At 49.0% G+C, this 72,089-nt stretch overlaps 1 protein-coding gene across 1 annotated transcript; it reads right to left on the bottom strand.

Moving 5' to 3' along the window:
• Window positions 1–19,540: 19,540 nt before the first annotated feature.
• On the bottom strand, window positions 19,541–27,785 carry LOC140429774 (protein ripply1-like). The gene is made up of 4 exons (XM_072517218.1): window positions 27,631–27,785; window positions 24,502–24,577; window positions 21,014–21,090; window positions 19,541–19,843 (listed from the first exon to the last, which is right to left on the bottom strand). The coding sequence occupies exons 1-4, from the start codon at window positions 27,726–27,728 to the stop codon at window positions 19,705–19,707; spliced, it is 390 nt and encodes a 129-aa protein (XP_072373319.1). The 5' UTR covers window positions 27,729–27,785; the 3' UTR covers window positions 19,541–19,704.
• Between the last annotated feature and the right edge of the window lie 44,304 nt (window positions 27,786–72,089).

Raw genomic sequence — 72,089 nt, forward strand, 5'->3', positions numbered from 1 at the left:
CTGGGGAGACACAGAGACATAGTGGCAGGGCTGTAAGGTCAGGAAGTTAGATACCTAGTAAGTTGGCACAGGTGCAGGGCACAGTTTGGTTATAGGGGCTAGGGCACGTATATATAACCTTTCTAATTAAACTCTCTGTTACACCAATGCAAGCTGCCTCTGTCCAATGCCTGCGGGGTCGGGGAGGGGACTGAGTGCCACTGTGGTCGAGGGTTGAATGAACTTGAGCCCTGGTGTGTGTAATGCCGCCTCCCGGACGTCCACACCACCCCGCCCCCAGCGATTCGACAGGGCCATGCGACAGAGTGTCCAGCACACAGACAGGGACCACCCAGGTGGAGGGCATAAATGTGGCCATGAGTCAGACATTGTCTAACGATTCTGAGCTCACCGATCATCGCAGAGCGGGTTGTCATCATCCTCCATGGCATCGAGCACACCCGCTTACACAAGCAACCGTGTGAGCCCAGCCCGTTGTGTCGCAGGTGGACGTGTACTGGAGGGGTGTGGTGCATGAGGTTGTGTGGGAGCTCAGGGTGGTGGGTGGTGTGGGTGGTGCGCCTCATGGGTGTTGTGAGAGCTGGGGGTGCGGGGTGGTGAGGTGGTGCCGTACAGTGGGGTCAGTGCCCATGCTCAGCGAGCCCCGACCACCTAGTTGGTGAAACGTGCGACGATCAACGCCTCCCGTGCTCGATGGCCAAGCCATGAAGCCTCCCGTCCATATCCAGCCCCCATGTCCTGTCGATTCCCCCACCCCCTCCCCATCCTCCTCATCTGGAGAGCCATGCCCTTCCCCAGGCTCCCGCTCGGCCTCCTCCTCCTCCTCCAGCACATCGCCGCTCTGCTGGGCTATATTGTGCAGGACGCAGCAGACCACAACGATGCGGCCGACCCGCACCGACGGGTACTGGAGGGCCCGTCCAGAGCGGTCCTGGCACCTGAAGCACAACTTCAGCAGCCCAAAGCACCTCTCGACCACATCCCTGGTCACTGCATGGGCCTCATTGTAGCGGGTCTCCGTGTCGGTCTGTGGCCTCCGTATAGGCGTCATCAGCCATGACAGCAACGGGTATCCCTTGTCGCCCAGCAACCAGCCCCTCAGTCAAGGGGGGTGTCCCTCGAACATGGTGGGGATGAACGATTGTGCCAGGAGAAACGCATCTTGAACACTGCCCGGGTACCGGGCGCAGACACGCAGGATCTTCATCTGGTGGTCGCAGACCACCTGAATGTTTATGGAGTAGCTCCCCTTCCTGTTCATGAACACGTCCCTGTTCTCCGTTGGTGGCCGCATGGCAACGTGTATCCCATCGATTGCCCCCTGTACCATGAGTACCCTGTCCACGGCCGCGAATCCCGCTGCCCGGTCATTCTGGTAGGCCCGGTCCACAGGGAACTGGATGTAGCGGGCCGCAATGTCGTACACGGCATCAGTCACTGTGACGAATGTGATATAAAATAGTTACTTTAGAGATATTAGTTAATATAATGTAGAAATAAGCCACTTTGATTCTGGCAGGTAGAGACAAAGGATTTTAGACCGCATGGAAAGAGCAGGAAGAGGTGTGTCTATGAGATTGATGCTGCATTGATAGGGGCCAGAGAAAGGGATTGGAAGTGAGCCAATCAGAATAGATCAAACAAGTCAGGAGGGACATAGGATGACCTATGGGTGTCGAGTATGTGAAACTTGATGCCATTTGAATGTATGAGTACTGATCTCTTTGTCTGGGACCTACACTTAGTTCCCGGGGCTGCAGACAGCAACATGTTATCTGTATCACTGTGGACTAGGTAGCTTGCAAGCTGAATAAAATAACTTCTTTTTACTTGCAAATCCATCTCGACTTTTATTGAGGCCAGACTGACAGAGGAAAGAAATTTGGGATTCAACAACTGCACGGATGCACCGGAGCACCGATGCCCGGGAGATGCTGGACAGGTCCCCACTCGCCGACTGAAACGACCTCATGGCATAGAGGTTCAGTGTCACCGTAACATTGACGGCCACCGGGACAGCATGTCCTTCCCCTGTTCCACACGGTGCCAGGTGTGCCATCAGGTGGCAGATATGGGCAACGGTCTCCCGGCTCATCCGGAGTCTCCTCCTGCATGCCCTGTCCGGCAGGTCCTCGAAGGACATGCGGCACCGGTAGACACGAGGCCTCATCGGGCGCCTCTGGGGCCATGGCACCTCCTCCTCCACCTCCTCCTCTTCCTCCTCATCCTCCTCCTCCCCCTCCTCCTCATCCACATCAGTATCCTCATCCTGTGCCTCGCCCCCGTCGTTGTCCTCCTCCTTCTCCTGTGCCTGTCGGGCGGGTGGCCTGAGCGGGTTCCACCTGGGCCCCTGCAGCCCGTCCCTCTGCTGCAGCCACCGCTGCAGCTGCCTCTCTGAGCCGCCTGCGCCGATGCTGCCACAGGGCTTCATGCAGGGCATCGGACCGCACCACGACGGCCAACATCGCTGGCTGGTGCCCAAACATTGTGATCTGCAGGGGGTGGGGGGGTAGACAACAGGTTTAAGCATGGTGCATGGCCCCCTCCACAACCCTGTGACATAGGCTTCATGCCCACCCTGGTTGGCCAGTTGCGCCACGCTTGTGCCACCCACCCGCATGCACACCCACCCCTGGCCGCACCATCTGTGCCCCAACTCCTGTTGCCATTCCCTCATGATGGCGCCTCTGATGGATGGCAGGACCCTCACTGGGGGATGCCATGAGTGCGGCCCTGCACCTACCCGATGGTGGGTGCCGCCGGCTGGGTGGCCCGCCCCCCGGGGGGAGTGGGGTCCGGCACCCATCCGCACGGCTGGGGGCTCGCGCTCAGCCAGCGCCCAGGGTTGGTACCCATCAGCCTGGCCGCTGTAATGGCGGCCGTGGCTTAGGCACCGCCCTGCCAAGGCGGGCCGTCACCAGCCGGCGGGGCCGTGGGGAGCACGCCACCCCTCGAACCTGGAGGCCCTCGCCCCGTCACCCTCTCGCCCCCAGCCACGCCTGCGCCCGTCCCGCCACCCAGAGGTCCCCCCACGCCGACCCCCTCACCTCCTGCTCCGGATCATGAGCCAGCATGACTGGCTCACAACTTCTTTTTTTTAACAAATAATTTCATTGAGGTATTTTTTGGCATTGTGAACAGTTGCAGATAACAGAAATGTGCAAACATCACTATAAAACTAATACTTCAATCAAACCATACTGCACATGCCCGCTCCTCTCCCCTAGACACGACCCGCCTATTTATCCCTCCTACGCTACTCTAATCCCCCCCTCCCCCCTCTTCCCTCCTCCCCCCCCCCCCCCTGCTGACGTTCACTCTCCAACGAAGAAATCGATGAATGGTTGCCACCTTTGGGCGAACCCCAGTACATATCCCCTCAAGGCGAACTTAATTTTTTCCATACCCAGAAAACTTGACATGTCCGAAAGCCATAGTTCGGTCTTCGGTGGTTTTGTGTCCCTCCATGCCAGCAGTATCGCCGCCGGGCTATTAGGGAAGCAAAGGACAGAACATCTGCCTCTTTCTCCCCCTGGACTCCCGGGTCTTCCAAAACCCCGAAAATTGCCACCTCTGGACTCATCACCACCCTTGTTTTCAGCACCCGGGACATGACCCCCGCAAATCCCTCCCAGTATCCCCTAAGCTCAGGACATGCCCAAAACATGTGAACATGGTTCGCTGGTCCTCCCGCGCATCTAGCGCACTTGTCCTCTACCCCAAAGAATTTGCTCATCTGAGCTACCATCATGTGGGCCCGGTGAACGACCTTAAATTGAATCAGGCCGAGCCTGGCACATGTTGTGGTTGAGTTTACTTTACTCAGGGCTTCCGCCCATACCCCATCCTCCATCTCCCCGCCAAACTCCTCCTCCCATTTGAGTTTCAGCTCCTCCGTCTGGGACTCTTCCCCCTTCATGAGCACCTTGTAGATATCCGAGACTCTACCCTCTCCTCCTTCTCCTCTAGAGACTATTCTGTCCTGGATCCCGATTGGCGGGAGACGTGGGAAGGATGGGACCTGTCTGCGTACAAAGTCCTGCACCTGTAAGTACCTAAAGTCATTTCCCCCTACTAGCCCAAATTTCTTCTCCAAGCCCCTCAAGCTCGCAAAGCTCCCCTCCAGGAACATATCGCCCATCCTCCCCACCCCCGCCCGCCGCCATGTTCGAGACCCCCCATCCATGTTCCCGGGGCGAATCAATGGTTATCACATGTTGGAGCCCAGACAGATGCACCCCCCCCCCCACATGCCTCCTCCACTGGCCCCATATCCGCAGGGCCGCCCCACTCCGGGCTGGTGGAGTACCTGGCCGGCGCCAGCGGTAGGAGGGCCGTCACCAGGGCTGCCAAACTCGTGCCCCTGCATAAAACCGCCTCCACTCGCTCCCAGATAGACCCCGTACCCACCATCCACTTCCTTATCATGGCTATGTTAGCCGCCCAGTAGTAGTTGATCAGGCTCGGCAATGCCAGTCCCCCCTCGCTGCAGCTCTTTTCAAGCATCGCCTTCTTCACCCGCGGGGATTTTCCCGCCCAGACAAAGCTCATGATGATTTTGCCAGTCCTTTTGAAGAAGGACCGTGGGATAAAGATCGGGAGGTACTGGAAGATGAACAGAAATTTATGGAGGATTGTCATCTTTACAGTCTGCACCCCTGGGTCACGATTTTCAAAAGCATGTTAGAACGGCGCCGGCGTGACCTGGGGTCATGCCATCGGGACTTTGGCCCATCCGGGCCGCAGAATCGCCGGGGCCCCGGAGAATCGCTAAACGGACACCCTCCAGCGATTTTCCAGGCCGCTCGGTGCCGATCATGACCACGCCGTTTTGGCTTGTTGGGTGAATTGCAGAACGGCATTGGACCGGCATCACGCCAAAAATCGCCGGGAACGGGGTTTTCTGAACCGGCGCGGGCTGAGAGAATCCTGCCCGTGGTGTTTTTGCAGGAGACTCATTTGTGTGAAGGACCAGAACAGATTGCGGAAGGGGTGGGTGAACCAGACGTTTATAAATCTCTGTGAAGAATTGACGTGACGCGGCATGTGGCACAGTGGTTAGCACTGGGACTGCAACGCTGAGGACCCGGGTTCGAATCCCAGCCCTGGGTCACTGTCCGTGTGGAGTTTGCACATTCGCCCCATGTCTACGTTGGTTTTACCCCCACAACCCAAAGATGTGCAGGTTAGGTGGATTGGCCACACTAAATTGCCCCTTAATGGAAAAAAATAATAATTGGGTACTCTAAATTTATTTTAAAAAGAATTGACTTTAGGCAGTTTAATTATCTTTATTTAGAGAATAAAAGCATTCACATGTCAAAGATAGTACAAGACAGGTAGGTCCTTTCAGTGTACAATTTGTATAGTGAGAGCAAGATGGAATTCTTATCAAACCTGAAAGAGAAAGGTTAAAGTCCCTGGTGGAATTGTTTGTTCTATTTTATAAGTAATTACTTTTGATGATTGTGCATCTGTCGATAACTTTGCTCTTCTGTCCAATTCAATCTTCTGAGGGCAGCACAGTGTCGCAGTGGTTAACACTGCTGCCTACGATCCCGGCCCCGGGTTACTGTCCATGTGGAGTTTGCACATTCTCCCCGAGTCTGCGTGGGTCTCACCCCCACAACCCAAAGATGTGCAGGGTAGGTGGATTGGACACACTAAATTGCCCCACTTGTCTCTCAACTGCACATTCTGTAAGTTTTCGAATGTATTTTTTAAATCTTACGTTGCTCTCTTCCTCAACCTCCCCACCTCCAGTTTGGACCATTGAAGCAAACAATGATTATTAAATCTGGTGAATGCTTCACTGTGCAAGTACTTTGTGTCTTTAAACTCTTCTTGAATATAGTTTTCTTTGTCTGTGTGTTGTGCAATCCTATAAGGTCACTTCTCTATTGCATCAAAGTCTGATGACGGTTCCCTCTCTGAGACTGTAATGTGGAATTACATAGAATGTACAGCATAGAAAGAGGCCATTCAGCCCAATTAGATGTTGTTGGTGTTTGACTTCCGCATTAATCTCTCCCAATCCAGCTACCTAATTTCAGTTTTTCAGTATCACTGTCTATTCCCCTTCCTATTGTGTTATTTGTCAAGTTTCCTTTTGAAATCATCAAATGTATTTTGAAAACCACTTCCGAGGCGGGGAGTTCCACATTTTAAACACACTCTGAGTCAAGAATTTCTCATTATGTCTCTATTGGATTTAAAAGGAGCTGTATTGTATTTATGGCTCCCAATTCTGGATTGTCCCACAAATGGAAACTTACTCTCCTCATCTACCCTCTCCAACGCATTTGTGATTTTTTTTTTTAATAAACATTTTATTGAGGTATTTTTGGTATTGTAACAACAACAAAATAAACAATGTACATGAAACTATAAACACAGTGCAAAAGCCGACTCCCTTCCTTACAGGTCCCACCTTTATTAACCCCCTACTCTAAGCTAAATTAACCCCCCCCCCCCTTCTGCTGACGATTAATTTTCCGCGAAGAAGTCGACGAACGGTTGCCACCTCCGGGTGAACCCTAACAGTGACCCTTTCAAGGCGAACTTGATTTTCTCCAAACAGAGAAAGCTAGCCATGCCCGATAGCCAGGTCTCCGACTTCAGGGGCTTTGAGTCCCTCCAAGCTGATAGTATCCGTCTCCGGGGTGTTGGAAGCAAAGGCCAGAACGTCAGCCTCTTTCTCCTCCTGAATTCCCGGGTCTTCCGACACCCTGAAAATCACCACCCCTCGACTCAGCGAGAGGTGGCGACTTTGCAAACCCCTGCCAAAATCCCCGAAGCTTCGGACATGCCCAGAACATGTGGACATGGTTCGCTGGTCCTCCCGCACATTTTGCACACCTGTCTTCCAGCCCAAAGAATCTGCTCATCCGGGCCACTGTCATGTGAGCCCGGTGAACGACCTTGAATTGTATCAGGCTGAGCCTAGCATATGTTGCGGACGCGTTGACTCCATAGACCATCCTCTATCTCTCCTCCCAGCTCCTCCTCCCACTTGTGCTTCAGCTCCTCGGTCTGTGTCTCCTCTGACCCCATAAGTTCCTTGTAAATGTCAGAGATGCTCCCTTCTCCGACCCACCCTCTGGAAATTACCCTGTCCTGAATCCCCCTTAGTGGTAGGAGCGGGAAGGCTGACACCTGTTAACGTAGGAAGTCTGGCACCTGCAGATACCTGAATTTGTTTCCCTTCGCCAACCCAAACTTCTCCTCCAGCGCCCTCATACTCGGAAAGCTTCCCGCTATTAACATTTCCCCCATCCTCTCAATCCCTGCTCTCTGCCATATCCGGAACTCCCCATCCATACTTCCTGGGGCAAACCGGTGATTCTTACAGATTGGGGACCAGACCAATGCTTCCTCTGCTCCCACATGCCTCCTCCATTGCCCCCAGACTCTCAGGGCCGCCACCACCACGGGGCTGGTGGAGTACCATGCTGGCGGGAACGGCAGAGGTGCAGTTACCAACGCCCCCAGACTGGTGCCCTTGCATGAAGCCGCCTCCATACGCTCCCATGCCGACCACTCCCCCATCACCCACTTCCTGATCATGGCTATATTCGCCGCCCAGTAATAGTTACTAAAATTTGGCAGCGCCAGCCTGCCCTCTCCCCGTCTCCACTCAAGCATTACCTTCCTTACACGCGGGGTCTTGCCCGCCCAAATGAAGCCAGCGATCACTTTGTTGACCCGTTTAAAAAAGGACTGTGGAATAAAGATGGGGAGACACTGAAATACAAACAGGAATCTTGGGAGGACCGTCATCTTCACCGTCTGCACCCTCCCAGCCAGTGACAACGGAAGCGCGCCCCATCTCCGAAAATCATCCTACATTCGGTCTGCTAGCCGGCCAGATTTAATTTATGCAGCCGGTCCCATTCCCGCGCCACTTGAATGCCTGGTACCTAAAGCTTCCCCCTACTAATCTAAACGGCAGTTCCTCCAATCGCTTCTCCTGTCCCCTCGCCTGGACCGCAAACATCTCACTTTTCTGCATATTTAGCTTCTACCCCGAAAACCTTTTCTTTCCCTAGAATCCCCATGATTTCTTCCATCCCCTCTATTGGGTCCGATACATACAGAAGCAGGTCATCTGCATAGAGCGAGACTGTGTGCTCCACCCCCCCCCCCCCCCCCCTCCCCCCGGTACAGCCCCTTCTAGCCCCTTGAGGCCCTCAGAGCAATTGCCTACGGCTCTACAGCTGGTGCGAACAACAGTGGGGAGAGGGGGCATCCCTGTCTCGTCCCCCGGTGCAGTCTAAAATAGTCCGATGTCGTCCTATTCGTCCGTACGCCTGTCACAGGAGCCTGATACAGCAACCTGGCCCAGTCAATAAAGGCCCGCCCAAATCCGAACCGTCCCAATACCTCCCACAGATAATCCTGTTCTACCCGATCAAAAGCCTTTTCTGTATCCATTGCGATCACTACCTGCACCTCCCTACCTTCCGGGGGCATCATTGGCCTTCCCAATAATGTCCGGAACACAATCCTTAATCCTGGAGGACAAAATTATGGCCAGCAATTTAGCATCCACATTCAACAGGGATATTGGCCTGTAGGACCCACACAGCTCCAGGTTCTTGTCCCGCTTCAGAATCAGTGAAATCGTGGCCTGTGACATCGTCGGGGGCAACACCCCTCTTTCCCTTGCCGCATTGAACATCCTCAACAATACCGGCCCCAATATCCCAGAGAACTTTTTATAAAACTCCACTGGGTACCCGTCCGGCCCCGGGGCTTTACCCGACTGCATGGCCTTCAGACCCTCCACCATCTCTTCCAACCCGATCGGGGACCCCAGCCCTTCTACCAGCTCCCCGTCCACCTTTGGGAAATTCAGCCCTCCAAGAAGTACCTCATCCCCTCCGGCCCGTAGGGGGTTCCGACCTGTACAGCCTACTGTTGAAATCCCTAAACGCCTGATTCACCCCTGCTGAATCTCCAACCAGGTTCCCATCTCCGTCATTTACTTTCTCTATCTCCCTGGCTGCCTCCCTCTTTCTAAGCTGCTGCGTAAGCATTCTGCTGGCCTTCTCTCCATGCTCATAGATCGCCTCCCTCGCCTTTCTCAGCTGCTCCACCACCTTCCCTGTGGTTAACAAGCCGAATTCCGCCTGTAACCTCCACCGTTCCCTTAAAAGCCCTGCCTCTGGGGTTTCCGCATACCTCCTATCAATCTGTAGTGTCTCCTTTACCATTCAGTCCGTCTCTGCCCTGTCCATCTTCTCCCTATGGGCCCGTATCGAGATCAGCTCCCCTCTGACCAGCGCCTTCAGTGCTTCCCAGACCACCGCTGCTGAAATTTCCCTCGTGTCGTTGACCTGCAGGTAGTTCTGAATACATTTCCTCAGCCGCTCGCACACCCCTTCGTCAGCCAAATGTCCCACATCTAACCTCCAGTGCGGGCGCTGGTTACTGTCTTTACTGACCTGCAGGTCAACCCAGTGCGGAGCATGGTCTGAGATTGTGATCGCCGAGTACCCGTGTCCACCACTCCTGCCAGTAAGGCCCTGCTCAAAATGAAGAAATCGATCCGGGAGTACACTTTATGCACGTGTGAGTAGAAGGAGAGATCCTTCACCCTCGGCTGCCCAAATCTCAATGGATCCATCCCCCCCACCATCTGCTCCATGAACCCTTTTAGTTGCCTTGCCATTGCTGGGACCCTACCCGTTTTCGAGCTTGACTGGTCCAAGCCAGGGTCAATAACTGTGTTGAAGGCCCCTCCCATGAGCAACCTGTGCGAGTCCAGGTCCGGTATCTTCCCCAGCATCCTCTTTATAAACTTCACATCATCACAATTTGGCGCATATACATTAACTAATACCACCTGCACCCCCTCCAGTTTCCCACTGACCATAACGTACCGACCTCCCACATCTGAAACTATTCTACCCGCCTCAAACACCACCCGCTTATTGATCAGGATCTAGTCTTTGAGTCTAGTCCCGAGTGAAAGACCTGACTGACTCAGTCTTTCCTCAATCTAATCTGGTCAGTTACTCTAAGGTGCATCGCCTGCAACATTACCACGTCCGCTTTCAGTCCCCTAAGGTGCGCAAACACATGTGCCCTCTTGACCGGCCCATTTAACCCTCGAACATTCCAGGTGATCAGCCTAGTTGGGGGGCTCATTGCTCCCCCCCTTCGCCGATCAGCCATCTCCTTTATTGGGCCCGCCTCCAGCCCATGCTCCGCGCCTCCACTGGTCTGCCCCCAGGCAGCCTCCGCCCCCAACCTCCTCTCTGTCCCTTAGCCCAAGTCCCTCCCTCATCAGCAGAACATTTACACCCCCTCCCCCCCACTTAGTAACAACACTCTGTAACCCAACCCCTTTAATAAACCGAACATATGCACACACCCCACTGCGCTTCCGTGAGCTAGCCCACCCAGCTAGCTTGGTGGCCCCCATCCCTGGCGCCGGATAGTCTCCCACCTATTGTTCCCCCCCCCACTCATACAAACATACTCCAACATCAAACAATCCCCACACAAGTGCCCGACAGATAAACACCAAGATCTACACACCTCAATCCCACAACAGTGCAAATGAAAACTTTAACTCACTCAGCTGGTCCTAAATCAATGCAAAAGGCATTACAAACAGCTTCCACAAAATGAAAAATGAGAAACTTTTTTTTAAAAAAAAGAACAGAAAAACAAAAAAACAAAACAAGAACCTTTCTAACAAAGGTTCTCAGTTCACCACCAGTCCTTTCCTTTTCGCGAAGTCCAGCGCGTCCTCAGGCGACTCAAAATAAAAGTGCTGCTCCTCGTGCGTGATCCAGAGACGGGACACATACAACAGTCTGAACTTCACCTTTTTCTTAAAAAGGATCGACCTAATCTGGTTGAAGCCTGCTCTTCTCCTGGCCACCTCCACACTCAGGTCTTGGTAAACCCACACGATACTGTTGTCCCACTTACAGCTCCGTGTCTGCTTGACCCACTGTAGAATGCGCTCCTTATCCAAGTACCTGTGGAATCACACCACCATGGCCCTCGGGGGATCTCCCATTCACGGCTTCCTCGCGAGTGCTCTGTGAACCCTGTCCACCTCCCAGGGCCAGGAGAATGCCCCATCACCCAGCAGCTTCTCAAACATGTCCGCGATGTATGCCCCAGCGTCCGCTCCTTCGGGCCCCTCTGGGAGCCCAACGATTCTCAAGTTATGCTATTCTCTGGGTCCTCCACCTTCTCCAGGAGCTTCTTCTGCTGGTCTCTCAGCATCCCCACCTCCAACTCCACCGCAGTTTGATGTTCCTCCTGCTCAGCCAGCGCCTTCTCTACCTTCTGGATCGCCCGATCTTGGGCGTCCAATCTAAGCTCCAGCCACTCAATTGACTCTTTTATCGGGTCCAAGCAGTCCCGTTTCTGCTTAGCAGAATACCTGAATACCTGACCGGCGACAACGGCAGTGGCGCCAACAACAAACCCCTCAAGCACGGCCCCCTACACTTGCCGCCTCCACACGTCCCCAAGCCGACCTCTCCTCCACAGCCCATCTCCTCACCATCGCAATGTTTGCAGCTCAATAATAATTTATCAAATTTGGCAATGCCCCCCCCGGCCCCCACACTCCAGAAAAGCCCGCCGCACCGCGGGATCTTCCCCTCCAACACAAAACCCGAGATCAACCCATTAACTTTACTGAAAAACGACTACGGGTCAAAAATGGGGAGTTTCTGAAAAACGAACAGAAACCTTGGCAACACCGTCATTTTAACAGTCTGCACCCGCCCTGCCAACAACAACAGCAAAACATCCCAGCTCCTGAAATCCACCTTCATCCCCCCCACCAATTGAGCCAAATTCAATCTATGCAGCTGGGCCCAGCTCTGAGCGACCTGGATACCGAGGTAGCTAAACCTCGTCCCCACCACCCTAATGGCATCTCGCCCAACCTCCTTTCCTGCCCCCTAGCATTGATCGGAAATACCTCGCTCTTTCCCATGTTCAATGTATACCCCGAAAACCAGCCAAATTCATCCAAAATCCCCATGATCCCCCCAATGCAGCCCAACGGGTCCAAAATATATAACAGGGGCCTATTCTGCTGAGCCAGACAAGGAGAATGAGAAGCTGGGGCAAACGGGGATTGTCCACCCTGAGCAGGACATGTACAGTTTCAATGGGACTGTTATTCAGCCCATAAAGCAGGCGGTTTGAATTCCAGTTTTGGTGGGGTGGAGATGGGAGATGACTCCTGGAAGAAAATGACTGCTGATGCAGCACTGTGGGGCTGAGCTGCTTATAGCTTTTGGGTCTTCCAGAGGCTGGGGTGGGTCTATCCTCAGTCTGTGTGGGCTCGGTGCTCCGAGCTAACAGAACAATTAAAGTACTGGGCTGGATTCTCCGTGACATCACTCCGAAATCGCGAAACGCAATCGGCCAGAGAATCGGCTCCGACGGCGAAATCGGGCTAGACGGCGGTTTTGTGCCGAATCGGAATTCTCCAGACCCCCCAACTTGATGAAATCGCGGTGCCCGGCGCGTGGTCCAGAAGTACAGTACGCATCTCATTATTTGCCCTGATTTCCGGGGCCTCGGCGATTCTGCGCCCCGGTGGGCCGATTTCCAATCGGCGTGTTTCGAACCACCATTTAAAAATCATGAAGACGGCGTGCTGGCTGAGGCGGCTCTGAGAGGAGGTAGGAGGTGGCGTGGGGGGACTGCAGGCTCCCGTATTGGACACTGGCTATGCTTTCGGTGGGTGGGGGGGGAGGGGGGCCTGCCAGGGCCGGGGAAGGGGCGGGGAAGGGGGGGACAGGCCGAACAGCTGGGACTCCCCTGACAGGACAGGGGCGGTGCCCAGGCACTGAGTGCCATTACGGTGGTCATCTTGTTGGCCACCCATCCCGGCCCCTGGGTGGACGCCGAGAAAACGGCCGTATGGGTGGGTGGCACAATTTGTGATCCCCGACATGTTCGAGGGACACCCTCCCTGGCTGCGGGGCTGGTTGCTGGACGACAGGGGTTACCTGTTGCGGTCGTGGCTACAGATGCCTATACGGAGGCCACAGACCGATGCGGAGACCTGATACAATGATGCCCATTGTGCGACCAGGGGTGCGGTCGAGAGGTGCTTCGGGGTGCTGAAGATGCACTTCAGGTGCCTGCACCGCTCTGGAGGGGCCCTCCAGTACGAGGCCAGGAGGGTCGGATGCATCGTTGTGGTCTGCTGCGTCCTCCACAATGTAGCCCAGCTGAGGGGCGATGTGCTGGAGGAGGATGAGGAGCAACGGCAGGCCTCGTCAGACAAGGAGGGTGACGGGGAGGGGACAATGAGCGGGAAATGGGGGCTGGCCAGGCTGGGAGGCCGCAGAACGAGACTGCCAGGGCCAGAAATCCAGGGAAAAGGGTGTTATTAACACTCTTTCCCCTTGCTTTCTGTGGCTAGAACATAGAACATAGAAAAATACAGCACAGAACAGGCCCTTCGGCCCACGATGTTGTGCCGAACCTTTGTCCTAGATTAATCATAGATTAACATTGAATTTACAGTGCAGAAGGAGGCCATTCGGCCCTTTGAGTCTGCACTGGCTCTTGGAAAGAGCACCCTACCCAAACTCAACACTTCCACCCAACATCAAGGGCAATTTTGGACACTAAGGGCAATTTATCACGGCCAATCCACCTAACCCGCACATCTTTGGACTGTGGGAGGAAACCGGAGCACCCGGAGGAAACCCACGCAGACACGGGGAGGACGTACAGACTCCGCACAGACAGTGACCCAAGCCGGAATCGAACCTGGGACCCTGGAGCTGTGAAGCAATTGTGCTATCCACAATGCTACCGTGCTGCCCTTGAGAACAAATAAATCTACACTATCATTTTACTGTAATCCATATACCTATCCAATAGCTGCTTGAAGGTCCCTAATGTTTCCGACTCAACTACTTCCACAGGCAGTGCATTCCATGCCCCCACTACTCTCTGGGTAAAGAACCTACCTCTGATATCCCTCCTATATCTTCCACCTTTCACCTTAAATTTATGTCCCCTTGTAATGGTTTGTTCCACCCTAATCTTACGGAATTTGGCCATTCAACTGGCAATATGAATGGTGGTGTAGTGGCTATTTTATTACACTAGTAATACAAGAGTTCATGAGCTAATGAATTCAAATCCCACCATGGGTAGCTTGGAAATTTATATTCAGTAAATTAAATAAATCTAGAATTTGAAAAATAATTTAAGTTACAATAATTAGTATATTGCTAGGTTGTCATTAAACCTGGTCCACTAATGTAGTGTTTTTCAAACTTTCTTCCTGGGACCCACTTTTACCAGCCGGCCAACCCTGGGGACCAACGGCACATTTCACTTACCTTTAATTAGGTCCTAATGAGTCACTGGGGGCTAACATTTTAAAAAATAACAAATACACAAGATCGTATTTCCTTCAAGAAATTTCAACTGAGGCAATCAAATATGCAGACAGAAAGTGCTGGAAAGACTCAGCAGGTCTGCCAATATCTGTGGAGAGAGAAACCGAGTTAATGTTTCGAGTCTATGTGACTCTTCAGCAAATCAAAACTCTGCAGTCCTTCCACATCCAGTTATGAATGTTGGTGACAATTAAACAATTATTGGGAGGAAGAGTCTCCATGAATATCCCCAACCTCGGTAATGATGAATGCTGCACATCGGTACAACAAGACTGAAGCATTGGCTTTTCTGGCTGAAGTTGGTTGCAGAGCGGATCTTGGCATCCTCCTGGGGTCCCTGTCATCACAGCCTGTATTCAGCCAATTCAATTCACTTCACGTGATATCAAAAAAACAACTGAGCGCGTTGGACACAACAAAGGATGTGGGTCCTGACAACATCCTGACACTAGCGCTGAAGACTTGTGTTCCATGTCTAGCCATACCCCTAGCCAAGCTGTTCCAGTACATGCACCTATATAGATATCAGAACAATGGGTCAATCCCTGCAAAAGAATGCTGTTCTTCAGTGGAATAGCTTTGGGAACTGTTACATTTCCAAGCGGGCCTGAAGCAACCCAGGACGCAGTCTCTCAAGTCGCAGAATCATAGCACAGGAGGAAAATGTTCCTCCCATTGTGGCATTGCCAGCTCTAAGCAATCTGCCATCTAGAAGGACAAGGTGAACGCCACCACCTGCAAATCCTCCTGAAAGTCACACACCATCCTGACTTAGAACTCCCTCCCTAACAGCACTGTGTTTGTACCGACATCACATGAACTACAGTGGTTCAGGAAGGTTATTCAGCACCACTTTCTCAATACAATTGGGGATGGTCAATAAATGATTAACTTGCTGGCATAGTCCACATCCCATGAATGAATTTGAAAAATATTTAGAGGCAGTCCCTGCTCTTTCCCATACACATGCCTTTCAAGGATAAATCCAACTGCTTTTCAAAGTTACGATTGAACCCACTTCCATCATCCATTCCAGATGCTGCAACTCAGTCTTTAAAAAATAAATTCTCATCTCCTTTGATAATTCTGTTGCCAGTTATTTTAATTCTGTGTGGTTTGGTTACTGGCTGAGCTACTGGTGCAAGCTCATCTATTTCAGCCTTCCATTGTTCAGTATGGATGGTCCAATAATCTATAGTCATGGTGATTTAACCTTTCTCAAATGGAAATATTGTCATCCTGCACCACTGAACGTGACCTCTAGATGTTCCTGTCGGAGTTTGTTTGCACCGAGGTTGTGAGTTTGATTTGCTTTTGTCTTCGCTTTCTTGGGAAAAGATTTGCTGAAGGATTGCAAAGAGGTGAAGTGCATCTCCTTCAGTATGGTCACCTCCTGGGCCTGCCGCATGCTTGTGACCATCTTGGGATTCTGAAAGCATCTCTCCTTAGCCCAGGCTCTGGTTGCTCTTCTCAGCTTGTTGGGAATCCTCCCTAAGTGCTACATTATTCTATTAAAACCTTACTGAAACACAATGCATTTTTGTATCCAGGACTACACAAAAAAAAGTTGCCTAGTATCCCAACGGTGGGATGGTTATGGGTGTTGGTGTGACAGAGGGTGATGGCTGGAATGGGGACAGTTCTTCTAATTTTGACTTAATGTTTATGCAACTATTTTTTTAATGCTCCAATACCTTTCTCTCCTCTCCCAAAAGGTACTGTTCCATGCGCCCTGACTCTCACTAGTTAACAATTCTTTCATTTTCTCTCTCACCTTTCTTTTCTTTTTCTATGATTTCTCCCTTTCCGTCTCTCTCATCTCTAACCTTCTCTCACCCCTCCCTTTAAATTATCTCTCACTTGCTCACTTTCTCTTTCATATTTTCCATCTCTATTTCCATTGAGCACAGGGTAACGTCCCTTTTTAACATGGTCCCAGCATCAAGCACGTTGAGCCATTACTGGGATTCCACTGTTTCTTGGTCCTTCACTCTCTGTCCATCCCAATTATTTTGAGGCTAAGTAACCCAGTGCTAATTTAATGGGCTATTTTGGAACAGAACTGATAGTATTATTAGAAAATGACTCAAGTCGCAGTCTGAATGGCTCTGGAACTAATTTAGGCGAAAATGTATTGGTGGATTTCAAGCATTTAACTACCAAGGCTATCTTTGTGTGTCTCGAGTTGTAATCCCAGCACAAGCTACTTGGTAGTTTTTATGTAGTTCATTACAAGAGTTGTTTGTGTCGTGACGTTGGGTGGTTGATTGTCAAATTGAATCTCCTGAGGCAGCACGGTGGCATAGTGATTAGCACTGCTGCCTCACGGTGCCGAGGTCCCAGGTTCAATCCCCGGCTCTGGGCCACTGTCAAACTTTGTGTGAAGATTGCACATTCTCCCTGTGTCTGCGTGGATTTCACCTCCACAACCCAAAGATGTGCAGGGTAGGTGGATTGGCCACGCTAAATTGCCCCTTAATTGGAAAAATGAATTGGGTACTCTAAAAATTTTTTTTTTTATTGAATCTCTTGCCTCCTTCCATTCTGATTTGCATTGAATATCAGCTCTTCCAACTCTTGTTCTGCAGGTTCATTTGAATTCCTTGTGTTAACCCAAAGTACCTCAACACAGCCAGATATATGTTTCAAAACTGGTTCTGTGATGTGTTGTATAGTACAAGGCCCACCTGAAGTAAAGTTTAATGCAGCCTCATTGCAGAAAGCCTCAAAGTTGCAGAGCCATTTATAGTCCTGCAATCACATTCTCCAAAACTTGATATTAAATCTTAGATCCTCACTTTTAATAGAGGTTGGTTAGGCTGGGGTTGTTTTCCATCGAGCAAGAAGGCTCAGAAGAACCGGATTGAGATGTTCAGAATTATGAGGGACATAAGAGGGTGGCACAATGGTTAGCACTGCTGCCTCACAGCTCCAGGGTCCTGGGTTCAATTCCAGCCTCGGGTGACTGTCTGTGCGGAGTCTGCACGTTTTCCCTGTGTCTGCGTGGGTTTCCCCCGGGTGCTCCGGTTTCCTCTCACAGTCCAAAGATGCGCAGGTTAGGTGGATTGGCCATGATAAATTGCCCCTTTGTGTCAAAATGGTTAGGTGGGGTTTTCAGGTTTGAGGATAGGGTGGAGGTGTGGGCTTGAGTAGGGTGCTCTTTCTAAGGGCCGGTACAGGTTTGATGGGCCGAATGGCCTCCTTCTGCACTGTAGGGTAGATAGAGGTTTTGTCAGGGAGCAGAGATTAAGTTTAGGGGCAGGAGGGGATTTGAGGGGAAACCTCTTCATCCAGAAGGTGGTGGAAATCTGGAACTGTGCCTGAAAAGGGTGGTAGAGGTGAGATCCTCACAACATTAAAGAAGCATTTCGATGGGCACTTGAAATGCAATAGCGTACAAGGCTACGGACCAAGTGCTGATAAATGGAATTAGGAGAGGTACTGGATGGCTGGTGTAGACACAATGGGACGAAGAGCCACTTTCTGTGCTGTAAAACTCATGACTATAAATGTGGCAGAGCATTTTTCACTGTACAATGGCAGCACAATTTCCTTTCCGAGAGAATGGATGTGATATAACAATCTGCCACAAGGTGGTGCTGGACATCAACATTTCCATTTCTCTAGTTTCTGGAATGGTTCTTGGTATTTTTTTTAACCTGGTTCTCCTATTGGTTGAGGTGCAACTGGGGCTCTTTGATATCATTCCCAATGGACTACTTTTCACCTGTTAGTCCTAGACACTAGGACGGCATGGTAGCACAGTGGGCGGCACAATGATTAGTACTGTTGCGGGTTCGATTCCCAGCTTGGGTCACTGTCTGTGCGGAGTCTGAACGTTCTCCCCATGTCTGCGTGGGTTTCCTCCGGGTTCTCCGGTTTCCTCCCATATGTCCTGAAAGACGTGCTGTTAGGTGAATTGGACATTCCAAATTCTCCCTCAGTGTACCCGAACAGGCACCGGTATGTGGCGAGGAGGGGATTTTCACAGTAACTACATTGCAGTGTTAAGTAAGCCTACTTGTGACACTAATAAAGATTATTATTATTATAGACACCTTTGTTATTTGACTGTAGGGTGCATCTCCACTGAACCCAGTCTGTTTTGCATGCACAATGCTTCTCATTTTGACTCAGATTGTACAAAATCGGGTCCTAGTGAATTAGCAGCCTGGTTTACATAAAATCTACAGTGCAAAAGGAGGCCATTTGGCCCATCAAGTCTGCACTGGCCCTTGGAAAGAGCACCCTATTCAAGCCCACTCCTCCACCCTATCCCCGTAACCCAGTAACCCCACTTCACCTTTTTGGACACTAAGGGCAATTTATCATGGCCAATCCACCTAACCTGCACATCTTTGGATTGTGGGGGAAACCAGAGCACCCGGAGGAAACCCACACAGACACAGGGAGAATATGCAGACTCCGCACAGACTGTGACCCAAGCCAGGAATCAAACTTGGGATCCTGGAGCTGTGAAGCAACTGTGCTAACCATCTCTCCCACTTTATTTCCATTGACCTTTACCTCATTGTGCAACAGGAGTCATGAGGTCATGGGGCAATGATTAAAGATTGGGAGCCGAATCTTTACAGTGCAAAAAGAGGTAATTTGGCCCAACGAGTCTGCACTGCCTTTATGAAAGATACCTCATCCCACTCCCGTGCCTTATCCCTGTAACCTTGCGCAATCTTTCTTTTGCAAATTCAACATGATCTCCTTACTCTTGTACTCAATGCCCCAACTGATAAAACGTAAGATACTTTATTAACTGCTCTCTCAATGTACCCCGCCATCTTCAATAATTTATGTACATATACACCGAGGTCCCTTTGTTCCTGCTTTAAGAGTTTCTCCCTTTGTTCTACACTCTCTTCTCCACATTCTCTTCTACACATTCTTCCTGTTGAAAGTAATCACCTGACACTTCTCTTCATTGAACTTCATCTGCCCCTTGTCTGCCCAATCCACCAAAATGACTGTCCTTTTGAAATAGTGGCTATGGTCCTCTAGTTCCAGGTGAATTCATTTAAAGAGCAAAAAAAAAAAAAAAAAAAAAATTCTAAAAGACACAGTTGTGATTTTTAAAAATGTAATTTACAAAATTAAAAAATTAATTAGATCTTAAATACAAAATGAATACAGTTACTTTATAAATTAATATGTAAATATACAGAATAGAGACCAACAATCTTCAGCTGGTAAGATGCTACCAGCCACATGTACTGCATCTACTATACATCCACAATTGTGTTCAATATTAGTGTCCTTGCACAGTGAATCCTGCCTTGGATTAATTGCTGTCCTCGCTCTCTGATTCGCTGTCACTCTCCTGATAAAATGAGATTGTTGCCTGTACTGGAAAATTTGCCAGTAGATGAGCTGCATCTTCGTATAAATAATCAAAACATTTGGATTTGGGCCAGAGAAGTCTGTGGGGAGAAAAAAAAAAGAATATTGTCTAAATATTTCACATGCTCCGATTTGACCACATTTTTATTTCCAATGATGGCAGGTGGCAAGCTGGGGATGTTTCCTCACTAATTGTTCCTGTTGCAAACCCTCCTCCGATCCCTTCAATTTAAGCCCCCATCATGATGTAGTGCCTCTCCTTACAGCTGCACAACTGCCCTGAAACACTGGTGTTCCTCTGTCACGGCTCTCTTGTGCTTCTCTCCTTCCCCTGGTCCCTTCTTCCGTCCTCCTCCCTTTCCTCTCCCACCTTCTCCGTCCATCTTTCCCTCTGGACCGCTTTCATCTTCTTCCTCCCTCCCTCTTCCCTGTCACCTTCCCTCTCTCTGTCCCTTCTTCCTTGCCCTTCCTCCCACTGTTATATTATTTATAAAGAAATAGGAACACTTTGTAATGAGAATGTGCATCCAGGGTGCCACATTCATTGTCACAGGAACATGGGACTTAGGAGGGGGATGAGGCCATAGGCTCTTTGATAGGGGCTGGCTAAATCGCTGGTTTTAAAGCAGACCAAGGCGGGCAGCAGCCTGGGTCAATTCCCATACCAGCCTCCCCGAACAGGCGCCGGAATGTGGCGACTAGGGGCTTTTCACAGTAACTTCATTTGAAGCCCACTTGTGACAATAAGCGATTCTCATTTCATGAGTCTGCTCTGCCACTTGATAAGATAATGGCTGATCGGATTGTGACCTCAACTGAACTTCCCCGTCTCTCCTCCCCCCCCTCTCCCCCCCCCCCCCCCCTCACTCCCCCCAGCAATCCTTCCCTCCCTCCCGCCTTTCTGCTCGACCCTTCGCTCCCTTTCTCCTTCCCTCTCCTCCTCGGTCTCTGCTTCCCTCCCTTCCTTCCACCATTGACAGCTTTGATCACATTCTCTGGGATTCCCTCCCTAAATCTCTGTCTGTTTCTCCCACTTAAGGTTCTCCTTAAATCCCAGCTCCTCTGTCCGAGCATCCTCTTTGCTTTGGTGCCCATTTACCTTTTGCTCTCTGGGAGGTGTTGCCCTGTTCCCTGATGCCAGTCATATTTAACTAGGGCACCAAATGTATGTGCTAAGTGGATATTAGCTCCTCAAAAGTTTGCTGCTCCTGAAAGTCAGCTGCACAAACAAATTCCCATCAGGCACTTACTTGACGGGGTGTCGGAATGCCGCGACTTTGTGTGCAGTCGGTGTTTGCTGGGGCTGCTCGATGTCGGAGAGGGTCAGCTGGAACAGAAAGGGTAGAATGTTGGGACTCGAATCAATAATACATTCTGCTTCAAAAAAAAAACAAAAAACTGCTGGAAATACTGAGCCAGTCCAGCAGCATCAGGGGAAAGAGGAACAGAGGGCGTGATCTAACGGAAATGTTTCTGAGCGTCATCTGTGGCGGGTTTTGCTGGGAGTTTCCCACTGGCTCTGTCAGTGAGTTCCGCACTGTTATCTAACCACACTTAGTCACATATTTGGGCCCTGGGGAGTTTCTCCCCGCTCAAGCCCACAGAACTATTTTAATCACTGGGGAGCTGAACTCACTGACCAGACTGGCTCGTCAGAGATTTTGAAAGAGTGCCCTGATCTCAAAGTGAGCTTGTGGATCTCCCACAGACCCCACCCATGGGAAATGTCATCCCCCACACATATGGGCATCCCCCCCCCCCCCCCCCCCCGCCCCCAGTAATAACACCCCACTATGGAGTCGCTGAGGGCTCTCCCTTTTCAGGCCTCCCCACATCCCCTTTTGGCCCCTCCCCTTTTCAGGACACCCACCTTTACCCCCCCAAACGAGGCCCCTTCATTCCCACCCTGTGCCCTCCCCCCCCACCCACATTGGCCCCTCCACGCTCCTTTCAGGGGCATAGGTCCCTCAAGCCCTGACCCTTAGCACTACCAAGGTGCCAGCCTGGCAGTGCAAAGGCGCCTGCTCCAGGGGAAGGGCCAGGGGGCCACCAGGCCCTCTCCCTGACCATCCAGTGGCCTCCGATAACCTGGGAGATCCCTCGGGTGCCGTTCCGCCTGGTGGACCTGTACGGAATGGCGCCCGGCTGGGGACTCACTGGGAGGCATTTAGATGCCGGGAGAACCCAGGTGAGTACGTCAAAGTGGTTTAAAAACGACTTGGAAGCGCAAGGCTTGGTCATGCCCATTGTGGGTGAGATCTTGATCGCAATGCCTAGCAAGTTTTGGTAGATCTTACAAGGCATACTTGCTGGCGGGAAGCCTGCGGAAGCCTCTCCTGGTATCTACCGACCATGTCGCCCTCCCATTCGGGTGTGACACAGCCGGTAGATCGCACCCAGAGTTAACACTTTTGAGTTGAATAGGACTCCTCTTCAGAACCACATTCTTTATCTTTGCTTTATGGTCTTACAGATATGGTACATCACACACCCATATTGGGCACGTTGATGCAGAGGGACTTGGGTGTCCTAGTGCATGAATCATAACAGGCTAGTACACAGATACAGCAAATAAATAGCAAAGCTAATAGTAATAGAATGTTACCATTTATTATGAGGGTAATGGAATACAGACGTAGGGAGGTTATGCTTCAATTGTATACGGTACGAGTGAGACCACATCTGGAGTACTGGTATTGGTCACCTTATTTGAAGAAGGATGTAAATACGTTAGAAGCTGTTGAAAGGTTACCGAACTAATACTTGGACTGGGTGGGTTGTCTTATCAGGAAAGGTTGGACAGGTAGGCTTGTATCGGCTGGGGTTTAGAAGAGCAAGAGACGGTTTGATTGAGAAGATCCGGAGGGATCTTGACAGGGTGAATGTGGAGAGGATGTTTCCTCTTAGAATCGTAGAATTTATGGGGTGGCAGAATTTAGGGGATGTCACAGCACTGCTGCCTCACGGCGACATGGACCCGGGTTCAATCCCGACCCCGGGTCTCTGCCGGTGTGGAATTTGCACACTCTCCAAATCTGCATGGGACTCACCCACACAACCCAAAGATGCACAGGTTAGGCGAATTGGCCATGCTAAATCGCCCCTTAATTGGAAAAATGAATTGGATACTCTAAATTTTTTTTTAAAGAATCATAGAAGGAGGCTATTCGGCCCATTGGGTCTGCACCTGCCCTTGGGAAAAAGCAGCATACTTAAGCCTATGGCTCCACCCTATTCCTGTAACCCAGTAACCCCACCTAACCTTTTGGACACTAAGGGGCAATTTAGTTTGGCCAATCCATCTAACCTGCACATCTTTGGACTGTGGGAAGAAACCGGAGCACCCGGAGGAATCCCACGCAGACACAGGGAGAAAGGGCAAATTCCACACAGTCACCCGAGGCTGGAATTGAACCAGAGTCCCTGGAGCAGTGAGGCAGCAGTGCTAACTACTGTGCCACCATGCCGTCCTTGTGGGAGAATCTAGGGAACAAGGGGTCACCCATTTAAAGCAGAGAGAAAAAATTTTCTCTCAGAGGGTCATGAGTCTTTGGAACTCTGCCTGAATATTCCGAGTCTGAATAGTTTAAGGCAGATGTAGGTGGACTCTTGGTAAGCAAGGGGTTAGGCGGGATGCAGATTTGAAGTTACTATCTGATCAGCCACGATCTTATCAAATAGTGAAGCAAAGCCGAGGGGCTGAATGGCCCACTCCTGCTCCTTGTTCATATGGCACACTCATGCAGGGCATCGCACATCCATTCGGAGCATTCCTCCTGAGCTTTGTATGAGCTATGTTGTAAGGGATGCACAGAGTAGAGTCCCTGTGTGATTCCAGCGTGGGTTGGGATCTGGGGTGATGCAGAGATGGGTACTAAATGGGGACTTTCTCGCAGTCATTCTCTGCTGAATAGCAGCCATGCTAGCTCTCCTGCTCTGTGCTGTACACTTAAATTAAGATTCTTGTTTCTCATCACCACCCAGTCCTATTGGCGAATGGCAGGTTCTGACTCAGCTGTGAGGCTCATCCTGATCAAATATGTAAATAATCTGCATTGGCACAAGTAGGCTTACATTAACACTGCAATGAAGTTTCTTTTAGAATTTACAGTGCAGAAGGAGGCCATTCGGCCCATCGAGTCTGCACCGGCTCTTGGAAAGAGCAACCTGCTTAAGCCCATGCCGCCACCCTATCCCCGGAACCCCACCTCACCTATTTGGACACTAAAGGGCAATTTATCATGGCCAATCCACCTAACCCGCACATCTCTGGACTGTGGGAGGAAACCAGAGCACCCGGAGGAAACCCACGCACACACGGGGGGGAACGTGCAGATTCCACACAGACTGTGACCCAAGCCGGGAATCGAGCCTGGGACCCTGGAGCTGTGAAACAACTGTGCTAACCACTATGCTACCGTGCTGCCCAGCTACTGTGAAAAGCTCCTAGTCGCCACATTTCTGCGCCTGTTCGGGTACACAGGTAGAGAATTCAGAATTCTCAGCTGGTACGGGAATTGAACCCGCTGCTGGCCTTGTTCTGCATCACAAACCAGCTGTCTAGCTCACTGAATATGAATGGTGAACATATCATAGTGACACCTGAAGAACGAGCAGGAGCTGTATCAGAATGAGAGGTAGAAGGAGAGAACATTGGAGAATCTGTGAACTCTGGTCCTGCCACTACAACAAACAGGTGAATGGAGAGACAAAGAAATGTGTCACTGAACAAACTTACTGTTGCCATTTGTCTTTGTTGTTGCTTTTCAATATCTTTGGGCGTGATTAGCCACGGTCTCCAAATACCAACAGCGCTGTCAAAAATAACACAACAGACAGGGTGAGTGAAGGTTGGGACAGGGGACAGAGCAGGTTTTGAGGGGCCTCAGTACTTTCAGGAGCCTGGAAACTCGACTGCAGTATTGTTTTATTCGAGAAAGTGAGTCTTGAACATAATCCTTGTCTGAGCCGGTTCTAACCTTCACCCTGTAGCTCGGGGGTTGGGTGCTAACCTTCGAGTTGAAAGCTCATGGGTTCAAGTCCCATTCCACAGAACAAAGACCCATAACCCAGGCTGACACACCAAGTGGAATTAGTGAGGGAGAGAGAGCTGCGCTGTCGGAGAGGTATTGCCTTTTGGATAAGATGTTAAACCAAGGCGGTTGTTAAAGATCACAGGTATCATTTTGTAGCACAGGTATCATTTTGTAGAAGAGCAGGTGGGTTCTCAGCAGTGTCCTGAATATTTATCCCTCAATCTGCTTCACTGCAGCTAATAATCTGGTGTTTATCACATTTCTGTTTGTGGGATCTTGCCATGAACAAATTAATTGTCACGTTTCCTACATGACGGCAGTGTCTACACTCTAAAAGTACTTCATTGGTTGTAAAGTGCTCTGGGTCATCCGGAGGTTACAGAAGATGATATACAAGTAGAAGTCCTTTCTGCACAGACCAACACTTCCTCGGAGGCAGCTGTCTCCACAGCACACAGAGTAGTTGCAGACTGACTCCTCAGGTGAACAAAAAGGTTGTCCCTGCTCCCCAATGGACATGATCCTGTCTACCGAGACTTTTAACATGCGAGTAAGCAGCAATTGTCCCACGATGGACGTCCCTCTACTTTATCTCGAGCTGCAAACTGGTTTATAATTTATTGACTGAGTTCATTGGTCGGAGAGAGCTGATAAGAGTGGAGACAATCAAAGCAGTAAGTTGGGGCTGCACCGGTTAAATCCCCAGCCTGGGTTGGAATGGCGGATCCCACTCTAGGCAACAGTCAGACATATTACCAATTGGACTCAGTACCCGGGGGTCAGAAGGGGGAAATCAACCAGGTTTTATGCTCATCAATAGAACTGATCCCGGTTAGATGTGGCCCTGGATGTACTTTGTGTAATGACAGGTATAGGACCAGATTAGCCCTTTGAGGCTGTTCTGCCATTCAAATAATTCATGGCTGCCTATTCCTCAACACCATTTACCTGCATTTGCTCCATATCCCTCGGACAGCTTTACCCATAATTTTCCTTTTAACAATTTCATTTCACCCTCACCACCCTGGCAAACACAACCTTTTGTGGGAGAGAATTCCAGATTTCCACCAGTGTGTGGAAAGTGCATCCGGATTTCACTCTGGTTTTCAGATTGGACTCTCATGTTCTGGACTCTCCGTTGTGGTCACTTTGTTATTTTTTTAAAATTCTTTCATGGGATGTGGAGATAATTGCACTTGAATGGAGTGGCTTTGCTAGGCCATTTCCAAAGGAAGTTAAGAATCAACTACATTAAGGGGGCAGCACGGTAGCCTTGTGGATAGCACAATTGCTTCACAGCTCCAGGGTCCCAGGTTCGATTCCGGCTTGGGTCACTGTCTGTGCGGAGTCTGCACATCCTCCCTGTGTGTGCGTGGGTTTCCTCTGGGTGCTCCGGTTTCCTCCCACAGTCCAAAGATGTGCAGGTTAGGTGGATTGGCCATGATAAATTGCCCTTAAGTGTCCAAAATTGCCCTTAGTGTTGGGTGGGGCTACTGGGTTATGGGGATAGGGTGGTGGTGTTGACCTTGGGTAGGGTGCTCTTCCCAAGAGCCAGTGCAGACTCGATGGGCCGAATGGCCTCCTTCTGCACTGTAAATTCTATGATTGCTGTGGGTCTGGAGTCAGACTAGACCAGGTAAGGATGGCAGATTTCTTCCCCTGTAGGATATTTGTGAACCAGATGAGTTTTTACAATTGATGATAGTTTCATGCTCACCATTACTGAGACTATTCCAGATGTAACTGAATTTTAATTCCACCAGCTGGGGCCTCCAAATTACTAGTTCAGCAACATTACCATTACACCACCATCAAAAGCCCTGGTATAATTCTGGTGAATCTATGGAGTATCCCCTTTAAAAACAAATATGTTAATCCTGAGGTGCTGTGAACATTACTCGAAATTGAGTCTGCCTGAGACTCTGAAAAACTGCAGTAGAACCTCCTGGCTTTTGTATTTCAATCCATTGAGATCAAGGCCAACATTGCATTGGGTTTTTTGATAACGTTTTGTACCTGCGCGCTAGTTTATAGTTGTTTGTGTACATTGACATTCCCTCTCTGCTCCTCCACAGCACTCAGTCTCTCACCATTAACAAAATATTCTGTTCTTAGCCTGGTATGCTGAACATACAACTATTTCTAACCTGGTGTATATTGCAGTTTGCTGATGACAACTCTCTATTCTTAACCTGGTGTCGTCGGTAAACTGCACTATACAAGTGTCTAATGGGCTGGTTTAGCACAGTGGGCTAAATAGCTGGCTTTTAAAACAGACCAAGGCAGGCCAGCAGCATGGTTCAATTCCCGTACCAGCCTTCCCGAACAGGCGCCGGAATGTGGCGACTAGGGGCTTTTCACAGTAACTTAATTTGAAGCCTACTTGTGACAAGCGATTTTCATTTCATTTCTAGCCTGATGTCTTCAGTAGACTACAATATACAAGTCTCTATTCTTAACCTGGAATCATCAGTAAACTGCAATATACAAGTCTCTGTTTCTAGCCTGATGTCTTCAGTAAACTGCAATAAACAAGTCTCTAATCCTTCATCCGAGTCATTGAGAATTCCTGGTGATAAGGTGAGGACGCAGCACAGACTTTGAGGGAACTCCACTTGTCACCTCTTCCTCGTCAGTCAGTCCTGTTCACCGACACCATTCATAATGAGAAAAGGCCGGGAGTGCTTCTAAAAGGCAACTTTTGAGGTTGGAGTAATGAACCCGCCCGTTTACCATGGTGACACAGCTGAACGCACTGAAACTTCTTCACTCAAATTAATGAATTATCAGACACAATAACGAAGTTCCTTCTGTGGATACCAGGATCTTACCTCCCTGCAGGTGCTGGGTGTTCGGCACAGTCTGCATTAGGCTGCTGCACACGGCGGCAGGTGTGGCCTCTGGTTGCGGCCTGTCTGCTTCTGTCCATGTCAGAGGCTTGTTGCTATCTCCTTGGCCAATGCTTCTTGCTGATTCCACAGTGGCTACCGACAGAAGACTCTATCTTGCTGCTCTGTCTCTCTCCTTTTATACCTTGCTGCACCCCCCCCCCCCCGGCTCCAGTGACCCCCTGTTTCTCTTTGGAAGCAGATAGGCTGCGAGCTCGGGTGACTAAACCTGCAACTAATTTGATGCTGGGCTTGTGTCAACAATGGGGTGGGCCAAATGCTGGCTCCAGGCTTTCGGCACCTCGGCAAGAAAACATCAGAGCAAGTGGGAGAGTGTCAGGCAAAACAGTAAGCAGGCTGGGGCCTGACCCCCAGACACACTTTCACGCAGCCTCCATCACCAACACACAGGCCTGGAAGCTGCCAGTCTCAACACTTCACACTCAGGGGCCCTTTGCCTGACCACAGGCCCCGCAACATTTACCCCGTTCGAGCCCAGGCTCCTTTACAGTTAGATCAGATTCCGAAGTCGCAGCTAAAAATATTGAGGGTGACAATTGTCATCGCAGGGGGGGAATAGTGTCTTTTTTGGGCGCTAACCGGGGAATTCCGCCCACAGTGCGCCTGAAATTGCGCTGGTTAGGCGGCACTTGGCCAGCTAAAATACATAATCGAAAACATGAAATCCTCAATGAGCCACGGGCTGCAACACATTGTTTCAACCGTTAAAATTAATTCCTTGAGGAATTTAAGAGTTTGTCGCCAAATAGAATGGACTTTAATAAGGGTCCTCTGTGCACTGAACCATCCAATCATTTAATTGGTGTACAGTAGAGTGAATGTGTGTCTTCTGGTGTCTGGGCGCCTCCAGAACTGACGGATGTTTAAAGATTCACAATCGGTGTGAATCTCTGTGTCGCCCTCAGTTTTTGGGAGACTGACTAAGGAGAGTTGGCTCTTGGACTAACTAACAGATTGGGAACAGCACGGATGGAAGTGACAATGGGTGCAACTGGTGTTTATAATTAATCTTTAGGGGTGGCTCCCGATTTCAGCTGAATTGCTCTAACATTACTTCCATTACTGAGTGGACACTCTTCCCATTAACGTGTGGAAATGTGGACGCTGTGAAGCCTAAGAGGTACCCACAATGTTAGAATAGTGCTGTTGAAGGGCAGCATGGTGGCCTAGTGGTTAGCACAGCTGCCTCACGGCGCTGAGGTCCCAGGTTCGATCCCGGCTCTGGATCAACATCCCTGTGGAGTTTGCACATTCTTCCCGTGTTTGCATGGGTTTCGCCCCCACAACCCAAAAATGTGCAGAGTAGGTGGATTGGCCACACTAAATTGCCCCTTAATTGGAAAAAATAATTGGGTAATCTACATTTATTTAAAAAAAGAATAGTGCTGTTGAGATTTTACAGCATGTTGAGTTCCAATCCGGTTTCCACGTCACCCATTTCAACCTTTGCTCATCTGATTTTTCCAGTTTGTTTGTAGATTAAAATCCCCCATGATTATTGCTGTACCTTTCTGACTAGCTCCCTTTATCTCTTTCTTTATACCCAGTCCTACCATGTAGTTACAATTAGGCACCATTCCCACAAGTGACGTTTTGCCTTTATTATTTCTCATCTCAATTCACAGCGCTTCTATATCTTGGTTTCCTGAATTTAGATCATAGAATCATAGAATTTACAGTGCAGAAGGTGGCCATTTGGCCCATCAAATCTGCACCGGCCATTGGCAAGAGCACCCTACTTAGGTCCACACCTCCACCCTATCCCCATAACCTGTAACCCCACTCAACCTTTTTTTGGACACTAAGGGCAATTTAGCATGGCCAATCCACCTAACCTGCACATCTTTGGACCGTGGGAGGAAACCGGAGCACCCAGAGGAAACCCACGCAGACACGGGGAGAGCGTGCAGAGTCCGCACAGTCAGTGACCCAGCTGGGAATTGAACCTGGGACCCTGGACCTGTGAAGCAACTGTGCTAACCACTGTGCTACCGTGCTGCCCACTCTCTCTAATGTGCTACTACCATCAATTAGCAGAGCTGCATCTCCACCTTTTCCTAACTTCCTGTCCTTCTTAAAATAATCTTTATTAGTGTCACAAGTAGGCTTACATTAACACTGCAATAAAGTTATTGTGAAAATCCCCTAGTCGCCTCACTCCGGCGCCTGTTCAGGTACATTGAGGGAGAATTCAGAATGTCCAATTCACCTAACAAGCATATCTTTCGGGACTTGTGGGAGGAAAAAGTCACATATCCTTCAATATTCAGATCCCAATCTCTGTCATCCTGCAGCCATTTCTCTGTAATAGCTATCAGATCATACTTATTTATTTCTATCAGCACTATCAGTTCATCTGTTTTGTTTCAAATGCTACATATATTCAGATACAGAGCCTTTAGATTTGTCCTTTTATTACTTTTGTTACCTCTAGCTTTCACTGCTGCTTTACTCTTACATTTGTACTCTCTATCCCTTCCTGTCATGTTCTGTTTATCATTTCCCATATTAGTACCTTTCTCTCTTGCCTTGTCTCTACTCTTTGGTTTACCACATCTCCCGACATTTGATCCCTTCCCTCCACTGTTTAGATTCAAACCCTCCATACTTCCCTAGTTATGCGGCTCATTAGAACACCAGTCCCAGTATGCTTCAGGTGTAGACTGTCCCAATGGTCCAGATTCCACTTTCCCAATGCTGGTGCCAATGACCCGTGAACCAGAGTTCACTTCTCCCACACCACTCTTTGAGCTGCACATTCATTTCTCTAATCTTATTTGGCCAACACCAATTTATGCATGGTTCAGCTAAAAACACGGACCTTTGAGATTTTGCTTATCAATTTAGTACCTAACTCCTCACACTCTCTATGTCAAACCTCTTTCCTAGTTCTACCTATGTCATTGGTACTGCATGGACATTGACAACTGTATACTTCCTCCCCACTGCACGTTCCTCACCAGCCCTGAGAAGATGTCCTGAACTCTGGCACTGGGCAGGCAACACGGCCATCTGGACTCTTGCTCTTTGCTGCAGGGAACAATAGCAATCTCCCTCACTATATTGTCCCCTACTACCACCTTTCTGCCCCTCCACTTGAATGGCATCCTGTACCACAGTGCAGTGGTCAGTTTGCTCATCCACCCTGCAGCCCCCACTCTCACCTAAACCAGCTGAGAGAACCTCAAACCCATTGGACAAGTGCAAAGGCTCCTACACTCTTGCCCTCTGGGTCCCCTTAGCTGACTCTCTCGCATTCACACCCTCCTGATCACTGAAGACCCGACCTTAAGTGGCGTGACTGCCTCCTGGTCTGAAGCATCCACATAACTTTACCCCGCCAAGATGTGTCACAGTGTCTGCAGCTCAGCCTCCAGCTCAGTAACTCTGAGCTCAAGTTCCACAAGCTGGTAACACTTACTGCAGACGTGTTTGCCCTGGATCACATGGGCATCCAGAAACTCCCACATGACAACAGTATTCAAATATTCTTTTTCTCAGTTAGTTAAGGACTGAGCCGACACATTGGAAGAGATGTTGAATTTTGTTGTCTATTTAAGGGCTAGAATCTCAAACCTGAGATTAAAGTCATGACAGCAGTGATCCCCGTGTTCCTAAATGCTTCAGGGATTTGGACACCTCAAAGCACTGGAGAAGTACCATTACAGGTGCTATTGCAATAACCCTCAAATCCAGTGGCTAGAAAAGTCACCCCAACAGCAGCAACCTCTCCCAAACCAAATTGCCAGGTAAATCTTAATGACCTGAATCTCGGGGAATTTTTTTAACAATGTTTATTAGTGTCACAAGTAGGCTTACATTAACACTGCAATGAAGTTACTGTGAAAAGCCCCTTGTCGCAACACTCAGGCATCTTTTTGGGTACACTTGAGGGAGAATTCAGAATGTCCAATTCACCTAACAAGCACGTCTTTTGGGAGTTCTGGGAGGAAACCGGAGCACCCGGAGGAAACCCACGCCGACATGAGGAGAACGTGCAGACTCCGCATAGACAGTGACCCAAGCCAGGAATCAAACCCGGGTCCCTGGCACCATGAAGCAACAGTGCTAACCACTCTGCTACTGTGCCACCCATTTCGGGTTTGATATCCCAGTCCACAAATATTATTTTCCTCAGTCGGTCGAAGGCTGAGCTGGTACAGTAAAAGAGCTGATGAATTTTGTTGATTATATCTGTCATCAGCGAGGACAGGCTCCCAAGACATGGAAAATGGTCCACTGTATTGCAGTGAGAAAAATGGAGATGAGGGTTGGTGTAGTGGCACAGCCTTGTTTGACCCCAGTCTTCACTGAGATAAGATTTGTGGTAGTTTTGTTGGTGAGGATTACAGCTTACATGTCATTGTGGAATAGGTGGAGGCTGGTGACAAATTGCTGAGGCCAGCCACAAGGCCTAATCCAGTGATGGGCAACCTAGGCTAGTGAGTGGGCCGCATGAGCGGCCCTCCTTCATTTCAATGGGCCACAAGATTGAAATAGGGCATGTTCATTAACTGTGACCCTTTAATAGGATTGAATACATTTAATACACTCTGAATATTTCACAACAAGTTATAGAAAATGCTTCACAATTCATTCAATAATAGAACTGTCATCAACTTCAAATGGTAAAAACAAAATAAGTATTTACACTTTGGATGCAGAGGGAGCACACGGCTCTCACAGTCAATGTTGTGAGCAATCCGCACTCACCTTGCTTTACATACGTACCACTTCACTCATACTGGTAGGAAAAAAACTTTGTGGGTGGAAACCAGTGGAATATGGCAACCCTGCAAGTGGGCAACAGTCAACAAAATGTCTTGTGGGCTGCACTCAGAATTCAGATGGGCCACAGGTTGCCCATCGCTGCACTAATTACTCAAAGCCAGCTCCACAGGGCAGAACATGTCCGTATGCGTTATCCCAAACTCCTGAAACAACTTTAATCAGAACTTGGCAATGGCAGGAGATGCAGGGAGGGCAATGGAAACTCTTCTTGGATGTTCTCAAAGCATCTTGGAAGAGGTCAAACCTACCCACCAACTCATTGAAGAACCCTGGCTTGTGACCAACCAACTTGGAAAAGGTTATTTTGAGATTGAGAGATTTAATTATAAACCTCTAAGCACCTCATCTGCCCTCATCAGGCAACACCTGCCCAACATGTGGCAGAGTCAGCAGATTGTATATTGGACACATCAGCCATCTCAGAACCCAGGTAGATTCTTGTTAAGACCCCAAATACAAGTTCAAGTAAGTTACAGGACCTTAGAAGGCAAAGGAAAAGTTTGAGACCCAAAACATTAACTGGTATTTATGTATTGTCACATTGATGTGCATGAATGATATCACCCTGCAATTTCATTGGCAGATCAAACATATATTGAACTATTTAGAAAGGAATTTAAAAAAAACAATTGCTGTCACAAGTCACCTGATGTCTGGTAGTACCAGGTGACCAGTGTTCTGGAAGGTTGTGAGGTGAGATACAATGAAGACATGCCCAGGCACCCTCATGGAATTTCACACCTGCTGGTGTCAAGAACTACTTCAAAAAAATACTGAAACTGTACTGTGCCTCACATTTGTATTTCTACCTCTTAGGCAGAGTCAGAAGGTTGACTGAGACAATAGCCATATGGAAAGGTGTTCTCCCACTTTACTAACATGAGATAATGGATCATTCAGAAGCTAATGGCTAGGATATTATAGGCAATGGGACAATAACCACAGGCTGTTCAACCATCAGCTAAGCAAATACCTTCAGAAATCATTATGGGATGAGAGATCATGGGCGGGATTCTCCGTTGCCTGACGTTGATATCGTAATCGGCGAACGGGTGGAGAATCGACTCTGACGCCGAAATCACGTCAGCCATGTTCCGCCCCCTCGGAAATGCCATAATCGCGTCGCGTGCCATTGCAACGCCGTTGGCGTGTCATCGGCCAGCCCTCCCGTGATGCGCCGCCCCCGATGGGCTGAATTCCTGATGGTGCGGGAAACATGGTCTCAGCCATGGGGGGAACCCGACGTGACAGGTGCGGATTGTGTCCAGCGCCACCACATTCAGCCGGGATCCATGCTGCTGGCGAGGCAGGCCTCTGTGAGGACTGGGGGGACTGGTGGAGGATGGCCAGGGCTGGCATGTGGGGTCACGGATGGTGGGTCGGGTCCGCGCACTGCTGGCGCCATGTTGTACGGCTGCGGGTCGTCAGCTGTGTGCAAGCGCGGCCAGGGACTCGACCATTCTCCGGCCGTTTTAGGCGCATGAGCCGGGAGTTTCACCCGGCGCCACTGCAAGCCCCTCACTGGTCCCAGAATCGGTGAGGGGCTGGCGCCCATTTTTTCATTGTAAACCTCCAGCGAATTCTCTGTACGAGCCGACACTTAGCCACTGAAACGGAGAATCCAGCCGTCTGGAGTAACCATTTTCTGAATGTCTTTTAATTCATCACAGAAACTGCTAACACATGCGCAGTCAGGAATTAATCTACCAAGGGGGCAGTAATATTGCCCCCGCCCCTCCTGTGCTAGGTTAACACCTCTCTTTTACAGTTTAAAAATCCAAAAGAGATAGGAAATTTCCATTGAAAGGTGCAAACGTCATCGACTTCTGGAAAAGACAGATTATGTTTTTAAAATAAATTGTTTGCGACAATTGCCGTTTTGTATGGGCTTCAACTCCTGACATTTCAAGACCACCTTGGATACCACAGCCAAGATACCAGCAAAGGGCTCATAAACAGTGAACTCTCAATTTTTAACCTTTATCATTGAACTTTAATTTGGCTAAGAAAGCATCTACCGACTTGTAATTTTGCATTCTTGTATGTGTGTGTATCTCTTTACCAGGGTGGGTTTTTAACTCAACAAAAACAAACCCCTTTTTATTTTAAACTCAAGAGTGCCTGACACACCAGTTTATTTGCAATCAGCATGCAAAGGGTTAAGCAGTGACATTGGGCTGGATTCTCCATCCATTCATGGCACTGGGATTCTCCAGTCCCATTGCAGTGAATGGGAGATTTAGCTGAAGGGTCCCATTGCATTTCACCAGAGTGTTATCAAAAACATTGTGCCAAGCCAAATAAATAAATATTTGGACAGGCCACTGTCTGGCCCTCAATTTTAAAATTCTTATCCTCCTGTTCAAATTCTTTTGTGGCCTTTATCTCTCAATACCACTATAAGCTCTTCCGGTTCCTAAGGTACCACTGTTACTCTAATTCTACTCTCCCAGATTTTAGTCACCCAAACATTGTGGGTCCTGCTTTCAATTGCTTGAACTACACTCTGGAATTTCTTCTTTTCACCTCTCCAAGCTCTCTCTCTCCTCCATCAAATTGTCCCTCAATACATCTTGGATCAAGTTTATGGTTATTAGCCCTAAAATCTCCCTCCCTGGCTGAGTGTCAAGTCTTTGTTTGGTTGCTCTCAGGCTATTAAAGGTGAAAGACAAACACAAGCGGCTGGATTCTCCACAGCCCTGCGCCGAAATCGCGTTTGGCGCGGGAACGGAGAGTCAAAGTCCCCGACGGAATCAGGCCCGGCACTGCTCCGACGATTCTCCGGGCCCCCAATATCCGTGCGTCCGCAAATTACGCCGTGCGGCTGGGGGCCTTTGACAGAGGCCCGCCCAGCGATACTCTGCTCCCGAGTTCCCGATGGCGTGGAACTAATGTGGTATGGCCGGTCAGGAATCTCGCGTGGCGGCTGCGGGCTCAGTCTGCGGCCGCCCTGGTGTGGAGCGGGGGGATCGGGCACCAGGGGGAAGGCCTTATGGGCGGCCGGGGCAGCGATTGGGCCGGAAGCATCCTCGGGCACGCGGCCGATACTGGGGGGGGGCCTGGTTTATTGGTGTTGGTCCACGGTCTGAGTCCGCCATGCCGCTCGGCACGGCGGCTAGATGCCGCCGTGCGCATGCGCGGACTCGGAACAGGAAGTACGGGAGCCCGTATCCGCAGCCCAAGCTGTGTGAAGCACTCCGGGTCCCTGCTAGCCCCCTGAATGTAAGTGAATCGGGTTGTGTTTTTTCTAGGAAACTCGGGAGTGCAACGCATACGTTTTACGCCGACGTGGGGACATTGCCCCATTTTTGGAGAATCCAGCTCGGTGTTGTCAGGGTCCATATTGAAAGTTTTAATCAAAATATTGAAGAAGGAAATAAATTTCGGGACTCTAAGGGTGTCAAGGGGTAATGGGGACAGTGCGGGAGTATAATTTTGAGATAGATCGGTTTAGATCATATTGAATGATGGAGCAAGCCCTCGAAGGGCTATTCTCCATGCCGAAAAACATGGGAGAATCAATGATTGTCAGCTCACATGAATATGTGAGAGGGAGATAGATTGGGCAGTCAGAATGTGGGGGAGGTGAGCGAATTCTTCTCTTCCCCTAACAGGGTCCTGCACTCGGATTAGGACAGGATCGTTTTGGGAAGGGCACCGGCTGCGGATGTGTTACATCTGACAGTCAGTCCCGCGTACTCCCTCACACCTCTCTGAGCAATTTGTCCGTCAACAGACACGTGTTTCTGTGTTACTATCTCATTCGGGGAGTTAGGAAAAGAACGCGTGTTTGTTTTAAAATCCCCTCCACACACCCACACAGTCCCCACCCCCGTGTCATTCACTAGCCTGAAGTGAATGGCTTCTTGGACACGTGTCAGTCCCAGATCTCAGACTTCTGGCTGTCTCGAAGTGATAGGAGAAACTTACAAACACACTTTGCAACATCACAAACACTCGGCTGAAGCTCCCGTCTCAATGCCCCCCCCTGATCAGTTACAATAAACAATCAGGACGACTCCCGGACACAAAAGTTTAGGAGCGAGAGAAAAATCCCCTGCACGTGATAATCTGCATCGTTACCTTTTTGACCGCAAATACGTTCTTAAATAATGGCTTAGTTTACATTCATTTAAAAATGAGCGAATACCCACGCCCATGGCTTTCACTGGTGTGTGTAACTAGTATCAATTGGTGCAGTTTCATACCGAATTGTAACCAATGCGGCAACCGCAGTCTCAGGAAGGAGAGAGAGAGAGAGAATTCCAGCATTTAGGACTGGATAGAAAAACCCCTGGAACAAAAGGGGAAAGAGGAGCACGTCCCCTACCAGAGGGCACATGGAATGATAATAGGGTTCTTTTTAAAATTTGTGACCATTTATGGAGGCGAAGGTGTTTGCCCAATGTCCTAGCAAACACTCCAGCAAACACTGCACCCAACACAGAAAGATTAGCAAGGCTAATGGAATGTTGGCCCTGATTTCAAGGGGGTTGGAGTATAAGAGTAGCGGCGTCTTGTTGCAACTGTGAAAGAACTGGTGAGACCACATCTGGAGTACTGAGAGCAGTTCTGGTCCACTTATTTAAGGAAAGATTGGGCGTGATTTAACCGAAGCATTTCTAAGTTTGGACATGATTGATGGGGTGTTTCTTGACGGCCACATTGACGAGATCGTGGCCCATATTTAATGGCACTTACGGCATTAGAAATGAGCCCCCATGAGCTTCTCGGCATTACTGGCTGTTTCGCAGTCTGATTCAGCAAACTCGCGCCTCAGCAACTCACCGCTAACAAGCGGGGGAGCTGTTTTTAAGCGCTCCCTCACCACTCACTCCCAGTCAACGCACAAGCATGGCAGCGCACAGGCCTGCTCTTTGCTTTTGTGATGATGCCCTGGCCAGGCTTCTGGGCGCTGTGGAGGTGAGACAGGACATCCTGTTCCCCTGAGGTGGTCAGAGGACCAGCAGTGGCTGTCAGTTCAAGCCGCATGACCAGGAGGGCCGCTATCCAATGTCGGAAGAAGACCAACGACTCCACAAAACTCTCTCCTGGCATCAGTTCTACCTGCCACCCCTAAAATTCCCACCTCCCTCCTGACAAATCACTGGCTGACACCTCGCACCTCCCCACCATCCAATCTTCATGCTTGTATCTCAGCACCACCTCTTCATGTCCAGTTGTGATGCCACCTGCCATACACACCCCGATCCGCGGCTCACAAAGCCCTTTCTTTGTTCCCGCAGGAGGAGATAGTCCATAATAAGTGGGAAACGACCAAGACATGGGGCGGAGTACCAGAAATCCAAGTCCTCACCCGCTATAAGGAACAGACCCTGGAGATCGCTTGATTGACCGAGGTGAGAGCAGTCAGACACAGCAAGGTTGGCCAGCACGGCAGAGGTGAAGATCCACTTCCCCTTAACCCAGATGACCTGTCTCAAGTGAGTTGTTCATGTCAGCCAAAATGATCCTTCCCTCTCACTGACCACATGTCCATTCTCGCCCAGGATCCCCATCTGATGGGGCCAGACCATCTGGAACCCCCCCCCCCCCTCAACCCCCTACCCCACCCCCACCACCCAAGAGAACACGTTGGAGGAGAGCTCTGAGGAGATCACCATCAAGACATCACAGCTGTCACTCCCATGTTCCACCAGCACAGAGACATACACCTTGGTGGGTGACATGAGGGGATAGGCCTTTGGGGCACATTCTGGTGAGCAGCACACAGTTGCTGATGCACATCAATGGAGGCAGGAACATCCAAGAGAGTCAGCAGTTGGAGGTCCGCTGGATCCCAGGACTCAGCTGATGATATGAGACATGAGGTGGCCACGAAGGCCTGGGAAACATTACTGAAAGGAAGGACAGAGGACAGGCAATGCCAGGCATTCAAGGAACGAATATATGAACTCCAAAAATTGTTACTTCTATTTGGCACATGAGTAGAAAGGGAACTGTGGCCAAACCATGGCTTACCAGGATAATTAGAGATAATATTAAATTCAAGGAAAAAGCATACAAATTAGCAAGAAAAAGCAATAGACCTGAGGATTTGGAACAGTTTAAAATTCAGCATAAGGCACACCGAGGGATTAAGAAGAGGAAGATACAGTATGAAAACAAGCTAGCGGGGAACATAAAAGCTGACTGTAAAAGTTTCCATAGGCATGTAAAGAGAAAAAGATTGATAAAAACTAATGTCGGCCCCTTACAGTCAGAAATGGGGGAATTCATAATGGGAAACAAAGAAATGGCTGAGGAACTAAATCCATACTTTGCTTCTGTCTTCACAAATGAAGACGTGAATAATGTACCAGAAGTTCTGAGAAACACAAGTTTCAGTGAGGAGCTGAAGGATACTAGTATTAGTAAAGAAATGGTTTGGGGAAAATTAATGGGATTGAAGTCAGACAAATCTTCAGGGCTTGATAACCCTCATCCCAGAGTGGCCCTAGAAACAGTAGATCCATTGGTGGTCATTTTCCAAAATTCTATGGACTCTAGAATGGTTCCTACAGATTGGAGGGGAGCTAACATAACCCTGCTATTCAAAAAGGAAGGTAGAGAGAAAGCAGCGAACTATAGATCAGTGGGACTAACGTTGGTAGTAGGGAAGTTGCTAAAGTGCAATATCAAGGATTTCATAGCACAGCATTTGGAAAGCAGTGAGGTAATCAGACAAAGTCAGCATAGATTTATGAAAGGAAAATCATGCTTGACAAATCTATTAAAATTCTTTGAAGATATAACTAATTGAGTTGGCCAGGGGAAACCAGTAGATGTGGTTTATTTAGACTTTCAGAAGGCTTTCGACAATGTTTCACATAACAGATTGTACAGTTAAAGAGCATGGTTTTGCAGGAATGTCTTGAGATGGATAGAAAGCTGGTTTGAAGACAGGACGCAAAAAGTTCCTTGCAGCACAGTGGCACGGGTTAGCAATGCTGCCTCATGGTGCCGAGGACCCGGGGTCGATCCCGGCCCGAGGTCACTGTCTGTGCGTAGTTTGCACATTCTCCCCACGTCTGCATGGGCCTCACCCTCACAACCCAAAAAGATGTGCGGGTTAGGTGGATTGGCCACGCTAAATTGTTCCATAATTAGAAAAAAAATAATTGGGTACTCTTAACTTTATTTTTTTTTATTAAATATTTTATTGAAAATTTTTGGTCAACCAACACAGTACATTGTGCATCCTTTACACAATATTATAACAACACAAATAACAATGACCTATTTTATAAACAAAAAATGAATAAATAATAAATAACAAAAATGAAAACTAGCCCTAATTGGCAACTGCCTTGTCACAAGTAACACTCTCCAAAAATATAATTTAACAGTCCAATATATAATTATCTGTAGCAACGACCTATACATACTATACAGTATATATTAACAACCTTGAGAGTCCTTCTGGTTCCTCCTCCCCCCCCCCCTCCCCCCCCCCTGATCCTGGGCTGCTGCTGCTGCCTTCTTTTTCCCATTCCGTCTATCTTTCTGCGAGGTATTCGACGAACGGTTGCCACCGCCTGGTGAACCCTTGAGCCGACCCCCTTAGGACGAACTTAATCCGCTCTAGCTTTATAAACCCCGCCATGTCATTTATCCAGGTCTCCACCCCCGGGGGCTTGGCTTCTTTCCACATTAGCAATATCCTGCGCCGGGCTACTAGGGACGCAAAGGCCAAAACATCGGCCTCTCTCGCCTCCTGCACTCCCGGCTCTTGTGCAACCCCAAATATAGCCAACCCCCAGCTTGGTTCGACCCGGACTCCTACTACTTTTGAAAGCACCTTTGTCACCCCCATCCAAAACCCCTGTAGTGCCGGGCATGACCAAAACATATGGGTATGATTCGCTGGGCTTCTCGAGCACCTCGCACACCTATCCTCCACCCCAAAAAATTTACTGAGCCGTGCTCCAGTCATATGTGCCCTGTGTAATACCTTAAACTGAATCAGGCTTAGCCTGGCACACGAGGACGACGAGTTTACCCTGCTTAGGGCATCTGCCCACAGCCCCTCCTCGATCTCCTCCCCCAGCTCTTCTTCCCATTTCCCATTTAGTTCATCTACCATAGTCTCCCCTTCGTCCCTCATTTCCCTATATATATCTGACACCTTACCATCCCCCACCCATGTCTTTGAGATCACTCTGTCCTGCACCTCTTGTGTCGGGAGCTGCGGGAATTCCCTCACCTGTTGCCTCGCAAAAGCCCTCAGTTGCATATACCTGAATGCATTCCCTTGGGGCAACCCATATTTCTCGGTCAGCGCTCCCAGACTCGCGAACTTCCCATCCACAAACAGATCTTTCAGTTGCGTTATTCCTGCTCTTTGCCACATTCCATATCCCCCATCCATTCCCCCCGGGGCAAACCTATGGTTGTTTCTTATCGGGGACCCCCCCAAGGCTCCAGTCTTTCCCCTATGCCGTCTCCACTGTCCCCAAATCTTCAGTGTAGCCACCACCACCGGGCTTGTGGTGTAGTTCCTCGGTGAGAACGGCAATGGGGCTGTCACCATAGCCTGTAGGCTAGTCCCCCTACAGGACGCCCTCTCTAATCTCTTCCACGCCGCTCCCTCCTCCTCTCCCATCCACTTACTCACCATTGAAATATTAGCGGCCCAATAATACTCACTTAGGCTCGGTAGTGCCAGCCCCCCCCTATCCCTGCTACGCTGTAAGAATCCCTTCCTCACTCTCGGGGTCTTCCCGGCCCACACAAAACCCATGATGCTCTTTTCAATCCTTTTAAAAAAAGCCTTTGTGATCACCACCGGGAGGCACTGAAACACAAAGAAGAATCTCGGGAGGACCACCATCTTAACCGCCTGCACCCTCCCTGCCATTGACAGGGATACCATATCCCATCTCTTGAAATCCTCCTCCATCTGTTCCACCAACCGCGTTAAATTTAACCTATGCAATGTGCCCCAGTTCTTAGCTATCTGGATCCCCAGGTAACGAAAGTCCCTTGTTACCTTCCTCAACGGTAGGTCCTCTATTTCTCTACTCTGCTCCCCTGGATGCACCACAAACAACTCACTTTTCCCCATGTTCAATTTATACCAGTGAAAAATCCCCAAACTCCCCAAGTATCCGCATTATTTCTGGCATCCCCTCCGCCGGGTCCGCCACGTATAGTAGCAAATCGTCCGCATACAAAGATACCCGGTGCTCTTCTCCTCCCCTAAGTACTCCCCTCCACTTCTTGGAACCCCTCAACGCTATCGCCAGGGGCTCAATCGCCAGTGCAAACAATAATGGGGACAGAGGGCATCCCTGCCTTGTCCCTCTATGGAGCCGAAAATATGCAGATCCCCGTCCATTCGTGACCACGCTCGCCACTGGGGCCCTATACAACAGCTGCACCCATCTAACATACCCCTCTCCAAAACCAAATCTCCTCAACACCTCCCACAAATAATCCCACTCCACTCTATCAAATGCTTTCTCGGCATCCATCGCCACTACTATCTCCGTTTCTCCCTCTGGTGGGGCCATCATCATTACCCCTAACAACCTCCGTATATTCGTGTTCAGCTGTCTCCCCTTCACAAACCCAGTTTGGTCCTCGTGGACCACCCCCGGGACACATTCCTCTATTCTCATTGCCATTACCTTGGCCAGGACCTTGGCATCTACATTTAGGAGGGAAATAGGTCTATAGGACCCGCATTGTAGTGGGTCCTTTTCCTTCTTTAAGAGAAGCGATATCGTTGCTTCAGACATAGTCGGGGGCAGTTGTCCCCTTTCCTTTGCCTCATTAAAGGTCCTCGTCAGTACCGGGGTGAGCAAGTCCACATATTTTCTATAGAATTCGACTGGGAATCCATCCGGTCCCGGGGCCTTTCCCGCCTGCATGCTCCTAATTCCTTTCACCACTTCTTCTACCTCGATCTGTGCTCCCAGTCCCACCCTTTCCTGCTCTTCCACCTTGGGAAATTCCAGCCGATCCAAGAAGCCCATCATTCTCTCCCTCCCATCCGGGGGTTGAGCTTCATATAATTTTTTATAAAATGTCTTGAACACTCCATTCACTCTCTCCGCTCCCCGTTCCATCTCTCCTTCCTCATCCCTCACTCCCCCTATTTCCCTCGCTGCTCCCCTTTTCCTCAATTGGTGTGCCAGCAACCTGCTCGCCTTCTCCCCATATTCGTACTGTACACCCTGTGCCTTCCTCCATTGTGCCTCTGCAGTGCCTGTAGTCAGCAAGTCAAATTCTACATGTAGCCTTTGCCTTTCCCTGTACAGTCCCTCCTCCGGTGCTTCCGCATATTGTCTGTCCACCCTCAAAAGTTCTTGCAGCAACCGCTCCCGTTCCTTACTCTCCTGCTTCCCTTTATGTGCCCTGATTGATATCAGCTCCCCTCTAACCACCGCCTTCAACGCCTCCCAGACCACTCCCACCTGGACCTCCCCATTATCATTGAGTTCCAAGTACTTTTCAATGCACCCCCTCACCCTTAGACACACCCCCTCTTCTGCCATTAGTCCCATGTCCATTCTCCAGGGTGGGCGCCCTCCTGTTTCCTCCCCTATCTCCAAGTCCACCCAGTGTGGAGCGTGATCCGTTAACTTTATTTTTTAATGATTTAAGTCTAGAGAACAGGCAGAAATCTTTTGTATGAGTTAAAGTTTACAAAGAGTGCAAGGTGGGGAAGGTGAGCACCTGAGAGAGCATTGGAATAGTGGAGTTGAGAAGGAACAAAGGCAGAGTTGAGGGGTGGGCGATGCGATGGATGTGGAAGTCGGCGGGCTTGGAGAGGGTATAGGCCGGGAACCTCAACTCAGGCTCAGTTATGACAGAAAGTTTGCAAACAGTTGGCTTCTGTGTCAGACATTTATCAGAGAGAGGGATGGAGTCCATAACACAGGGACAGAGTTTGTGGTGGAACCAAAGACTTTGGTTTTCCCAATCTTTAATGAGAGGAAATTTCTGCTCATGCAGAACTGAATGTCAGACGATCAGTCTGACATTTTGAGAAGTCGAGAGAGGTGGTGTTGAGGTAACGCTGGGGGTTGTCAACAGACATGTAGGGCTGGATTCTCCGATTCTGCAACTATGTCCACAAGATCCGTCTGATCTTACGACCAAAAAGTCGGCGCCACCCCCGCACCGATGCTCCGCCCGGTGGGGGGCCAGCAGCCACGTCACATAAAGCCCCCGAGTTTACCTGCCGATACATGGCACTGGCCACGCGCGGACCTGGCCTGCCAAAAACTACCCCCCTGTAATCCCCCTCGCCATCCCCGGAACAACCCCCCACCAGCCCCCGCCAAAGTCCCCCCTGCCAGCGGAATGGCTCTCCCCCCCCCCCCCTCCCCACCCCCCCGACTGTGGTGGCGCTGGACACAGTCCGCATCCGCCTCGGGATGCCCCTGAAAAGTGAGAGGACACGCGCCCCAGGCCGTCAGGGACTCGGTCCATCGGGAGCGGAGCATCATGGGAGGTTCTCAGGTGACGTCCTGAGGCCGTCCCGACTGTGTACGGCGTACTCTTCAAGTATGCCGTTTCTGAGGGGGCCGAGTATCGGAACAACGCCGCCGCCCCCGATTCCAGCGTGAAAATGGATTCTCCGGCCTATTGCCAAACGCGATTTCAGCAATCGGAGAATCCGCCCTTAGAATCTCACCTACTTTAGGATGAAATTGCTGAGGGGCAGTCTTTAAATGTGAACCAGTAGGGGCTCATGGATAGATCCAATGGCAATAGTGTGGGAACTGGAAAAGGAGCCGCTGCAGGTGATTCTCTGGCCGTGACCTGATAGTTAAAAGCTGGAATCAACCAAAGGCAAACCCATCCAACTGCACAATGGAGGGAATATTTTGGAAAAGAATGTTGTGGTCAATCATGTCAAAGACTGCAGACAGGTCAGAAAGGACAATGATGGATACATCAGGAGTGTGGTTGAGGAAATGAACAGAAAGGCATAATGGGTAGTTAGGCCAAGTTAGGAGTGAAATCTTAATGTGCAGCCTGCAAGTGGGATTCAAGGCAGGAAGAAGGGGTATGGGTAACCATTAGGACCGGTTCTTTGTGCAAAGGATGCTGGGAGAAAGGGGCCCCAGGGCTGAGGAATGCATAGTGGACCTATCAGGATCAGTAATTGTGAAGATCAGGTTATATGGCCAGGTCAAAGAATGTGTGAGAAAGACCTATGAGAATCTTGCATTCATTACCATTACCTTATTTGGTCGGGTGTATGTGAAACTTGATGCTACATGAATGTACATGAGAACACATGCTTTGCCTCTCTTTGTTCACTCACTCTGGAGAAGTCGGAGGCTGTGGTCTGTGATCTTTGTCAGGGTGAGTGAGGCTTGCAAGCGGGTTGAAATAAAATAAAGGAATACCTATAAATCCGACTCAGCCTTTGACTGAGACCAGACTGAGGGCAGAAAGAACTCAATTTCATCATGGTGGAATTCTATAGAATCCCTCCAGTGCTGAAGGAGGCCATTAGGCCCATTGAGTCTGCACTGACCCTCTGAAAGAGAACCCTACCTAGGCCCACTCCATGCCATATCCCCGTAACCCCATCTAACCTCCACATCTTTGGACGTACCTCCATGTACCTGGCTAATTGCAGCTCCAACAGGAAACTTGACAGGATTGAGGACAAAGCGGTCCACTTGACCTTAAATATTTATCCCCATCGTCACCTGCGTATCATAGTTTCAGTCTGTAACATCTATAAGATGTACTGGAGCAACTTGCCAAGCCTCCTTTGACAGCACCTGCTAGGGTGGCACGGTAGCACAGTGGTTAGCACCGTTGCTTCACAGTACCAGGGTCCCAGGTTCGATTCCCGGCAACTTGCCAAGCCTCCTTTGACAGCACCTGCTAGGGTGGCATGGTAGCACAGTGGTTAGCACTGTTGCATCAGAGCACCAGGGTCCAAGGTTCGATTCCCGGCTAGGGTCACTGTCTGTGTGGAGTCTGCACGTTTTCCCCGTGTCTGCTTGGGTTTTCTCCGGGTGCTCCAGTTTCCTCCCACAAGTCCCGAAGGACATGCTGTTAGGTAAATTGGACATTCTGAATTTCCCCTCTGTGTACCAGAACAGGCGCCGGAGTGCGGCGACTAGGGGATTTTCACAGTAACTTCATTGTAGTGTTAATGTAAGCCTACTTGTGACAATAATAAAGATTATTATTATACCTTCCAAGCCTGTGAACTCTCCCACCTGGAAAGATAAGGGCAGGGAATGCATGGCAACACCATCACCCCTCCAAGTCATGCACTATCCTGAGTTGGAACTATATCGCTGTTCCTTCATTGTCACTGCTTCAAAACGCTTGAACTCTCTCCCTATGGGAATGCCTTCACCACTTGGACTGCAGCGAACACCACCTACTCAAGGGCAATTAGGGATGGACAATAAATTCTGGCTTTGCCAACGAAGCACACATCCCTGAGGCAAATCCCTGACCACAATCAGATGGTAATAGGCTCTCATTTGTGACTTTGATAAGTATAATTTTAGTGCTTTGTCAGGCAGTGGAAACCTGACTAGAGGAGTTCTGACATGGAATTACAGAAAAATTGGGCATCGATGAGTTGGACGGCAAGAACACATCACAGGACTTTGAAGAGACAAAGATAACCTGGTTATTGATCTGATCAACTCTTTGTGCAAATCTGCTGTGTGTAAAATGGTTAGTTGTGATCACACTTCAGAGGTGATTACTTGTATGTGAAATGCCCAAGGATGTGATAAAGCCCTGTAGAAATGTAAGTCCTTTTTAGCATCTTTCTTTGCTCTCTTCTTTACTGCTTTTCTATTTTAAAAATAAATTTAGAGTACCCAATCCACCAAGCATCTAGACTTGTCCAAACCAGGATCTTTATTGAATCACACATGGTAAGATAGCGATCTGAGTGCTCAATACATTTTTCCAATTAAGGGACAATTCAGCGTGGCCAATACACCTACCCTGCACATCTTTGGGTTGTGGGGCCGAAACCCACACACACACGGGGAGAATGTGCAAACTCCACATGGACAGTGATCCAGAGCCAGGATTGTGCTGCTTTTCAATAACCTATTGTGTATGAGGATATTTCCCTGCAGGGGAGGGGAGATGGTGACCGTTTTACAAGACCAGCCTTGGTGTAAATAACTAACTTGATGTAAATAACTATCATTTATCCAGCTTGTACTGTTAATTAGATGGGATGTCCCCTCGTGGAGACAAAATCTTATTTTTAAATTGGAATGTACATGAAATTGTTTTGGGTATGTATTTTCTGCTGGAAATCTCTATGGATCAGGATGTTTTTTGGTTTTGTTTTTTTATAAATTTAGAGTACCAAGTTATTTATTTTCCCAATTAGGGGCAATTTAGCGTGGCCAATCAACCTAAACTTCACTACGCCACATTTCTGCCTCGACCCGCTGGCGGGATTCTCCATTACGCCGGCCAGTCAATGGGGTTTCCCATTGTGGGGCAGCTCCACGCCGTCGAGAAAACCCCCGGGCGCCAGCAAAACGGAGCATCCTGCCGGCGGAGAATCCCGCCCCACATCTTTGGATTGTGGGGGTGAAATCCACGCAGACACGGGGAGAAAGTGCAAACTCCACACAGGCAGTGGCCCGGGGCCGGGTTCGAACCTGGGACCTCAGCGGCGATGGATCAGGATTAATGAAGTTTATTTCAATATAAATGTATCCAGTGTCAGTGGGCAATGGTCTGTGAAAGAATGCACTGTTGGCTCCAAATCTAATAATCACTTCACTGAACTGAGGAGCTTACAAATAACCTGTTTATAGCCATTTACCTGTGGATTATGAGATTGGAGTCAATAGAATCCTATGGCACATCCAGCCCATTGTGCCTGAAGCCTGATTCTGAGAACCGGTTTTAAACAAAGAAGTTGAAAGAGATGCATGAAACCATAAGCACTTGCAGAAAGGCAAATCCTAGATCTTACAGTGAGTACAGATTCAGACTGGCTCTGGTCTGATTGGAGGTATATCCATTCTGCAGTCATTTGAGGAACAGCTGGGAGGTGTGACTAGAGGGACTTTAGATTTTATATAGTTGGAGAAGATTGGTCTAATGATTAGTCTGTCTCTTGTGATTTTCCTTGTAATTAGTTCCAATTGCATACATAACTTTCTAATTCCTAACCTATAATGCTAACAACAATTCAAAACCTTAATTGTTCTTTGCGGCACCGCCCCATTTTCCATCCTTTAATCTTCCAATCCCCTATCCCTTCCTATCCTCATTCCTTCCCCCTACCATTAATCATTAAACTTCTTTGCTCTGAATCCTATATATTGCTGACATCCTTTGCACTGTTGTGAAGATAGAAGAAAGACTTGCATTTATGTAGTGCCTTTCATAACCTCAGCTTTATAGCTAATTAAGTACTTAAAATGTAGTCAGTGTTACAATGTCGTCCATTTGTACACGCAATCTTCCACAGACAGCAACGAGACGTGAGGTCAGTTTGTTTTTAGGGATGTTAGTTTTTTTAAATAAATTTAGAGTGCCCAATTATTTTTCTCCAATTAAGGGGCAATTTTGTATGGCCGATCCACCTACCCTGCACATCTTTTTCGGTTGTGGGGGTGAGACCTACGCAGACATGGGGAGAATGTGCAAACTCCACACAGTGACCCTGGGCCGGGATCGAACCCAGGTCCTCGGCACTGTGAGGCAGCAGTGCTAACCACTGTGCCACCGTGCTGCCCTCTTAGGGATGTTAGTTGAGGGATTAATATTAATCAGGACATTAGGGGAAATTCTCTTCTCTTCTTCAAAATAGTGACGTGGGATTTCTTATTGCCATCCAAGAGGACAGACTCAGTTTAGCATCTCATCTGAAAGATGTCAACCCTGACAATGTAGCATTCCCTCAGTACATGGAGTTTCAACTTAGATTATGTGCTCAGGTCTCTGGAGTGGCAGGGCAGCACGGTGGCACAGTGGGTTAGCACTGCGGCGTCACGGCACCAAGGTCCCAGGTTCGACCCCGGCTCTGGGTCACTGTCCGTGTGGAGTTTGCACATTCTCCCTGTGTTTGCGTGGGTTTCACCCCCACAACCCAAAGATGTGCAGGGTAGGTGGATTGGGCATGCTAAATTGCCCCTTAATTGGAAAAAATGAATTGGGAGCTCTAATTTTTATTTTAAGGTCTCTGGAGTGGCACTTGAAGTCTCAACCTTCTGATTCAAGGGGCAAGAATGCTTCCCAAGCCTGACACTGAAATAGGGGATATGTCAGTGCTTCCGTTAGAGTCTGTGATAGACAATGGTAAGTAAATGTTTCCAATGTAATCCTGCATCAGAATTGGAAAAGTGAAAAATGAATTGTATTTGAATAAGAACAAAACAGGGAGAGAATACATACCCACACTATGCTGGTAAATTAGAGTGAGATAAGTGGCTGCAGTGATAATTACATGGGACAAGGGAAGTAGGTAATAAAATGGATGTGTGAATAAGTGGATTGATTGGGGATGGTTGAAATTAGCCCAAACTGTAACAAGAGAAGGAAAACTCTCCAACACCCTGAAGACAAGAAAACTTATATTTTCATAACCCCTGGTTTGATCCCTGCTCTCCTCAAGCATTTAATTTACTCCATCTAACTCTTGCTTGTCTCTTGAGATTTGCAAGACATCTTTTTAGAGGAAGGGCTCCCATTTTACCCAGTGACTAGCTAAGCTATTCAGACCAGAAAGTCCCAGGTTGGATTTCTGTTCTGATTTAACTCATCTTAGCCTTGACAACATGGGTCGAGGAGTAGGCCATTCAGCCTCTCGAGTTGTTCTGCTGTTCAATCAAGTTGTGGTTGATCTGTCAGCTCCGTTGACCCATTTTTATTCTATATCCCTTGAAACCCTTACCGAGCAAAAATCCAGAGATCCCAATCTTGAATGCTCCACTAATCTCTATTTTGAGGAGATAGTTGTGGGCCTTGGCCCCACTCCAAATACACAAGCACAAAATTATCCAGACTAATACACCCAGTGCCAGTAATTATGGAGTGCTGCACTGTTGGAGGCGTCCATCAAGCAAACATACAAAAAGTTCATCATACTATTTGGCAGGGGCATTATCCCTGGTGCCCTGGTGTCTTGGCCAATATTTATTTCTCAACCAAATATTGCTAAAACATGATCATTATCACATTACTGTTTTTGGGAGCTTGTTGTGCACAAATTGACTGAAATTTTACCTTCATTGCAACAGTGACTATGCACCAAAGGTAGTTCATTGGTCGCAAAGTTTATTAGAATATCCTGAGGTTGTGGAAGACGATATAAAAATGGAAGTACCTGCCTTCTTTCCATACCTTTTCTTTCTTTCCTTCCTTTCTCCTCCTGATGATTGCCCAGTGACTCCTGTTGGGAAATGGCTGAAGCCTCTGTGGTTGAACATCCCTTTGTCAACAAGGATGGGATTCCCTTTATTTGGATGGCTATTAATGAGGTGGGAAACAGACTGGAAACCAAGATCAACAGGCCGGCCTCTCTTGCTGCCGGCCTCCTTTCTTCTGCGCCGGCCCCTGTTGCCCTACGCCATGTTCCGTCGGGGCCGGTGCGGAGAAGGGAGCCACTGTGCATGTGCGTGTTGGTGACGGTGCCACTGCGCATGCGTGGACCCCACGGTGCCCAGTTCACGCCGGGATCAGCAGCTGGAGCAGCGAGGGACGCTCCAGTGCCGTGCTGGCCCCCAGTAGGGGCCAGAATTGCTGATCCTGAGACCATGTTGACGCCGTCGGGAAACGCGACAGCGTTTCTGACGGCGTAAACACTTAGCCTCAGGATCACAGAATCCTGCCCTCTTGCTCTCTGAGGGTGATGAGTCTCTGGAACTCTCTTCCTCAAAAGGCAGTGGAACCAAAGTCTTTGACTATTTTTAAGGCTGAGCTAAATAGATTATTGTTTAACAAGGGGGTGAAAGGTTATGGGGGTGAGGCAGGAATGTGGGGTTAAGGTTACATCCAGATCAGCCATGATCTTATTGAATGGTGGGGCAGGCTCAAGGGGCCTAGTGGCCTACTCCTGCTCCTAATTCATATATGGGGAGACAATGGAGAATCCTGCCCTGACTGTCCAGGTTCATGGAGAAGTGCACCATTTCCAACCCGGGAATCTCCCAGCTATACCACTCTCTGTGAAAAGATTTCTCCTGCGCTCTGATCTGAATATCTTTAATCTTGAGTCTATGGCACCTCAATGTCAAATTTTGTTTGATAATACTTCTGTAAAATGTCTTGGTTCTCTGAATGAACCGAGTGATAAATTTAAGGATTGAGGTAAATTCATTTCAACTTTATCAAATGATTTTGAACCCAACCTTTGCGCAAGACCTCAGATCACAGAAGGCGCAAACTTGAGTTCTCAGTATGAGGAAAGAACTGACTGTTGCTCCTAGCAACCTTGCTCGGACTGCAAGGGCGGCACATGGCATAATGGTTAGCACTGCTGCCTACGGCGCTGAGGACCCAGGTTCGAATCCTGGCCCTGGGTCACTGTCCGAGTGGAGTTTGCACATGTCTGAGTGGGTTTCACCCCCACAACCCCAAAGATGTGCAGGTTAGGTGGATTGGCCACGCTAAATTGTCCCTTAATTGGAAAAAAATAATAATTGGGTACTCTAAATTTAAAAAGAAACCTTGCCAGGACTGCCCTAGTAACTGAGCATTGGGTGGGGCAAAAGGACTGGTGTCACCTACTGATGGGTTTACACCTTTTCCCCACACTTCTCCATCACCCAGAGCTTAGACCCACCCTCTTTCACACCCAGCCAGGCCCCATCCTGCTGTTTGCAGCCTTGCTCAATACTCACAGGGACAGAGAAAGACACACACACACGCATATACAATCTTGGCTTCATGAGACTGGATTAATTTGAGAATTGAATTAGATGAAAAGGGTGAATGACTGAGAATGGAGAGTGGATTTAACCAGGATTTAACCATGATCCGTCCACGAGTCCATGGTTAAGGAGCCACCATGAATCCTGATGTTAGTTGCTGTGTGATGACATCAGTTCTGAACTGCATTTTGCATTACATTGACTGATGGAGAGAGAAGTTTGAAAATCCATTGCCTGGTTCCTCAGTCAATTTCTGACCAATTATTCAAATTAAATTACATGTATGCAAGCTGTGTATTGTCTCTCTTTCGATCTTTCTTTCCTTGTCAGTTTCCCCACCTTTCTCTTCTCCCAGTCTCTCTATTTCTTTCTTCCTCTCAGTTTTTGTCCATCAGTCCCTCTCTCTTTCTGTTTTTGCCCCTTTTTTTCCTGCTTTGCGCTTTTTACTTGTGCCTCTCATCCCTCCTTTATGTGTCTGTCTGTGTCTCGCTATATCTCTCTTTCTGTCTTTTCCTGTCTCTCTCACTGTTTATTCTGGGCACAAGTTCTGATGTGTCATTTTACACAGTCCTCCCGTTCCCTGCCCCTCACACACTCCAACACCTACACAGCAATTTGGAGCCAGTGACTTAGTAAACACTCCAACATTCGGATTTTCATTTGCTTGTCATGTTTAGAGACCATTTGTCTTTTTGTTTTCAGTTCCTGAGAAGATGGATTTTGAATAAATATAGAGAATATGGGCAGCTATTTAATTTTGCATACAAAGTTCTAACTAAACAAAAACAGGCTGTGAAGACCAGCAATCAATTCAAACCCATTTCCCCCACTGGGCTGTCTGTGTAGGCTCACACTGACCCAGCACCTCTGTTAAGTGCAACATTCCCTCAGTGCTTAAGTTTTCTGAAAGAGTCTTGAACCCCAATTTTCTGACTCAGAGACAAGCGTGCTAATAATTGGATCTGCAAAAGAGTGCTGTAAACAAAACAACACAACAACAACTGAGATGAATGGCCAGCTACTCTGTTTTATGCTTTTTTAAAATAAATTTAGAGTAAATCATTTTTTTTCCCAATTAAGGGGCAATTTAGCTTGGTCAATCCACCTTTTTGGATTGTGGGAGCGAGACCCACGCAGACATGGGGAGAATGTGCAAACTCCACACGGACAGTGGCCCGGGGCCGGGATCGAACCTGGGTCCTCGGCGCCGTGAGGCAGCAGTGCTAACCACTGAGCCACCATGCCGCCCCAAGGTACACTGTTTTATGGTTCAGAGAATTACCTATTGTTCTTCAGGGTTTGAAAGGGTGACATTATGTGGCTAGGTTGTATGTTACCTTGCTGTTTAGAACATTGCAGAGTGATCTGGGCGTGTATGGTAGCACAGTGGTTAGTACTGTTGCTTCATAGCGCCAGGGTCCCAGTTTCGATTCCCGGCTTGGGTCACTGTCTGTGCGGAGTCTGCATGTTCTCCCCGTGTCCACGTGGGTTTTCTCCGGGTGTTCCGGTTTCCTCCCACAAGTCCCGAAAGCCGTGAATTGGACATTAGGTGAATTGGACATTCTGAATTCTCCGTCTGTGTACCCGAACAGGCGCCGGAATATGGCGACTAAGAGCTTTTCACAGTAACTTCGTTGCAGTGTTAATGTAAGCCTACTTGTGACACTAATAAAGATTTATTATTGATTATAATCAAAATGCTTTAAATGATAAAGATACTCGGAAGGGTAGATACAGGGGCCGGGATTCTCCGAAGTCCTGGCCAAGTGTTGACGCCGGCGTCAATGGGCCCTCTGGCCCAGCAGTTCTCCGCTGTTCAGGGGGCTAGCACGGCTCCAGAGAGCTGCGCGCATGGCCGGCGCGGGTCCGTGCAGGTGCGCGACGGCAGTCTCCGCGCTGTTGCAGGTGCGGGGTTGCCTTCTCTGCGCCGGCGCGGAGCAACATGTTGGGGACTTTACAGCGGGCCGCGCGGAGGGAGGTAGGCCCCCTCCAGATCGCTGACGATCGGATGCCCCGATTATGGGCCTGGACCCCATGGGAGGCCCCCATCGGAGTCAGATCCCCCCGCCTCACTACCAGGACGTCCACAGCGGCCGCGGGACCGAGCTCCCGCCGGGTGGTACCAGGTTAGAACCATGCCGGCGGGACTCGGCGGGAATTCGGCCTGTTGTCCATGGCGAATCGCCGCAGGGACCTATTTCAGCAACCCCTGACCGTCGCCGCGGCGACCGCACGGGCGTAATTGCCGCCGATTCTCTGGTCGCCGGAGAATCAGTGGCCTGGCGTCGGAGCGGCATGGCAGGAATTTCCCGCGCCCCCCGGCGATTCTCCAACCTGGCCCTGGGTCGGAGAATCCTGCTCAGGGAATTTCTTTCCTATGGTAGGAAAATTCAGACCAAACAGACCTAACCTTCAAATTAAAGCTAGGCTGTTTAGTGATGAATTTGAGGAAACATTTTTTCATGCAAAGGCTGGTAGAAATCTGGAAGTCTTTTGCTCAGAAGGCTGTGGAAGGTGGTTGGTTAACTGAAATTTTCAGGACTGCAATGGATAGCTTTTTGTTGTGTAAAGGTATAAATGGATTTGGAAGAATGGCAGTAAAATGTATTTGTGGCGTGGTTTGGCCATGATCTAATTGAATGGTGGAACAAGCTTGCGGGGCATAATTTCTAATGTACCCGTGTTCAAATAGATCCTTAACATTAACCTGAGCCAGAAGGAGAGGAATATAAGGCTTTGTGTTGATCTCCAGTTCACCGGATTATACAGTGCTCAGTAAGGCACTGAAGTGCCAACCTGGATTACGTCCTCAAACCGCTTGAGTGAGGTTTGAAACTACAATCTTCTAATTCAGGGATTGAGAGCTGAACCAAGTTGTACCCATAGAACAGCACAGTAACCCAGTGGTTAGCACTGTTGCTTCATAGCACCAGGGTCCCAGGTTTGATTCCCGGCTTGGGTCACTGCCTGTGCTGAGTCTGCACGTTCTCCACGTGTCTGCGCGCGTTTCCTCCTGGTGCTCCGGTTTCCTCCCACAAGTCCCGAAAGACGTGCTGTTAGGGGAATTGGACATTCAGAATTCTCTCTCAGTGTACCCGAACAGGCACCGGAGTGTGGCGACTAGTGGATTTTCACCGTAACCTCATTGCAGTGTTAATGTAAGCCTACTTTTGCACTAATAAAGATTATTATTATTAGAATCGTAATACAACTTGTCCCAATATTTAACCCTTTCAACCCCTGAAGAAGAATTTCAGAATGTTTACAGCTGAGAAGGAGCCCATTTGACACATCGTGTCTGTGCAGTCCCTCTGCAAGAACCAATCACTCAGACCCACTCCCCTGACTTTTCCCGGTAAGTCTGACAATTTATTTTCTTCAGATATTGTCAGATTCCCTTTTGAAGGACTCAAATGAATCTGCTTCCCCCACACTTTCAGGCAGTGCATTCCTGAATCCTAACCACTTGCTGCAAAAAGTTTTTCCTCAAGTCACGGGTGTTTCCGTTTGCCAATCACCTTAAATTGGTGCTCTCTGCTTCTCGGCCCTTTCATCAATGGAAGAAGTTTCTGCCTATCTACCCTGTCCCAACCCCTCATGATCTGAACACCCGGAACAAATCTCCTCTCAACCTTCTCTTTGCTAAGGAGAATAATAACCCCAACTTCTCCAAGCTAACCACGTAATTGAAATTCCTCACCCCGGAACGATTCTTGTAAATCTTTCCTGCACACTCTCTGATGCCTTCACATCCTTCCTAACCTTTCGTATATGGTCCTCCTGTAATGTCAGCCTGGCTCATTTCATCACACTATAATCACACCATCAGAATTGAGTAATCAGTTCAAATTCGTTTGAGACTGGGCGGCATTTATGACAGCGTGGACACTCTGCCCTAGAGAATCCCGCCCAATATTGCAGCTGCTGATGGAGGGAGCATTCGGAATTATTGAGGGATTGGATTGTAAGGAGTGACAATGACGTGTCCATACTTGAAAACTGGAGATTGAGGGGTGATAGAATTGTTACCTTTTGGGTTCTAAAGGGACATCATGTCAACCATGACTGACGACTTTGCCTTGTCACTAGAGGACACAGCATGTGCTTCGGAGCAGGGGGTGGAGGTCGGGGGTAAAGGAGTATAGAACTTTCACCTCAGTGTCAGAATATTGTGGACTTGAGGCCCAATTCAGAGATCTGGGCCGGAATTCTCCGTCTGTTGGGATTCTCTGGGCGGGATTCTCCACTCCCACGCCGAAGTGGCCGCGCCGTCGTGAACGCCGTCGAGGTTCACGACGGCGCGAAACGGCCTCGATCCCGACCGATTCAGGCCCTGACAATGGGCTAGGATCGGGGCCGCGTCATCTACACGCGCCAGGCCTTGTCGCCCGGGTAAAGGCGGCGCTGCATAGATAACGCGGCCGGCACCGCATAACTGGCATCATCTGCTCATGCGTGGTTGCCGTCCTCTCTGAGTCCGCCCCGGAAGAAGATGGCGGATGGATCTTGCAGGTCCGCGGAAGGAAGGAGGTCCTCCTTCAGAGAGGATGGCCCAACGATCAGTGGGCACCGATCGCGGGCCACCCCACATTTGAGGTGGGCCACCCCACATTTGAGGTACCCCCCCCCCCCCCCGCACCCAGCGTTCGCGCGCTGTTCCCGACGGCAGCGACCAGGTGTGGACGGTGCCGGGGGGAACCCGCCGTTTTGGCCTGGCTGCTCGGCCCATCCGGGCCTGAGAATAGCGGGGGTGCAGGAGAATCGCCATTTTGGGTGTCTCCGGCGATTCTCCGGCCTGCGGAACGCGACCGGGCCGTTCCCGCCGCTTGGGAGAATCGTGGGAGGGCGTCGGACCGGCGACCCGGGAAATTTTGACGGCCCAGGCGATTCTCCCAACTGGCGCGGGAGTGGAGAATCTCGCCCTCTGTTTCCACCAGCAGCGCACCCTGGTGGCGTGGGGTGGCTTCAATGAGAAATCCCATTGACAAGCGGCGGGAGTAGAGAATCCCGCCGCCAGTGAACTGACTCACAGCCGAGAAACATGTGGCTGGAGGACCGGAGAATCCAGGCCTGGAGCGCATAATCAAGGCCAACACTTCTGAGTGCCAGTACTGAGGGAATGCTGCACTGTCGGAGGTTAATCATAGTTAATCATAGAATTTACAGTGCAGAAGGAGGCCATTCGGCCCATCGAGTCTGCACCGGCTCTTGGAAAGAGCACCCTACCTAAAGTCAACACCTCCACCCTATCCCCATAACCCAGTAACCCCACACAACACTAAGGGCAATTTTGGACACTAAGGGCAATTTATCATGGCCAATCCACCTAACCTGCACATCTTTAGACTGTGGGAGGAAACCGGAGCACCCGGAGGAAACCCACGCACACACGGGGAGGATGTGCAGACTCTGCACAGACAGTGACCCAAGCCGGAATCGAACCTGGGACCCTGGAGCTGTGAAGCAATTGTGCTATCCACAAGGCTACCGTGCTGTCTCTCAGATGAGAGGTTAAATTGGGATCTAGTCTACCCTCTCAGGTGGATGTGAAAGATCCCAGAGCATGATTTGAAAAAGAGCAGGAGATTTCTCCTTACTTTGCTAGCCAATATCCATCCCTCAAACAACATCATTATAATAGGTTGTCTGGTATTTTACTTATTGCTGTTTATGGGACCTTGCTGTGCACAAATTAACTGCGGTGTTTCTGATATCAGATCAGTGACCACATCTCAGTTATTTCTCTCATTGTCTTCCCTTCAACTTGTAATTCACTGACTTTCGAAACCAAATTTGGCTTCAACGTGCACTGTGGCTGCTAAATCGCCAATGTTGCTGGTTTCTGTGCCAATTAGTGAGCTGGAGTTAACAAAATGGCGTGAGTCAGCCCAATCGTCAAGTTATGAAAAAGATAAGGTGGGTGGGCGGGGGCCCATGCGAGTGCCAGAAACAGGCAGAGTGGGCAGATTGTGAGAACAGCCAGCCTCAACTGCAGACTTGGCACCAGGCCTGCTGTTTTGAACGTGTCAATGTCCTCTCTTAAACACAAGGAACTGAAAGTGCATTCAGCTACACAAGGGATTTCCATCCCCCCACCCCATCTGACCCCCAACTGGTGTTGTTAAAAGAGGTCACCATGGGCGACTAGGGGCTTTTCACAGTAACTTCATTGAAGCCTACTCGTGACAATAAGTGAATTTCATTTCATTTTATTTCATGGAACAGATAATAGTAAGTGAAATGTTTTTGACTTATGTTGCTACATAGTGGAGCAACTCACACTAATTCTTTCAGTTTGCAAGGTGTGGTGCTGGACATTTGCAAGATGTGGAGTGTGCTTTAAAGGCCTCTGAGCACTTAACTTGCTTTCAGTCCTGGGTGGGCGACAGTAGTTCCTCTTGGGAATGAGATGGTGAGGGAGCCCTGCACAGAGGAAGGAGGAACGGAAGGCCATGTCCACCGAGAGTCTTCAGAGAATAACTTCATTGTGTCATCTCTAAGCAGAGAAAATCAGGAGGAGATAGAAATGTGGCTTTGCCAGGGTGCCAGGTTTGCCAATGATTTAGGGAGCCATCGACCACACACATGTGGCTTTGTAGATGTCATATCTCAATGGAGAGATATATCGCAACTACAAATGGATCCACTCCCTGAAGTGCAGTTGAGCCACACACAGACCATCCTGTTGCTATCCAGCCAGCAAGCACAATGTTTTCATACTGCGCCAATAAGCCATTGCCACCAACTTTGAGCCACCACGCTAAACCAGAGGGCGGTTGCTCGGTGACAAGGGCTACCCACAAGACATGGTCCTGCTCGTAAGGTCTTTTGGAGGCCATTACATGCTGCCTGTATCTCTTGAATCCAGCACTGGTTAATTACACATTGCTATCACTGCGTTGACTCATCCAATTTTTGGCCCTGTTTAACTTTTTAACTTGTCTTCCCTCGGGTCTTGTCATCTTGCCAACTTTCTGCAATGTTTAGTGTCCTCTTGTACTGTGAGCCCAGGTCCAACGCAAACAAGGGGAAGGCCTCTGATATGGAGAGTGGACGGGCGGCACGATGGCGCAGTGGTTAGCACTGCTGCCACACGGTGCTGAGCATCCAGGTTCGATCCCGGTCCTGTGTCACTGTCCATGTGGAGTTTGCACATTCTCCCCGTGTCTGCGTGGTTCTCACCCTCACAACGTAAGATGTCCTGGTTAGGTGTATTGGCCATGCTAAATTGCCCCTTAATTAGAAAAAAAATAATTGGGTATTCCAAATTTATTTCTAAAAAGTGGCAGTGGGTTAGGAAGCTGCACAGAGTACGGCCAAGGTAGGTGGAGGTAGGTGAACAAGGGCCGACTGTGTTGTTCCAAACTCAGCGCAAATATCAAGGCCGACTGAATCACTGTTTTTGCAGACATGAGCTCTCAGCCCAAGAGAGGAACTGACTGTTCCTCACACACCATCCATGTAACCAGGCATCAGGAGGTGCAGGAGAGCCGGTGTCACGTACTGATGGGTTTACACCTTCTCCCCACACTTCACTATCACCCAGATCTCAAACCGAGCCCCCTTCACACCCAGCCAGATCCCATCCTGCTGTTAGCAGCCTTGCTTACCACTCACAGGGGCAAACACACTCTCACTATCACAGACAGGGACACATACACTCACTAACAGAAATAGATGCAATCACACATGCCCTCACAGACACAGGAATGTACAACACACTAACAAATAAATACACTAACACATAGATACATAAGGTAACACAAAGAAATAGCACACACAAAAGGACAGACACAGGGCGCGATCCAATGTCAGCGCTGTGCCCAAAAAGCAGCTCGCTGTGGCTAGCATGGCCTTAGAAAGCTAGGAGACCCCGCTCTTGGGATCTACCTGGATCGCAATGCCTCGTGAGATTGCGTTGAACTTGCGAGGCCTTGTGAATCCTGCCCCCTGCGGGATCACTTTTTAGCAAATCTGCATATTAGAGCGTGGCAATAAGCATCATTCTTTTTTTTTAGAAATTTAGAGTACCCAATTCATTTTTTCCAATTAAGGGTCAATTTAGTGTGGCCAATCCATCTACTCTGCACATCTTTGGGCTGTGGGGGCGAAACCCACGCAAACACGGGGAGAATGTGCAAACTCCACACGGACAGTGACCCAGAGCCGGGATCAAACCTGGGATCTCGGTGCCGTGAGGCAGCAGTGCTAACCACTGCACCACCGTGCTGCCCCAGTAAGCTTCATTCTAATGTGCAGATTCCCAAGATACTGGAGGCTTTGGGATTTAACCCCTTTGCCTCAGAGACCTCATCCAAGTGCTGTTCAGCAATGGTCCCCACAAACGGGACCAGACGGAATGGCACACATGGGTGTCTCCCAGGGGATCGGAGGCTCACAGCTGCATGCCGTTTGGGCAGGGTGGTGCCTCGCACTGCTGGTGCCACCTGGCCACCCTGGCAGTGCCACTTGGGTGCCAGCCTGGCACTTCCAATCTGCCCAGGTGGCACTGCAAGCTGGCATGGGCACTGCCAGGTTGACACTGCCAGGTTGGCACCGCCAGGCTGGCATTTTTTGCACATGCTCGATTATGCCGGGGTTGCCCAGCATGGGTGTTGGTGCGGGGGCAGGGGACCCACCCATATTGTGTTCGGGCTGGTGGGGTGATCGGGGATTGTTTTGGGGACCTTGGAAATTGGGTAATTATTTAAAAATGGCATCCCGATCTCCCGCCACAATGGGGAGTACGGTGAGCGGAGCTCCCCACTGTACAAAACGGGGCTCTGTGTGGCCTTGGCCGCACGTTCCCCGTTCCGTCACCTTATTCAACGCAAATCGCGTTGAATAGCCATGTGTCTCTCGGCACTGCGAGTTCCGGGAAACACGCGGTTAAATGCGCTCCCCAGGGGACTTTGTTCCCTTTTGGGTGAATCACGCCCAGTTACACACAGACACAAAAACACACACACACACACTCATATAATCCGGGGAAAATATGGGGGACACATTCAGGTGCTATAAGCCTCTGAGGTTCCCAGGATGAGGTCTTGAGCTGAAACAATGATTTTTTTTTTTAAATTTAGAGTACCCAATTCATTTTTTCCAATTAAGGGACAATTTAGCGTGGCCAATCCACCTAGCCTGCACATCTTTGGGTTGTGGGAGCGAAACCCGCGCAGACACTGGGAGAATGTGCAAACTCCACACGGACAGTGACCCAGAGCCGGGATCGAACCTGGTACCTCGGCGCCGTGAGGCAGGAATGCTAACCACTGCGCCACCGTGCTGCCCCTTGAAACACTAATTTACACTATGTTTAGCGCAAGATGCCACTTTGGTGAAGGAGTTGGAGCAAATTAATTTGGCCAAATTTACCCCACCACCTCAAATACACTCCACACACACTTGAGCAGACACTGACACACACATTCATGCACACAAACACACATGCACAGAGACACACACAGAGACACATACACATTGACACACAGATAGACACACACACACAAAGACACGCACAGACATACATACAGTCACACACACATACAGACATGGACACACACAGAGACACACAGAAACACAGACACTCTCACACAAAATCCCTCAGACGCACTCACAGAGACACACACATGCAGACACACATGCTTCAAAGGATGCTTTCTGAGGTTCGATAACTGTTCATTGAACCTGGGGGTTAATGAGAAAGTATAGGCCCTGTTGTGCTTTCTTGGTCATAGCGTTGACGTGGGTGAACCAGGACAGATTGTTGGTGATGTGCACACCTAGGAATATGAAGCAATCAACCATCTCCACCTCGGCACCATTAGGAAATTCGACATGTCCACATTGACACACAGATACACCATAGAAAGCATCCTATTTGGCTGCATCACAGCTTGGTATGGCAACTGCTAGTCCAAGACCATAAGAAACTACTATGTGAACATAGCCCAGTCCATCACACGAACCCACCTCCCATCCAGTGACTCTATCTACACCTCCCGTTGCCTGGGGAAAGCGGGCAGCATAATCAAAGACCCCTCCCGGCGGGTTATTCTCGCTTCCAACTTCTTCCATCGGGCAGGAAATACAAAAGTCTGCGAACACCCATTAACAGGTTCAAAAACATCTTCTTCACCACAATTACCAGACTCCTGAATGACCCTCGTACGAACTGATCTCTTCACACATCTTCTCTACTGAATAATACTATACTTTGTATGCTTCACCCAATACCTGTGCCTATGTATTTATATAGTGTATTTATCGTATGCCTTATGTTTTTTCATGTATAAAATGACCTGTCTGGCCTGTACGCAAAGCAATACTTTTCACTGTACCTCGGTACACGTGACAGTAAATTAAATCCAATCCAAATCCAATGTTCCCTGTCCTGTCCCTCTGTCTACTGATGGTTCCGGGATACTCTGATAGTCCCATCTTTACCCCAGTTACACTCAATGCTGGGACCCTAACTGCCCATTATCAATGGCATTGTAACCAAACTACAGGGGAATTAATGATGATATTAAACAATATTACTGGATATCTTGGTACAATTATGCTTTAATAATCCCTGCTAGAACCAGTGGATATACCTTGCAGGATTTTATCATGAATCCACTTTTCAATGGAATCTTTAAATTATTGTCTTATAGCCATGGTTCTTCTCTGATCTAGAATGGTCGCTGTCCATAGGATTTTCATTGGAATATTCCGCAACAGAGATTTTCTCAGATTTACTCCTACAGTTTTAGCTCCAAAAAGTTAGATTAATTTGAGAATTAATTAGATGAACGAGGAGGGACAGGTTTAACCAATATTTAACCATGACGCAGCCAAGAATCCATGGGTAATGAGCCACCATGAATCCTAATTTTAGTCGCAATTTGATGACATCAGCTACATTAAACTGACTGATACGGAGAGCAGTTTGAAACTTCATTATCCGTAATGGATGTCAATTTCTGACCAATCTTTCAAATTATTATTTTTTAAAATTTAAAGTATCCAATTCTTTTTTTTTTCCAATTAAGGGGCAATTTAGCGTGGCCAATCCACCTACCCTGCACATCTTTGGGTTGTGGGGGTGAGACCCACGCAGACACGGGGAGAATGTGCAAACTCCACATGGACAGTGACCCTGGGCCGGGATTTAACCCAGGTCCTCGGTGCCATGAGGCAGCAGTGCTAACCACTGCGCCACCGTGCCGCCCACAATCTTTCAAATTAAAGTCATATGAACAGTTTAGACCATAAAGCCATGAGAGCAGAGGTAGACCACTCACCCCATCAAATCTGCTCTGCCATTCAATTAGATCATGGCTGCTCTGAAAAAATCCTCAACTCCACTTTCCCACCTTTCCCCATAACCCTTGATTCCTTCACTGATTAAATATCTGTTTAGTGTCTTTCTCTCCCTGATCTCAGGGATTCACTGATTAAGTTGTTCGCTGACTCTGAAGTAAACCCCATTCTTAGCCTTTAAACAGATTCCTGTTTAATACAGAATCAAGCCAATAGGAAGTTTGTAAAACAACTGCAACTGGACCAGTGGGAGCTGAAACATCGCGGTCTGCTCTATCTGGGGAGGTCTTGTGGTGCAGTGGGTAGTGTCTCTGCCTCTGAGCCAGAAGCTCTGGGTTCGGGTCCCACCCCAGGACCTAATGGCTAAGGAAGGTGCATTCATAAAGTGGCCAAACAGGTTGAGTATCAACTTGCAAATCCTTCCAAAACATGCTAATAGCTGGTGGTAAGAGGGAGAGACTCCTGGCATCGGCAGAGCTAATTGACCTTTTAAGCTCGCTTAATTCTGCAAGTCTGGATTCCACCCATTGTGGGTAGGATCCAGATCAAGATGTCTCGCAAGATATCGTTAGATCTCACAAAGTGTAACGACCATCGGGAATCTCGGAAGAGGCGTCTCGTGGGATCTACCGGCCGCATCCCATCCCAATTCAGGTGGGAACACGGTCAGGAAACGTAGCCTTTATCTTCAGCCTTCATCTGTATTCCTTACACTGGGTCTCATTCTGAGTCTCTTTCTGTATCTCAGCTTCTGTCCATTTCAGCCTTTCTCCGTTACAGTAGCTCCCGCTCCCTCCCAGTATCTCTCAATCTGTCTCGGCCTTTCTCTCACCCGCTCTGATACTATCTTTCTTTTCTAGTGACCTTCCTTCAGCTTCACACAGTTCCTCTTCTGTCTCTTTCTCTCTCTTTCTCTTTCTGTCAATCTTCCTGCCCATCTCAGTCTCTCAGCACATGGGATGTACTGCAGTCTCTCTCTCTATATTTGTCTCTCACTTTCTCTCTCGTCACTATCTCTCTCACACACTGTCTCTGTCTCTCTATCTCTCATTGTTTATGCTGGACAAGAGTTGCAATGTGTCATTTCTAACAGTGACCCTCTTGCCTCCTCCCACCTCATACACTCCCAATGCCTTCCCAACAATTTGGCTCCAACACCAGTGTGGATTATTTGTGCTTCAGATATAGAATGGGCTCCTGGATAAATGATATGGCTGGGTTTATCAAGTTGGAAAGGATAAAGTTTGCTTGGAGAGGGTCTGCGCAGGGGTTCTACAGGTGGTGGCAACTGTTCCTAGACCATCTTGCGGAGCGTTAGATGAAGGTCGGACAGCAACAGCAGCAACCCAGGGGGGGTGGGGGGGAGATCGTTTGTGGGAGGGGCGGGGGGGGGGAGGGGGGAGGGGAGGGGGGTTCCTGTGGGGGGCATGTGAGCAAGAAAGCACATGAATGATCCGGAAACTGACATGTACGGGAAGAATCCAATGTACAAAGTTCTGTATTTTATTGACTTGCCATGTTCATGTCTTGCCACGCGAGTTCTTTTTCTTTTCTTTGTTACTGGGGGGGGGGGGGGGGGGTTGTTTGTAAGGTGGAAAATATTGTTATTGAAAAATTCTTAATAGAAATATATATTTTTTAAAAAAGATATAGAATGGGCTTATTCTGGGACAACTAAGTCCTGTAAAAACAGTCACAGAAACTCTCTGCCTCCTGGTGAATGGATCACTTGGTATTTTTATTCTGCTCCTGATTATTTTTCTGTAGAAAATCCTGTTCAGTGAAGAGAAGTAGAAATATTGGAATTGCTCATTGAGGATGCACCAAGGCTGATCCAGTTTGCCTTTAGTCCTCCTGGTAGTTGAGCGATAAAATAATGGAGTTGTTGACTAATTCTAGCAATCAATCTTCATTAAGTAGGCGGCAATGGCGCCAGACATGAGGGATGAAAAACTCCCAATGCTGGAGTGAACCGTAGTAAGACTCGCATTTATTTGGTGCCCATGAGCCACCTCAGGACTTCATTTACAGCCAATGAAGGGCTTTTGAAATGCGATCACTGTTGTAGGCTGTAGGGAATCCAGCAGCTAATTTTCACACAGCAAGATCCCACAAACTGCAATGTGATCATGACAAGTTTATGTGGTGTTAGTGATATTAACTGAGAGATAAATGTTGGCCAAGACACCGGAGAGAGATTCCCCCTCTTTGAAATCATGCCATTGTCTCTTCCATTCACCTGAGGAGGTAGACAGGAACCTCTGTTTAGTTCTCTGACAGGTGATACATCTGACAGTACTTTTGAAATGTAGTCATTGTTGTAATGTCGGAGTTTCAGAATCTTAGTTTGGACTTGTGTAACAATTGACATTTACTTAAAATGACAGCCTCAAACTTCTATCAATCCACCATCTAGGACCCCAGTTCTCCAAACACCTTCCAGAGAGATCCCAAATAATCAATTTAACTTTACGTTACGAGGGAGTATTTGTCCACAGTTCACTCATTAGTTTTTTTAAAATAAATTTAGAGTACCCAATTCGTTTTTTCCAATTAAGGGACAATTTAGCGTGGCCAATCCACCTACCCTGCACATCTTTGGGTTGTTCACTCATTAGTTGACGAATGTGATTGATTCCCCAAATTCCTCTGAATCCCATGTCTCCGTTCCTCTTGTAGTTGGCCAAACCCTCCCTTTTTGGTAGCTACCAGACTGAAGATGGGGGCAGCACGGTAGCACAGTGGGTAGGACTGTTGCTTCACAGCTCCTGGGTCCCAGGTTCGATTCCCAGCTTGGGTCACTGTCTGTGTGGAGTCTGCACGGGGGAGCGATTATAGTAACTTCATTACAAATTACTGCTCATATTTTATTACTGCCAGCAAAGTCAGATGGGCGGGAAGCTGAGGTCTGTCACTAAGATATAATAATAATAATCTTTATTAGTGTCACAAGTAGGTTTACATTAACACCGCAAAGAAGTTACTGTGAAAAGCCCCCAGTCGCCACACTCCGGAGCCTATTCGGGTACACGGAGGGAGAATTCAGAATGCCAAATTCACCTAACAGCACGTCTTTCGGGACTTGTGGGAGGAAACCGGAGCACCCGGAGGAAACCCACGCAGACACAGGGAGAACGTGCAGACTCCGCACAGACAGTGAGCCAAGTCGGGAATCGAACCTGGGTCCCTGGCGCTGTGAATGAACAGTGCTAACCACTGTGCTAATGTGTCGCCCTGAATTTCGATACGCAAAGGTGCGATTGATGTCTAATGACTAAGTGGGGTTCAATAGGAACGTCGCCAATGATCTGGGAGGTGCTGAAGGTGGTGGCAAAGGAAGAGGTCATCTCGTTTAAAGCTCAGGTGGACAGGGAGGCAAGAGAGGAGCGATGGTTGCTGGTGGACGGAGTCTGGAGGTGGAAGGGAAATATGCGGAGGATCTCATTCTGGAACTTCTGGTGAGGAAAAAGGAATTGCAGGCACGGTTTGATCTGCCCACAGGAAAAGCAGTTTGGCAGTTAAGGCGGGCGAAGGGGATAGTGTATGAATATAGGGAGAAGGCCTGTCGCTTGCTGGCAGGTCAGCTCCATCGGTAGGCAGATGCACGAGAAATTCTTCGAGTCCAGGATAGGGCAGGGGAGCTGGTGGGTGTAATGATATGTATAATCTAAGGAGAGTAAAGGGTTAACAAAATTATGTTCATGTATCACAACACTAGATGACATCGCTTTTAAAAAAAAAAAAAAATTTCAATACATTTAGAGTACCCAATTAATTTTTTCCAATTAATGGGCAATTTAGCGTGGCCAATTCACCTACCCTGCACATCTTTGGGTTGTGGGGGTGAAGTCCACGCAGACACGGGGAGAATGTGCAAACTCCACACAGTCAGTGACCCAGAGCCGGGATCATACCTGGGACCTCGGCGCCGTGAGGCAGCAGTGCTAACCACTGCGCCAGCGTGCTGCCCCTTCTAGGTGGCATCACTGAGTAGTCTTATAAAAGGCTGTGTCTCTGACCATTCTGAGAGAAGCTTATGGGGATGGATAGTGGGAGGTTGAGATAGAGTTTTAGTTGTATTAGAAAGACATTATAGATTACTGTAGCAGAGATTTAATACTGTTGTTTTGTTAGCTATTACTTAGTAGAGTGTGCGAACCATTTAAAGTAGTGTAAAATAAACTAGCTTTGTTTTACATACATAGCTTGATGTTCTTTGTGAACACTTCGACTTTTAGCTATCTTGGAGAACTATACAAGGAAGATCACAGTGGGGGCACCGGAGCAGGTGAACAAGGCATTTGAGGAATTTTATAAAATGTTGTATAGGTCAGAGCCCCCAGGTGACGAGTCGGATATGAGGGAATTTTTTGGGGGGGTTGGAGTGTTCTAGGGTAGGAGAGGAGGAAGAGCCAGTAGGGATTGAGTGGGGATTGAGGAGGTTCGGGCGGTGATAGGGAAGATACAAACTGACAAGGCACCGGGGCCGAATGGGTTCCCAGTGGAGTTTTATAAAAAGGTTTTGGATAGGCTGGCATCGCTGTTGGGGGAGATGTTTGAAGATGCTGTGGCTACGGGTGTACTCCCGGAAATGATGGGACAGGCATCCATTTTATTAAAAAAGGATAAGGACCCAGTGGAGTGTGGGTCTTATCAGCCAATATCTCTGCTAAATGTGGATGCCAAGATCCTGGCAAAGCTGTTGGTGCTTAGGTTGGAAGAGTGCCTCCCGCAGGTGAATGGGGAAGATCAGATGGGGTTTGTAAAGGGTAGGCAGTTTTCTTCGAATGTGCAGTGTTTGTTAAATGTGGTGTTCTCTCCAGGAGAAGGGAGGAAGCCGGAGGTGGTGGTGGCGTTGGAAGCAGAGAAAGCAGTTGACCGTGTATAGTGGAGTTACTTGTTTGCGGTGATGGAGATGTTTTGGGATTGGGCCTGAGTTTGTGGCCTGGGTCAAATTGTTACATAGGGAACCGGAGGCCAGTGTGCGCACATGAGGTGAATTCATGGTACTTTCAGTTACATAGGGGATCGAGGCAGGGGTGCCCCATGTCCCCCCTCCTGTTTGCACTGGCGATAGAATCCTTGGGCATTACGCTGAGGTGCTTGGAGAAGTGAAAGAGGATAGTGAGGGGGGTGGGGCATAGGGTGTCTTTGTATGCCGATGATTTGTTGTTGTACATCTCCAACCAGGGTTCTACGATGGGGGATATAATGGGGCTGCTCAGGAGGTTCGGGGCTTTTCCAGGTTACAAGTTGAATCTGGAAAAGAGAGAATGTTTGCTGGTGTCTTCTCTGGGGGGCAGGAGCTGGTTGGGGGTGTTGCCTTTTTGGGAGACGACTACCCACTTTATGTATTTGGGGGTGCAGGTGGCTTGCGACTGGGCCAGGCTCCCTAAATTGAATTTCACGAGCCTGGTGGGTCGGGTCAAGGTGGATTTGCGGAGATGGGACAGCCTACCCCTATCGTTGGCAGGCCGAATGCAGGGGATAAAGATGAACATCTTGCCACGGTATTTGTTTTTGTTTCAGTGCCTGCGGTCTTTTTTGCCGAAAACATTTTTATGTGGGTGAAATGGTTGATCTTGTCATTTGTGTGGGCAGGTAAGGTATCAAGAAGTAGGAAGATGGTGCTTCAGAAAGGGCAGCAGTCAGGTGGCCTGGCCCTCCCAAACCTGATGTACTACTATTGGACGGCGAACGCTGAGAAGGTATGGGGTTGGGGTAGGGAGCTGGAGGTGGATGAAGATGAAGTAGGCTCTTATAAGGGGTCGGGGTTGCAGGTACTGGCAAAGGCACTGCTCCCGTTTGCCCCGGGGAAATATTTGGGTAGTCCAGTGGTGTGGGCTGTGGTGAGGGGGTGACTCAGCAATTCCTGTGGTGGTGGGGTGTGGAGGATGCCCCTACATGTCAGCATGGAGAGCAGCATGTTTGGCATTGCTGTCAGACCTCACAATCTGGTCAGCCGCTCAGAAAGAGCTGCCTGATAGCGGGATTTGGAAGGGAATCCCTTGCGCTCCCCACCATGCATAAATTTGCATCACAAGGGAGAGTGAATTGCTCCTGGACGTCGCTCCCAACGCCAGCGCAAACCAAAAATGATGCAGCTCGGCGGGAGAACATAGGGCTGGATTCTCCGTCCCTCCGCTCCAGATTTGTGGTTCAGCACGCTGGCGGGATGCTCCGTTTCGCCGGCTGGTCAATGGGTTTCCCATTGTGGGGCAGCCCCACACCGTCAGGAAACCCCCGGGCTGCTGGCAAAACGGAGCCTCCCGACGGCGGAAAATCCCGCCCATATTCTCCTAAACAGAGAATCTCGCCTCTTATTTGTGTATTAAAGGCCAGGGACCTTCAGCGTGCTATTATACATTTAATCCTTGCCTTTCATTGACAGGGCAGCACCGTAGCACAGTGGTTAGCACAGTTGCTTCACAGCGCCAGGGTCCTAGGTTTGATTCCTGGTTTGGGTCACTGTCTGTGCGGAGTCTGCACGTTCTCCCCGTGTCTGCGTGGGTTTCCTCCCTCAGTCCAAAGATGTGCAGGTTAGGTGGATTGGACATGCTAAATTGCCCCTAGTGTCAAAAACAATTGGGTGAGGTGGGGTTACGGGGATCGGGTGGAGGTTTGGGGATAGGCTGGAGGTGTGGGTTTGGGTAGGGTGCCCTTTCCACGGGCCAGTGCAGACTCAATGGGCCAAATGGCCTCCTTCTGCGTTGTAAATTCTATAAAATATCTGAAGGTCTATTAACTGCATTGTTGTACTTTGCTAATGTAGCCTCCTTCCTAAGAAAAGTTTATGTGGTGCAAAGAGTTGCATGTAGTACAATGGTCTGTGCTGAGTAGACCCAGCCAGGGTAACAATGGAGCAAATGGACACTTTGGAAGGAAAATGCGAATTTGGGATGTGTTCCTTCCCTCCTTCAGTCTTTGTTGGACCTGTGCATTTTTGGTTCAGGCAATGGGTAGTGTGCTTTCCGCAGTTGCACCATCACCAAACTCAAACATTTAACATTGAGTTAACCGTTATCTTTGATCCTCACCATAAACCGTTCTCTAACCACAGACTCCATCCTGCTCCCTGGCAATTGACTGTCTGCACCAAGCTCTTTGCATCCCCTCTGTGTGTTTTTGATTGCACAGCACAGAGGGAACTTTACTCTGTAACTTCTCAGGGAATGTTTGATGGGATAATGTAGAGAGAGCTTTACATTCAGGGAGTATTTGATGGGATAGAGAGAGCTTAACCATGTGTCTAAACAGTGCTATATCTACCCTGTGAATCTTGATGTTAAGTGTGATAGTTCACTTACTGAAGCTGCAATCCTTCACTTTGAAACCCACTTCAATTAATTAACAAATAGCAATCAAATTAATCACTATTTATTGAATCAAAGATTAAAAGCTGGAAAGCAAAATAACGGTGTACGTATAGTTGAAATTATTTCATCACTATTGAACTAAGACCATAAACTGTTTTCTTTGGTGAGAGAAGTATTTCATTTCATTACAAATCTAAGATTTGGGTCTAACACGAGGCAGTCGAGGCGCCAGGCCCGAATCCAGGAGCGAGGCAGCTGAAACGGTGGTAGACGGTGAGGCAGATGGAACAGGAGAACTGAAGTTAAAGTGTGGAACAGCAGGAGCAGTGAGACTGAGGTCAATACTTGAAGCAGCAGGAGCAGCGGGGCAGGGCCCAGAACACGAGGCAGCCAAAGGCAGCATGGAGAGGGGTCGTCACACGTTGGGTGGTTCCTGCTTGAGGCGTATATGGGTTTTTTTCTTTTTGGGAATGCCCGGTCCTGGGGGCAATTCATGAAGGATTAAGAATCGGCAAAGAGGCGAAAGATCCAGTTGATCATGGGAGGAGATTTTAACTGTGTCCTGGAACCGAGGGTGTATAGGTCGAGCCCCAGGTCGATGGGTAGGCTACGAATGGCGAGGGAGCTGGGGGGGTTTATGGAGAGGATGGGTATGGTGGATCCATGGCGTTTTCAGAACACAGGGGGAAGGGAGTATTCCTTCTTTTCACACGTCTATAAGGTGTATTCAAGGATTGACTACTTCGTAGTGAGTCGGGAGATTTTGGTTGGGGTGGAGGGGGCAGAGTATGTGGGGTTAGTTAACTCAGATCATGCACCCCACTGGCTGGAGATTTGGTTTAGAACGGGACAAGACTAGCGGTTGGGGTGGAGGTTTGACTTGGGGTTGTTGGCGGATGGAGGTTTTTGTGATAAGGTGCGGTTGGCAATTAGGGATTATTGTGGAGTTGAATCAGAATGGGGAGGTGTTGGCGGCCATTTTTTGGGAAGCACTGAAGGCAGTGGTCCGGGGAGAAATTATTTTGTTTACGGTTCGTGCGAATAAGGAAATGAGGGCGGAACATTTTCGTCTTGTGAGCGAGATAGTGGAGGTGGATAGGGATTATTCGAAGGTGCCCACCGTGGAGGCATTAGCGAGGAGGAAAACGTTGTAGGGGCAATTTGACAGGCTGACAACAGGGAGGGCAGCAGGGCAACTACGTAGGGCAAGAGGGGTGCAATGTGAATATGGGGAGAAGGCGAGCTGCATGCTGGCGCACCAGCTGCGGAGGCAGGCTGCATCCAGGGAAATATTGAAACTACGGACTGGGGCTGGAGATGTGGTGTCTGAGCCAGGGAAGATAAATGAACCATTTAGAGAGTATTACCAGGGACTTTATGAGGCAGATCTGTGGGGAGAGGAGGGGGACATGGGGCAGTTTCTGGACGAGCTGGAATTTCCCCAGGTGGAGGAAGCAAAGAGGCAGGCGTTGGAGGAGCCCCTGGGGCTGAGGGAGGTGCTGGACAGTATCAGGGGTATGAAGTCGGGGAAGGCCCCTGGGCCGGATGGGTACCCAGCTGAATTTTATCAGGAATTTGCGACGGACCTGGCACCACATCTGTTGGGGGCGTTTAATGAACACTGGAGAAGGGGGAGTTGCCGGAGACGATGGTGCAGGCAGTAATCACACTAATCCCAAAAAAAGTGAAGGATCCGGTGGAATGTGGGTCATATAAACCCATATCACTATTGGACACAGATGTGAAGGTATTGGCTAAGTTGTTGGCGGGGAGCTTGGAGGACTGGTGTCCCAGGGGCGGTTGCAGAAGATCAAACAGGCTTCGTGAAGGGCAGGCAGCTCGCGAGTAATATAAGACAGCTGTTGAATGTGGTGATGAATCCGTCGGGGGCTCTGGTACTGGAGGTGGTGGTGTCCATGGACGCGGAGAAGGCATTTGATTAGGTGGAGTGGCAGTACTTGTTCGAAGTTTTGGGAAGGTTTGGGTTTGGGCCGAGATTTGTGGCACGGGTGCAGTTGCTGTATGTGGCTCCAAGGGCGAGGGTGAGGACGAATTATATGAGCTCACAAAGCTTTGACTTACACAGGGGTACAAGGCAGGGGTGCCCGCTGTCGCC

The sequence above is a fragment of the Scyliorhinus torazame genome, chromosome 1 (genome assembly GCF_047496885.1).
Source record: "Scyliorhinus torazame isolate Kashiwa2021f chromosome 1, sScyTor2.1, whole genome shotgun sequence".
Taxonomy (NCBI): Eukaryota; Metazoa; Chordata; class Chondrichthyes; order Carcharhiniformes; family Scyliorhinidae; genus Scyliorhinus; species Scyliorhinus torazame.

What these genes read in the sequence shown, in the direction of transcription:
- LOC140429774 (XM_072517218.1), bottom strand. Translation starts at nt 27,728, where the DNA reads ATGGACAGAAGCAGACAGGCCGCAACCAGAGGCCACACCTGCCGCCGT. An exon ending in CACCCAGCACCTGCAGGGAG is followed by an intron (nt 24,578 to 27,630) that starts GTAAGATCCTGG and finishes TATTTTTGACAG; the next exon opens with CGCTGTTGGTATTTGGAGAC. An exon ending in GCATTCCGACACCCCGTCAA is followed by an intron (nt 19,844 to 21,013) that starts GTAAGTGCCTGA and finishes TTCTCCCCACAG; the next exon opens with ACTTCTCTGGCCCAAATCCA.